At 38.7% G+C, this 70231-nt stretch overlaps 6 protein-coding genes and 1 non-coding gene across 12 annotated transcripts; 4 read left to right on the plus strand and 3 right to left on the minus strand.

Moving 5' to 3' along the window:
* Window positions 1-10461: 10461 nt before the first annotated feature.
* Window positions 10462-12848, plus strand: LOC119501010 (lipid droplet assembly factor 1-like). Of its 2 annotated transcripts, none has more exons than XM_037791084.1 (5): window positions 10462-10621; window positions 10816-10923; window positions 11026-11194; window positions 11306-11451; window positions 12217-12848. In XM_037791084.1, the coding sequence occupies exons 2-5, from the start codon at window positions 10816-10818 to the stop codon at window positions 12277-12279; spliced, it is 486 nt and encodes a 161-aa protein (XP_037647012.1). In that variant the 5' UTR covers window positions 10462-10621; the 3' UTR covers window positions 12280-12848. The 2 variants fall into 2 exon arrangements, with proteins under 2 accessions (XP_037647012.1, XP_037647013.1); XM_037791085.1 differs by having other exon boundaries at window positions 10468-10621; window positions 10807-10923.
* A 1082-nt stretch (window positions 12849-13930) lies between these two features.
* LOC119502076 (ER lumen protein-retaining receptor 2) lies at window positions 13931-21572 on the minus strand. The gene is made up of 5 exons (XM_037792914.1): window positions 21307-21572; window positions 18103-18203; window positions 17845-18003; window positions 17449-17701; window positions 13931-15308 (listed from the first exon to the last, which is right to left on the minus strand). The coding sequence occupies exons 1-5, from the start codon at window positions 21395-21397 to the stop codon at window positions 15274-15276; spliced, it is 639 nt and encodes a 212-aa protein (XP_037648842.1). The 5' UTR covers window positions 21398-21572; the 3' UTR covers window positions 13931-15273.
* A 1407-nt stretch (window positions 21573-22979) lies between these two features.
* On the plus strand, window positions 22980-24910 carry si:ch211-139g16.8 (immunoglobulin superfamily member 6). 2 transcript variants are annotated; one of them, XM_037791180.1, is made up of 6 exons: window positions 22994-23151; window positions 23316-23642; window positions 23726-23826; window positions 23936-23980; window positions 24224-24328; window positions 24450-24910. In XM_037791180.1, exons 1-6 carry the CDS (start codon window positions 23100-23102, stop codon window positions 24501-24503), a joined length of 684 nt encoding a protein of 227 aa, XP_037647108.1. In that variant the 5' UTR covers window positions 22994-23099; the 3' UTR covers window positions 24504-24910. The 2 variants fall into 2 exon arrangements, with proteins under 2 accessions (XP_037647107.1, XP_037647108.1); XM_037791179.1 differs by lacking the exon at window positions 24450-24910 and having other exon boundaries at window positions 22980-23151; window positions 23936-24241.
* Window positions 24911-27051: 2141 nt separating this feature from the next.
* mfsd13al (major facilitator superfamily domain containing 13a-like) lies at window positions 27052-32326 on the minus strand. The gene is made up of 7 exons (XM_037793538.1): window positions 31286-32326; window positions 30261-30575; window positions 29755-30177; window positions 29424-29578; window positions 29239-29322; window positions 28862-29005; window positions 27052-27703 (listed from the first exon to the last, which is right to left on the minus strand). Exons 1-7 carry the CDS (start codon window positions 31493-31495, stop codon window positions 27562-27564), a joined length of 1473 nt encoding a protein of 490 aa, XP_037649466.1. The 5' UTR covers window positions 31496-32326; the 3' UTR covers window positions 27052-27561.
* Window positions 32327-33178: 852 nt separating this feature from the next.
* On the plus strand, window positions 33179-42901 carry cdr2a (cerebellar degeneration-related protein 2a). 3 transcript variants are annotated; one of them, XM_037793483.1, is made up of 8 exons: window positions 33179-33674; window positions 36182-36294; window positions 38136-38284; window positions 38401-38577; window positions 38877-39059; window positions 39958-40272; window positions 40394-40676; window positions 40822-42901. In XM_037793483.1, the coding sequence occupies exons 1-8, from the start codon at window positions 33596-33598 to the stop codon at window positions 41098-41100; spliced, it is 1578 nt and encodes a 525-aa protein (XP_037649411.1). In that variant the 5' UTR covers window positions 33179-33595; the 3' UTR covers window positions 41101-42901. The 3 variants fall into 3 exon arrangements, with proteins under 3 accessions (XP_037649411.1, XP_037649412.1, XP_037649413.1); XM_037793484.1 differs by having other exon boundaries at window positions 33181-33674; window positions 38979-39059; XM_037793485.1 differs by lacking the exon at window positions 38877-39059 and having other exon boundaries at window positions 33185-33674.
* A 2078-nt stretch (window positions 42902-44979) lies between these two features.
* trnal-uag lies at window positions 44980-45061 on the plus strand. The gene has a single exon. It is a non-coding gene; the product is annotated as a tRNA-Leu (tRNA).
* Window positions 45062-45386: 325 nt separating this feature from the next.
* Window positions 45387-68102, minus strand: sdr42e2 (short chain dehydrogenase/reductase family 42E, member 2). 2 transcript variants are annotated; one of them, XM_037793616.1, is made up of 11 exons: window positions 66761-68102; window positions 65645-65740; window positions 64776-64833; window positions 64341-64459; window positions 57109-57184; window positions 55447-55529; window positions 52066-52203; window positions 51564-51629; window positions 50913-50976; window positions 50740-50808; window positions 45387-46088 (listed from the first exon to the last, which is right to left on the minus strand). In XM_037793616.1, the coding sequence occupies exons 1-11, from the start codon at window positions 67187-67189 to the stop codon at window positions 45796-45798; spliced, it is 1491 nt and encodes a 496-aa protein (XP_037649544.1). In that variant the 5' UTR covers window positions 67190-68102; the 3' UTR covers window positions 45387-45795. The 2 variants fall into 2 exon arrangements, with proteins under 2 accessions (XP_037649544.1, XP_037649545.1); XM_037793617.1 differs by having other exon boundaries at window positions 50735-50808; window positions 66761-68098.
* Between the last annotated feature and the right edge of the window lie 2129 nt (window positions 68103-70231).

Genomic DNA, 70231 nt, shown 5'->3' on the forward strand with positions numbered 1-70231 from the left:
GTAAATATTGGGGTAATTAGGCAGTAATTCCAAAGATACTTGCTAATTATCACCTAATTACCTTGAGATGTGGCTGCTTCACCTGCGGTGTGTGAAAGAGACATACAGCAAGTCCTTCTTCTGCTGTAACACTTTACATCAACATATAATAAAGGATTATCTGACCTAACGTGGACAACCGGGGAAAAATATTACTTTTCGACCGCAGCCCATGTTTGCTAGCTTGCAGTCTTCTTCTTTCTTGCTTTTGTTGGTGTAATGCTATGCTTCTTTGTGCACAACTGCCACCAACTGTCGATCAGCAGAATAGCACAAAACCAGCGGCAGTAATGTGCATCAAGTCCCCGCGTCTTTATGCACACACACACTACTCGAAAAACACTGCTCAATAGCGCTACCAGTGGTCAAAATACTCCCCAGGGTACCTTTAAGGAAGTTCTTATTTTAAGCTACTTACTAACCAATGGGTCAGGACCTAAAACATCAATTCCAGTCCAATCAGCTTCTTTATATGATTTCATTTTGCTGTATTGCATCATATTTCAACTTTTGTAAATCAGTGAAACACTCACAATAAGTCTATTGCTGATCATTTGAAATGTTGTAGGCACTGGTGATTTGTTGTCACTTTGTGCTACTTTAACAAACCTGCCGAGCTCCTCTCCTGACAATCGCAGAGTCGCTTCATGTGGCACTCTGTGACAGAGAGAGATGATGAATCCATGCTAATCCCCCCTTTCATCACACCTAGTCCTTCTCCCCAGCTGCCTTGCTTGTGCTTCTGAATACCGGCTGCCTGTTTAATCATGTATTACCCGCCGTGCAGCCCCCTCTGCTTTCATCTAGCTAACCACACCACCTTGATGTTGGAGTAGTGCTTAATTCAGGGTGGTTAGAGCATCAAACAATCTGCAAGTCCAAACAAATACAGACACAAAAAGGTCACCTGTGAAGTTGACGCCGGCAGTATTGTACGGGTGAGATATTATGCACATGCACCTGACGAATTTGTTAATGTTTGCATCATAAAAGACTTGTTTGGTGAAGGACCAGTTTGATCATTCTGCTGCAACCATTAAAACTAAATGAAATATGAAAGATCCAAAGCTCTTTTTCTGCATGAATTCCTCCCCTTGGTTTAAAATAAATCAAGCAAGGTTTAACGAGTCCAGCAGCTGACATTAAAGAGACCGGGCAGAAGAGGCTTTCCCTTCCTTCCTCAGGGACACATTGTGAAGCGATGGAAAACACCAAAGGATGGTCACAGGTTTAATGAGACAGAGGAACTCCTCTTGTTGCCACCCCTATTCATCCTCTCTCTGTACTCTCCTCCTCTTCCTCCAGTCAAAAGGTCTCCTCGGGGTCAGACTCCCACAAAGGTGAAACAAATGAGGGGGTATTAATGATGACTTCTCCATCCTCCTCCTCCTCTTCCTCTTCTTTATTCTATCCTCTCTCAAGAGCTGTCACTAATCCTGCTTCGGCTTTTCGCCGTCTCCCTCTCTAATCATAACTCAAACAGTGCATCAAAATGCAAGAACGAATGGCAGCAACGGCAATCCATCAAAACACTGGAGCCGCATGCATATCTGATGAGGAGTACAGTAGAAACAACACAACTCAACAGCATTTTGCTGATCAGGTCCATTTTTCTTTTTTTCAAGCTGTAAACCCACTGACCCAACTTTTGAAAATTTCTACACTACTTTGTTATCAAAAGTTTGACTGCATCGGCGGTGTTGCTTCATTAAAATTGAATGTGGGAAACAGGCTGATTGAATATTGAAAATTCAATCAGTGTCCATAATGAAGTGGATGATCAACAATACAGCCTGGCTGTTGGGCCTCATCAACAGAGATGTACAATGTGCTGATAGAAGCAACATTGCTCCTAAATCATGACTGTTTGTAAGTATATGGTTGCATTTATTGCTTAAAGGTTAATAAATTATAAAAAGTGAGATTTTCATGTCTTTTTTTTATTATAAAGCAGGTTTAAGTGCTGTATAAATACTGTGAAAGTATCAAACCGCTCAATCCACAGAGAAATACACACAGAATGTATTCAGAAAATGTGCTTTTGAAACAAGCTGTCAGGATTTCTGTCCATTTGTGATGTCACAAATATACAATATATTTAGTACATTACACAGTTTTAAATGTAAATATTCTAAATGTGTCCCAGTTTTTTTCCTGTTGTGTTGTATGTGAATGACATCAGCTGACAGGAAGTAAACATGGACCCAAGCTGTTGCCTAGCAACGCAATTCCGTTTAAATGCACTAAAACTGAGCGTTTCAGACAGAGGGTAAATACAGGTATATTCAAGCAGTATGAGGAAAATAAAGGGTTTTTTTTAACATTACAGGATGTAAACATGTTCTATTAAAAACATAAAATACAAGTATGAACATGAAAATGAGCACAATATGGGACATTTAAAGGAATAGATTGACATTTTGGAAAATATATTTATTCAGTTGTAGATGAGGAGGTTGATACTACTCAGGTCTGTAAGGTAAATATGAAGCTAAAGCCAGCAGCCGCTAACTGAGCTTAGCATGAAGACTGGAAACAATGGGAAACCATTGTCCTAAAGCAACAAAATCTGCTCACTAATTAACATGGTGTATCTTGTTTCTTTAATCAGTTAAAAAAAAAAAAAAAAAAAAAAAATTTGCTGTTCTACAGGGAGTTAGCTATGTGATGGACTATATCTTGGCTAGGACCAGTTGCCAGGCAACCAGCGGAAGAAACTAGTTCCAGCCAAGAAATAGTCCGCTAGCTGTTACAGCAGAGATTTGTCGTTTTTATTCAAAGGTTTTGTATTCAATTAAATAAACTACATACAACTTGTGAATTAGTGTGCTTTAGAGGTGCTGGTAGGTGGATTTTGTTACTTAGGCCTCCGGGTTAAAGGCCTTTACACACCGGGGGCATAACGAATAAATGAAACAAAAATTCGAAATACTCGAATACCAATATTTTATTTCTAGAGTTTTTATTGTGAAAGGTAAGAACAGAAGGAGTAGATCTGGTCTGTGCTGCCTTTGGCAAGGCTGAAAGGAGTAATTAAGTTTGCCATCTTGGTTCGGACTTTTACAATCTTTATAAATATAGGCCAACTCAACCCGCTCCGCACAACGTGATTGGTTGATGCCTTTATTCGCGGTGCGAAAGCTCAGAAAAATCTACCTTATTCCAAAAGAAATATGTCTGTTTTACGCTGCATAATATCTGTGTTCTGCGTGAAAGTATGCATGACAAAAACAACAATTCAAAAAAACTTATTGTCGTGCAAATTAATCGCAATTAACTCGTCTCTCTGCTAAGCTAAGTTAGCTAGCTTCTAGCTTCGTACTTATTACACACAGAGATCAGTAATCTTCTCATCTCATGCAAACTTTGTCTTTAAACATACAACATCTTTCAGTATTCTGTATTTTGAACTATGTATATCCTACTAAGTGTACTCTGTACTTTGTCTGCAGTGATGCTGCTGCTGTTGTTAGTGAGCTTAGAGAGGTTTACAAGGGCTCTGACTCCGTCCTCCGCAACGCCCTTTACCACCCTCCAGGGAGCTCCCTTTGAGCCTCTCGCTCTCCCCAGTCAGGAAGACAGGAACCGAAAACGCCCCCCCCCCCCTTCATCTGGCATAATGACAACCACTGACAATAAGGACTATCCTATTTGACACAGGGCAGACTCCAAAGACATTTTGTTCTCCTGTGGCCAGCTGTTGGCCCAGCATCTTCAAAGAGAGGTGAACAGAGTCGGGTCTGGGAGAGAGAGAGAGAGAGAGAGGGGAGGTGGATAGAGATGGATAGCGTGATGGATAGGTGTGGATATCGAGTGTGACAAGGGAAACACCAGGTCCCTCTCAATTTCTCTCGTGAAACACAGCAGGTGTTGCAGCTTGCCAATGAGACAGGTATCTGCGGGTCCACAGTACTACAGGACGCACCCTCAAAACGGTCTCAGTTTAGTTAGGTTTAGGCACTTTTAGCCGTCAAAACTATTTTGTTACTTTGTTAGGTTTAGGAAAAGCATCATGGCTTGGGTTAAAATAAGTACGTTATTCCCGGAAGGTATCTCAGGGGGCGTATTGTGTAGCCTGCAAGACTGCAGATATACCATTAACTGTATATAAGAAGTGGACGTGGTCACCGTGACCTAACCCATTGGTTTGTGGACTGATGTTTTGAAGCCTCGAGAACGCTGAATAAGATATTTTTAGGCAACCAAAAAGGTTATAATTAACTTTCATGAACTGAAAACAGACTGTGTTAAAAACGAACACACTGTGATAAAGACGAAAACACGGACAACGCCGTGGTAGCGACTTGTCAATCACAAGGTAGCCCCGCCCTAAAGCATCCCCTGCTTTATGGTCTATTTGACTCTAAATGGGACCATAATTTACTAAATGAACATCATGCTGTATTGAAGAAGACTTGAAACTAGCGATTGAGACCATAAACTCATGTTTACAATGTTTACTGAGGTAATAGATCAAGTGAGAAGTAGGCTCATTTTCTCATAGACTTCTATAAAATCAGACTTCTTTTTGCAACCAGAGGAGTCGCCCCCTGCTGGCTGTTAGAGAGAATGCAGGTTTAAGGCACTTCAGCATTGGCCAGATTTGCCCACTGAGATAGACCTTTCTCCAATGAGGGACAGACGCCAATGATGCAACATATGATATCATTTTAGAGGCCAAACAATAGGTGGACATGCATCAGTCAACATGGAACCACAGGGGATTACCGGCTACTTTATGCTCCTCCTCTCTCAGTGATTCGTTTTTACAATCAGCGGATGCAAATTGGAATTTACTGACAGCCCATCAATCACATCCTGGCTGCAATATGTTGAGCGACTCTCGCCACATGCCAGCAGACGTATCGTACAGTCGATTTGCTCTCAGACACTCAGATATATCTCTGCACCACAGCTATATGGAACACATTAAGAACATTAAATTTTCATCTACTCTCAAGTAGAGGAGCTTTGTCACAGGAGTCATTTGTCTCGGGAGGAGCCATGAAACAACTCTTTTACGGTCATCTGTCTTACTTTGTTCAACAGGAAAAGTTTAAAATATTGTATGTGGCATATTTTAAACATGTTTGGTGAGCTGCAATCACATCGTTTATGAAGTTAAAATATTTTTCTAATGTGAGGTTTATGGCGAAAAATAACAGATTATATTATTTTACACTTTCTGGTTTAATAGTTGAGCTACAAATGAGTATGTGCTGTTTCAGATTAAAACAAGTAATATATTTTTACCAGTTGTTGCCTTTTTTAAAGTACAAACTTAATGCAACCTAATGATGATCGTATTTGATTTGCTTGACATTGATTACTTCAGGAAGTGATAGATAATATTGAGTTCAGCCAGGTTAACACACTGTGGCAGTGCATTGCATAACAACACTTTCACAGGTACATTAAATTGTTTTGAACTTTTTTTTTTCATACATTTTTGATGCCATGATGTCATCTGAATAAAATCCATAATAGTTTAAGTTGTGGAAGATCTAGTAACATTTTATTTTATCATGTACCTAGGAGAATAGAATTAAAAATCACACTCTCTTTAACAGCTGGTCTTTCATTTTCTGGACAAAAGCTGTGCCCCAAATCCATACTACATATAAATAATGATTTTTTTTTGTTGTTGTACGTTATTGTCCAACAAGACAATGCACGAAGGAAATGAAGGAGCTACTCACAGCTGCCCCAAAAAATAATGAAATGAAATGGTGATGAGGAGACAGCTCGGAAAGAGCTGGGAAAACATAGAATTAAATCTTTTGTTAAACAGTAAAGTATGTATACTATGTACATACTTTATACCCAACCGGTTGAGGCAGATGGCCGGGTTCTGCCCAAGGTTTCTACCTGTTAAAGGGGAGTTTTTTCTCGCCACTGTTGCACCGAGTGCATGCTAATGGGGGATCTCTTGTTGGGTCTCTAAATTATAGAGTACGGTCGAGACCGGCCCTGACACACTAGGCCACTTTCGGGCCGTCAGTGAGCGTCTGCTGCCCTAGTTTTTGCAGTGTGTCCCGCACCGTCAGCTCTAGTCTGGCCGTGTCTGAGGTTTTTCGGGCCGATTCAGCATGTTGAATCGGCGGCAGAGCCCGATGATGAGAGAAATCACTCTGATTGGCTGTTCAGATTAAAAGAACCAGTGCACGAGAGGAGAAACGGATGTGATGAAAGCAAGCAAACAAGTAAAGTCAAGAGGAAAAACACAACTCTTCTCATCTTTCATCTTCATCTCATCTGATCGTTCCAATACAGGGATAATTTCACAACGACATCTGGAATGAAGCTAAGTGGTGAGTGAGAGAGGTGTGAAAATGGTCGTCAAACGGCGCTTTATTTCATGTACGTATCATAACAACGGCTCGTATATCCGCCGTCCTCTGTCTTCTGGTTTCCCTTTTTGAATGACAAATACAGACTACCGCCGCCTGCTGGTGTGGAGAGTTATTTCATCTCACGCAGACGCAGAATGTACCTGGTAGTTGGCCGTCGGCTGTAGTCTTTGCGCTGTGTTCAAATGCAACTTTTTGGCCAAGACTCGGGCGACGTGAGGCGACGCAACAGGCGGCCTTTGTCTCTACTATTTCTCTGATGTCGGTTTGGTGTGTCTGGGCCTTAACAGAAGAGGAAATCACAAAAAAATACATATTATATTAAACACAGTTATGATTATTTATTTAGGCTTTGCTCTTTTTTTCTTGTAAATTACTGAATAATTTTAATTCTTCGAGACTAAAAAATAGGGAACTGCTTACAACTGCAAGTATATTACTGTATACAACCTATTATGATGAGTTGCAAGTAGATATTGTTTTAGTTTAAGGGGTCACAAACCAAAAAGTTTGAACCACTATAATAACTCCAAATGCAGTCAGTCATCATTTTTAAATAGTACATACAATTAGTAAGTAGTATGGAGCAGATCAGCACAACTATTGACTGTTTAGCCACAGGCAGTTTGCTCTCCCAGATGTTTTCCAGCTGTGACAGAAGATAAAGCCTAAAAAAACTGAGTTGAACATCCAGGTCGATGTGTGGTTAAGCATGGCAGCAAGCAGGCGGTAAGAGTACAGGACAGACAAATGGGGAAATGAGGTGTAATATGATGTGAGAGAGTCATAAAAGTAATAGTCTGGAGTAAAAAAAAAACAGGACAGCAGAAATTGGGAATTCCTTGTCTTGTGTGCATAAATACACAAACTGCACACTCACCAGCCTTGGTTCACTGAGTTCATTGTGTTTAGCAGTCTGGAGAGCAGTGGATGCAGTCTCTCTCTCTTACCAAATCATTCCTCTGTACTCAATACAAAAAGAGAGTGATTAATTAGTATGGCCCGCAGCTATAAAGGCTCCAAATACAGTAAGTTATCATCAGCGGTCCCGGGGGTGTCTCTTAGGGTCAACACAGACCACAGTTTCCATCGGAGTTATGTGCCCACATACATCTAATGCCATCCAAAACTCTAGGGGCTAAACTTAATTTGTGGGTGGCCGTGGCAACTCATATCTTTGATTGAAGAAGTAATCTGCGGCGGTGGTGAAGTTCAGTCATTTAACATTCTGATCAGCCTCACGGAGAAATCTGGCGGTCGCCATCTAATAGCAGCACAGATCAGATGGGATGAAAGTGTGGTCGTTATTTCTAAGGAGCAGTTTCGGTGTGACAGCTGTGAACCCCCTCTACTGGATTGCTGGAGAAATACTGCTGTGATTTCCCTCATGTTTGTAATCTGAATATAAGGGACATTCAGAAAAGTATTCTTAATCCGTAGCTAAAAGTCGCCCAAATTTTATTCACCTGAGAGAAGATAAGAGAGAAAGACGGCCTCCTTTAACCCACAAACTAATCATTTGATAATTCATCACCTGTCCGATAAAGACGATTGGTGGTTTATGGCGTAATTAGGCAGAAGCAGAGAAGGCTGGCCATGACATCCTTCATAATTAGTGGACAGAGGTCCTTAAATGACAATGAGTAATATGCCGGAGAAGATATGTGGATGCTATCTTGGCACTGTTATGATCTGTAGCAGGAAGTCTCCGCATCAGAAAACAGCTCTTTATAATTGCAACTATTACCAATACTGATGGTGCTGTTATTTCTTATAATCACACTAATAATGAGCTGTGCATATAAATTACGATTATACTGATGTCAAGGTTGTGTGTTCGCCATTAATTCAACTACTGTGCAGTGCCCATTGCTTGGCCTTTGGGGCAGACTTCACCTTCTTCTACCACTGACAATCCCAACAATCCCAACCAGCAAACATGTGACGTCAAGAAGACGTTCAGATCATGTCTGTATAACGTCCGTCAGTCCAGACCCACTTTTATACGTCTGGTGGACGTGCAAGTTGAGTTCAATATGTGAACGTGTGGTTAGGGGGCCTTGTTGGACATCTGCGGACGTGCAAAATGGGTTCAATATCTAGACGTCTGACTAGGACCCCTTTTGGACGTCTGTTGACGAGCAACCCAGGTTAACATAAATAGTTGAACGTTAAAAAGACGTTTAAAGAAGATGTTGCAAAAACATTCCTTCTGGCTTCTCACTGGATGTCTTTTGGACGTGTCTTTGCTCAGTGGGCAGTTAGAGAAAAGGTGAAAAATAAAGTAAGACAATGGTTTGCCTGTGGCCCCCAAATCACTAAATCCACCCTGACAGGTGGAGGTGACTCCTAGTCAGAAACATCTGTGATATAAATACATTTAACAGCCATAATTTCCCAATAGGTGTTGCTTTGATATAACCTCTGCTGTTATAAAGTAGAGCATGGATTTAATTTACGGAGGTAGCCTATTTTGCTGGCGGTAACATTATTAGTGTTATAAGTTCAAGTCATACAAACAGGAAGTAGTCTTACTCATGGGGGAAAACAAAACACAGCCATGTTGGTTTACTCACAGTCAGACACAGCAATGAAACACTCTGGCTTGATTCTGATTCCAGTTATCCGCTCGTGTTGACAAAGAAGAGTCCAATTGTAACATTAGTATATCCAGCCTCCAACAGCAAAAGTGAAAAGCCGGCTGTGGACCCGACATGCTGGATTCAGTCTGCAGAACCCGGAAGTCCCGCCCTTTGCTGCTGCACATGCTCAGTGTGCTTGAAGTAGATTGGATGATTGTAGATTGGATGATTTATATGTGAGGGACACAACCACAGACAGTGTTGCCAGATCAGATTGTAGCCCAATAGGGTGATAACCAGCCCAATCTGGCAAGGCCGCCCACAGAGCTAGTTAGAGGAAGTGTTGCAGTCCCTCACTGTGACCACTGTAAGGTGCTGAACACTAATAATAATAAATAAACTGATACCTTATCACAATAACAAGAATACCACTAATCAGTATAAATTCCTGTAGTATTTCCACTGAATTAATTCCATATTATTTCCACAAGTAAATAATAAATAAAAACACGAATATATTCTTTATTTATTTCTAATTAACTGGTTATTTTTGCTGCTTATTAGTGTTTATTTTTGGCTAAATGTATTGCTCACATTTATTTTCTAATTTATTTTGATATTTAGTTTAATATACATTACAATACAATAAATCTTTATTGTCCACCAGGGTGGTAATTTGTCTCCGGCTCACCAAACAAAGGAAACGACAACATAAAAAGCAGGCAAGCAGTTAGTAAAAACAAATACATGGACAGGTCATATTAAAACACTTCATGTCAGTGTACTCACTTTGTTGAGTTAAAAATAAAAAAAAAATTAGAGCTGTCAATCAAAATATTTAATCGCGTTGACTGTCAGTGATTAATCACATTTTTTTATCTGTTCAAAATGTACCTTAAAGGGAGATTTGTCAAGTATTTAATACTCTTATCAACATGGGAGTGGGCAAATATGCTGCTTTATGCAAATGTATGTATATATTTATTATTGTAAATCAATTAACAACACAAAACAATAACAAATGTTGTCCAGAAACCCTCACAGGTACTGCAATTAGCATAAAGAAAATATGCTCAAATCAAAACATGGCAAACTGCAGCCCAACAGGCAACAACAGCTGTCAGTGTGTCAGTGTGCTGACTTGACTATGACTTTCCCCAAACTGCATGTGATTATCATAAAGTGGGCATGTCTGTAAAGGGGAGACTCGTGGGTAACCATAGAACCCATTTTCATTCACATTACTTAAGGTCAGAGGTCAAAGGACCCCTTTGAAAATTGCCATGACAGTTTTTCCTCGCCAAATTGCAATTAAAGAAAGCGTTAATTTCTTTCCCAATAATTTAGAAAATACTTAACATGTATATTATATATAACAACACTGAAGCAATTCCTTTGCAGAGTGAAGCTCCCAGTGTTGTGCTGAATCATATTTGGTGAACAGTAGATGGCAGCAACAATACCCACAATCCTTTTAGAGTCTCTCTACCAGGAATCCAGAAGAGGAAGAAGAAGGAGGAGGAGGAGGAAGAAGAAGAAGGTGTGTTTCTGAAAAGGGTGTTGCTACTGTTGGAGTGTAGGAGGCAACACCCGGACACAGATTCATATGTTGTGAGCTGAGAGCCAAACCGGGTTTACTACATTGCTCAGGTTTGTTAACTTTGATTTCAGAAATGTTCATTTATGGTGTTTTACAGTACAGCTGTTTGGTTAAGGCTTGTCTTCTGTTACAGTCACTGTTGCTCACTTGAATCCTTGAGTCTAAACTTTGAATTTAAAAGAAGGAATGCACTAACTAGCTGTCAGTCTGACTCAGTTTTCCTCTTGACATGCAGTCTGGTCAGATGCCAATGGAGATGCAGCACAGCAGCAGCAACAACGGTGTGACTGACCTCCAGCAGCTGTGGGGACGTTGGAACACAATGTTGAACAGCTTTTATGATGACCCCAAGGTAACACAAAACTAAACACCTGCATCTGTCAAAAAATATGTTTGCTTTTCCATAAGCAAATCTGTAAATGATAGCTGCTTCATGTCTTCCTCTCTTTAACAGGTAGCACAGGTGATGAGCACCAGAATGGGGCAGTACCTGAGCAGCCACCCTTTCCTCGCTCTCACTTTGTTGGTGTTCGGCTTCATGTCTGCAATCCCTGTCGGACTTTTCCTCTCTTTTGCTCTTGTGACCTTTATTATGTCGGCAGTAGGTTTGGTTTTCTTTGAAGGTAAGTGTAATCATATCAAAAACATGTTTCCTATCTCCTAAAAGCTGAAATGAACTCATCTGACTGTACTTTTTATTAACCAAAAACATGTTTTTTCTGTGTGTGTGTCAGTGTTCCTGTTGTTTGTAGGAGGGTTGACCCTGCTGAGTGTGCTCTCTGGCATCGCCCTCTTCTCTGTCATGGTTTCAGTCATCTTAAATGTGCTTTATATCACCATGTCCAACATCCTCATCCGCTATTACCCGCATCTGATAAAGGTAATGTACTGTAGAATCAGCAAGAGGTGTTTGGTGAATGCACACCAGGGTTTCAGAGTGTATTTTTTAAAAGAAATAGATGAAAGCACACATGATTTTATTGTCTATTTGGTCATGGGTTTCATACACTTTCTGTAATGAAACATCAAAAAGCAAAAACCGTATCAGATGGGGCACCCTTGGGACAAAATCTTATCAAATGGGGGTCCGTGGTCTAAATTGTGTCAGCTTAGAGCTTTGGGAAGCTTTGGGAAGTTTGGGAACCACTGGGGTAATATATACTGAAACGTCAGTGATACAATAAAATCAATGAAGTTTAGTCATCCTCTATTGTAAAACGGTAATTACACACATTCATAGGCGAGGCAAGTTTATTTATGTGGCACATTTCACACACAGATGCAGCTCAAGGTGCTTTACATCGTGAAGGTTAAAAAAAGTTAAAGACAAAAGAAGAGAAATAAAAGTGCCTAAAACGTCTTTTAACATAAAGAAGTTTATAAAAGACACAGTTAGGAAGAATAAAAGCGTATATAATGAATAAATACAAATAAAAAGTTTAAAATAGGTTAAAATAAAATAATAATAATAATAATAATAATAATAAATAATAATAATAGTAACAATAAATATAATTTTAAAAAAGCAAAATAAAGGTGCAATTTCAGTGCAAATCAAACAGAGTGCAATTTCAATATTAAAATCTGTGACATTGTTTCCACACTGTATTTATTTTTCTTCTCTGTTGTCCTTCATTTCTACCAGCAAGGTAAAGTCCAGGAGGAGGAGAGTGAATATGAAACTTCAAAACTGAAGGAAACGCAGTAGCTCGATTCTTCTTCTTCTTCTCTCTCGATGGTCAACTTTCACACAGAACAGCTCAAAATCACCTTAAATCAGCACTACTGAAGCTCGGTTGGTGGGATTCAGAGGATTCCGACCCTTGAATGCAGCTTACTGTACTGTATGTAACTGATTCTCTAAGCACAAAGACTCCCTAACAGTTACTGAATGTCTAAATGAATGTCTATTGTTACTACATATTTTTCTAAAGAGTCATTATCGCTATATTTGTAGACATTTTATACAAGTATAAAGCGTCTACATGGATATACTAATCTTGCCTTAATAGTCATATACAAGACATTATTTTATTCTACATTTGCACTACACACAAATCTTGAAATGGCGAACAATGTTGACTCATCCAAATAAGCCATGCACTATTTATATTCTGTTTTTCAGCCTGTGTATGTCTGCAGATATCTGATGCACATGCCTACAAAAGAAATGCACTACCAAATAACTTGCATGTTTATGTTTGCTGTTACATTTTTCAAAGAGCACAATGTTGTACGTTTGTAATGCAGCTTTGAATAAATGCTCATCAGAATGAACATGTGTTGTTTGGTCTTCTGTCTAAACAGAGGTGGAAACATTTCTTGGCTTTAAAATATAATGGATCCAAAACAATGTATTATTAGTGATAGATTATCTGTTGTTTGGCACACACCAATTGATTTATTATTATTATGTAGTATAACTATTATACATTTTTCTTTATGAGACAATATCCTCATGTATTACAAAGAACATGAGATGAGTTTGGTAATAAACTGTCTATCCTTAGTATGTATTTTGGCTGCAATAATCTTTATCGGAGTAAACTGAGTTTACTAAGCATATGTTCTGTGTAACGTGTTATGAGTAATAATAATGTGATATAATATTTAATAGTATAACAGTCACAGGGGACATTTTTCTGCATTGAGTACTTTTACTATTAATACTTTAAAGGTGCTAAATGCAAGATTGGGGGCATTTCTATTGCTTCCGTACAGCTCTCAACATGCTATTGACTGAGCCGGCGGTTCGCAGCTAACGGTACCAACAGTGCTAACAACGGCAACACCGCTAACAGAGATTATAGTGTTAATCTGGTGGGGAACTGGAAGGTGGGTGCTACGCTACCGCAATGGCGCCATCAACTGTAACCGCCGTATGAGAGCAGTGCAGAGCGGCGTTGTGAGCTAGACAGTGGGGCACACCCACATGCACGAAAAACATGCGCGGTCGGCCCGGCTCTGTCAACAAAGTGAGGAAAATCTCAGATTACAACACACACAGAGGGAGAGTGACTTCACTCTCTGCTCAGGTAGACATTACTCCTCTACATCTTTACATAGCAAATAGTTATTTGATGCTATTAATGCTCTGGATATCATATAGAGCACCTTTAAGTACATTTTCCTGATTATAGTTACATACTTTTACTTAAGTAACATTTTCAAGCCAGGATATTTACATATTAATTGGGTATTAATACTTCAGCCTCAGTAAAGGATCTGAATATTTCCTCTACCACTGTCCACAGCGCTACTAGTGGTCAAAAACTCCACAATGCACCTTTAAAAAAAAAAAAGGTGTGGGTCTCATCTGTGCTTGTATGATTTAAATAATCAAACAGCGACAACAGAGGGTGATTCTCATAAAATCTTTAATGGAGGTGATATCATGCAAAAAAAAAGACATAAAAAGTTGAAATAATCCTTTAGGAACGAGTAATTTGAAAAAAAATAAAAAATTAACATGAGGCCTTAAAATGTAATAGAAATGCACCCATTGAACACTGATCACCCCTACTCAATTATAGACCAGCACCATGTAAGATCTGTTTAATTATCCAAACTTCAGACATACAGTTAACATTTGAAATGTCACAACCAGTCAAAGTGCTGGAGGATTTACATGCCAAATATCATCATTTAGCCACTCCTTATTGCTTAACTCTTGACTTCAACCTCGAGATGACCGACATGTCACTGTTTGAAGGTGTTTGTGAGTTTGTTACAGGGTGCGATGCTAGCAGAAACAAAGTTTGTGCTCTATATACATCCAAAATGTGATGTAGCGTTGTTTAAAGATTGTGTGAAATCTACATTAAAGCTATAAAACAACTGGTGCATTTTATTTTCTTCAATACAGTCAGCTGAGGAAAAAAAAAAATATCAATAAACACATGAAAGGTTTAATTCCAAGTGAGATAGCCACCATTTGAAAATACTGACGTCTATGTCCAAAAGACTGCTGGCAGTAAAGTAATTTATTTCATTGGTTACTTCTTAAACTTAAGATGAAACTACAAATTCTCTTATGAGGTCTGTTTACAAAAAGTTTCAGATTTATAGACGAGTTAAAATGTTGTTTTGAGCAATTTTAGAAAGCAATGTTTTTACAAAATGCACGTGTGTGTTGGCGTGAAAGTGTTGCTGTTGGCATCTTTAAATATTCCCATGAGAAGGTTCATGTATTACAGTTTATGCAGACAAAAAAAAAGTAAAAAATAAAATAAAATACGGTGAGAAAGCGGACACAATCCCCATCAGGCACTCAGATACATTACCTCTTTATCTCACTCTTTAATAAGACTGTACATTTGTGCATTTCATTACCAAGTCAAACAAGGTACTTCTCAGAGTCGACCCTATTTGTGACATTATAAAAAAATAAAAAACAAGCGTATACACCTCACATGTAGAAAAAAAAAAAGCCTTTCCTCCTATTTGAACAGCAATGAAAAGAAGTTTAAGGCAAGATGCTGAACACAGAAATCCAAAGGTTGACCTGGCATGGTTTTTGTTCAGCTCTGGTGTTTGTTGGCATTTACCAGATCAATCAGCGATCATCAAGAAGACTAGTGTTTTTCCCCACGATAGTTGGCTCTCTGTCTCAGGCATCTTTTGCTGTAGGTCACGAGATTACATGATGTCATCTCCACACCCCCCTGAGTCTGCTGGGAGTCTCCGTCTCCTTCTGTGTATTTTACGCCGGCAGGCTCAGCTTCTTGCCTTTCAACACTGAGGGGTGAGATAGAAAGATAGACTGTCAGAAACCATCACAGGACCGGTATATGTTCATGCTGCCATAGATGATTTAAAACACTTTGATTTGATCGTTTGAAAGAGTTTCCTTTTTCAAGGAGCTTTTAATCCATTGACTTGTGTTCAGAAGTATCCCCCCCTGTGGTTGCCCCTTTCAACGAAACACTTCCAAGAAGTAGAAAGCTCGAAGAATTAAACTAAAAGACCCATGTGCACATTCCTGTTCCAACCCCATCTAAAGAACCGTGAAGATTAGGCAGTTTAGACCGATGACAGATTATTAAAAATTAACGGAGTGTTTGAGACACATTTTCACACAGAAGATCCAACAAAGAGACCTATTGTTCTTATTCTTCTGTGTTTGAATGGAAGGAGAAACTCAGAGGTGGAAAAGGAAACTGAAAACTCCAAATGTCTGTCTCCAAAACAGACAATCTGCTGAGTGTTTTATGCATATTTATTTCTGCTGTACAACATAAAACAAATGGCAACTGCTTGTTTCTTTAATGTGAAATTTCTTATGTTTTTTGTTTTAACTTTTTTGCTGTTTTGTTAATTCTGTTATTCTTTTATGTGAAATTTGTAAAGGCCCTGACACACCAAGCCGACGATCGGCCGTCCGACAGTTTGGGGCCGTCGATGAGCGTCTGTCGCCCTAGTTTTTGCGGTGTGTCCCGCACCGTCGGCTCTAATCTGCCCGTGTTTCCCTTTTTGAATGATGAATACAGACTACCGCCGCCTGCTGGTGTGGAGAGTTTTTTCCTCTCACGCAGGCGCAGACTGTACGTGCTAACAGGCCGTCGGCTGTAGTCTTTGCGGTGTGTTCAAATGCAACGTCGACCAAGACAAAGGCGATGTGAGGCGACACAACAGTCGGCCTTCATCGCCGCTAGTTCTTTGATGACGGATTGGCGTGTCTGGGCCTTAAGAGAAATGCTAAATCTCAAGGGGAAATTAAAGGTTAAATAAAATGGAAAAAAACATGTTTTTTCTCTAGAGTTCCTAGCCCAAAAGACTTTTGGGGAGCCAGGAGGAACGGAACTTAGATTCTAGTTTCCTTTCTCCTATTCTAATTTTATATGTTCAGTGTTTTATTTATTGTTTTAATGGCCAATTTTAACATCAGGCCGAGGGACAACAGTTGAAAATCTGCCTTTTGGTTAACACTAGCACATGTACAGTGACGTTAATCAATGTGCAGTGCCCCTGAGAATAAATAAATAGTTTGTGCGGTGGAAATGCAAATAAGTGTCTTGCGTTCATTTATAAAGGTTCCTGGAAAAGGTCCTGTGGTGGGAACAGGCTGCAAGTAACAACCACCAAATCAATTAAGAAGTTGAAAAGTTCCTCAACTAGATATTGGCTCAAAGAAAACCACTGTATTGACGTTAATATACAGAAATAAGTGGCTCTAGTAGCAACAAATGTTGCACTAGAGTGAATAGCTGCCGTTTTGGAAGCACTGTGATGTGATTGAGGAGTGTGTTTATTGGTGAAGGAAAAGACCTTGAACTGTCTTGACTTTACTCACAAGCGGACTGTAAGAAATAGGGGACACAATCCACAGTCCTGGTTTTGTAAGTAATGGTTTGTGAAGTTCAACCGATGCTAATATGAGGCTTCAGCAGACTGGGTTGACCAAATCAAGTGCGTACTTCCAAACTGACAATCTTTTTCAGCACAAAATCCCCCTTTGTGTGTTTCCTGGGAGAGGGTTTCCTTGCAGTAATAAATGACGTAATTTTGTACTAAAAAGACCACTTGATTCATAAAATTCACACCGCTAAAGCCTCATTAGTTTCAGATAACCTTAGAATTAAGTTTTATAAGGAAGAAGGACTGTGGCTCTCCTTCATCGAAGTTACTTTATCGCTACTCGATCGCGTCACGGCCAGGAGGATAGAAAAAAAAAGTGAACCAGTCCTTTATGCTTTTTACTGTAGCTGAATAAGAAACATAATAATTGCTCATTTAGAAATATTTCATGTGTATAACAAATGTCCTTATACAGTAAAAAAAATAATAATTAATAATTTTGTTCCCCAAGTATTGCCGGATAATTACTCTCTTATTTCCTTAGTTTGATCTGTCTAATGACATAAAGCCGGAAACCCACCTTTGGTGACATAAAGGTAGAAGAAGTCACAGTAGAGGACAGTCTGGACCAAACCGGCCACGATGGCGATCAGGTCAAAGAAGCCTTCAAAGTAGAAACGCCAGATCCAGTTGAAGAGATAGAGAGCCCGATACAGGCCCAGGCAGAACAGGTAGTGGGTGGTGATCGTCTCCGCCTCGCCAGTCTTGCTGATCATGAAGAGCTGCGGCAGGATTGCCACCGACTCCAGGTAGATGGAGAACGTCCACAGGATCTGATGACGGATACATTTACACATAAATGTGCAGTAATACAATTAACTTTTAGACAATTAATATAATTCATCCTGCAGTAAGATTAGACAACATAGTGGTCAGCTTTTTTTGCTCTGACAACAATACAGGAGGTCGAACCCACCTCCAGGAGAGCGAAGTCGTGGTTGATGAGAACAGCAAGACCCCCGACGGGGACGACCAGGAACTCCACTCTGAAACTGTCATGGTTGCCATCGTAGGTGGCCCTGAACTTCGCGTAGATCAGGTAGACGGTGGCATACGCACAGCCGATGTAGATCACCTGGTAAACAACAGCTCGTCATTGAAGGCACCGGGGAGAAATACGTGACTTGTATAAAATGCTGCTGGTCAGAGAGCTGAGGTGTGACTGACGTCTTACCTTCATGCATGTGTTATAGAGGGAGATGAAGGAGGTGAGCAGATCCAAGTAGCGCGCGGTGAACACTATAGCAAACAGAATTTGGCTCTTTCCAGAGATACCTTTAAGAGAAATATAAAGCAGATTTAACATTTATGTTGAGCCATCACCAACTTCAGAACAAGTAGTTTGGATAAAACATGAATCATAACTGCTTTTCCTTGTTGAACGGTGACATCTACTGGAAACATGATGAATATTTATCTGGATAAATCAGCAATCTCAGACCTTTTGGACTTGTTTTTATAGGCAGAAATAATAACATTGCATGTATAGTAGTGTAAAAGAAATAAATCACCGGCACTCACAGATAAAGACTCTTTATCTGTGAGTGCCGGTAATTTGTTTCTTCTGTTCTTACCACTACCTGGCACCCGATACTGTTCAAGATTTGGAGATGTGCTCGCTGTTATTTTCTATTATGTATAATAGTGTCCCTTATTTACAGTCAATCTTACTTACTTTCCTAACTAATGCTATCTTAGTGGAAGTGCACAAAGCGATGACCTCTCAGGTTGGCATAGGAGCCACTCATGGATTTGTGTTCTTTAACTTAAACAGTACAGACATCACAGGGCATCAACAGAAAACAAGTGGCCTGTATGCATCTCTGACCTGATCACAGCAGCCTCTTACAACAGTATTTTGGTTCCAAGGACATAGATGGACATCCTTCACACATCTTTCCCTGACCTTTACCATGCTTAAACATTACGATGTTTATCTTGCAAATAAACTTAACATGCTTTAAGATGCACACAGAGCGGCAGGGTGGTTAACTAGCACTGACGCCTTAGCAAAAAGGTTCTTGGTTTGAACCTGCCAGCCTTTCTGTGAGGTGTTGTATATTCTTTGCGTCTGCTTGGGTTTCCTCCCACAGTCTCAAGAGATGCAGGTTAGGTGAACTGGAAACTCTAAATCAAATTGATTGATTGAACTGAACTGTTGTATATGTCAGCCCTGTGATAGCCTGGCGACCTTTCCAAAAATGTACCCCTAGTTCTCAGTCTAATTCATGCTGGGATAGGCTCCAGGGCCCCGCAAAGGGTAAGCAAGTCCTTTATGCATCTTTGCTTATACCTGTTCTCACATGATATGTTGTCTACTACAGTGTAACTGCTTCATCCTCTCTTAGCATCTCCGTCTCTTTTCTTCTTCCCTCTGTGTGAATGATATCTTGAGTTTTGTCTCTGCAGTGTATGTATAGTATGTACTCTTTACTCTGTACTCCAGGTCTTCATGGTACAGATGCAGTTTTGGGGTCCTACCAGTGCTTGGCAGAACTTTAACATTGATCAATGTCTTCTCTCTGCATTTTATTTACCTAATATTGTCATTCTGTTTCACCATTGTGTAATTATACTATTGTTATTTCTCTCTACTATACACGATTGCATTTATGTCAGTCCTAGAAGAGGAAGCTTTTTGTATTTTTTCCCCCTTTTATCTCATTAAAGGCAAATGTATGAGTTGTGACTTTAGGCTATAGAAATAAAATTAACTTGATTTACAGATTATGGACTTTCTAAAATAACTCTCTATGAGAAACATTTTAAACTTAATATATAACTTATATGTAGATACAACAAGGCAATATCTGTCCATGTTAGCCTAAACTATACATAACAATACCAACTCTTAGTTGTAACCTAACATAACCTTTGAACCTCCAATCAGCAATCCAGCTTTGCAGACAAATCATGACACTTCTCCTCATAACCAAAGGAGGATCCACCAATGTGTCCTCTTGACTTTACACCAGAATTCACTGTTATCAGTGTAAATAATACATATACATAATTGTTATAAGAGCTATGGAAATTAAGCATGGTAAGTAACACAAACTACTTTAGCAGGTTACCCTAAATTATACATAACAATACCAACACTTAGTTGTAACCTAACATAACCTTTGAACCTTCAGTCAGACCTCCAGCTTTGCAAACCAATCATGACACTTCTCCTCATAACCTCTTGACTTTACACATGAATTCACTGTTATCTGTGTTCTTCAATGTGCAGTTTAATACATAAATAATGCATATACATAAATGTTATAAGAGCTACAGAAATTAAGCATGGTAGAAGAGAAAGTAACACAAACTACTACTAGCAGGTTAGCTACCAACTCTTAGTTGTAACCTAACATAACCTTTGAACCTCCAATCAGCAATCCAGCTTTGCAGACCAATCATGACACTTCTCCTTATAAGCTAAGGAGGATCTACCAATGTGTTCTCTTGACTTTACACCTGAATGTACAGTTAAATACATAAATAATGCATATACATAAAATGTTATAAGACCTATGGAAACTAAGCATGGTAAGTAAAACAAACTACTACTAGCAGGTTAGCTACCAACTCTTAGTTGTAACCTAACATAACCTTTGAACCTCCAATCAGCAATCCAGCTTTGCAGACCAATCATGACACTTCTCCTCATAAGCTAAGGAGGATCTACCAATGTGTTCTCTTGACTTTACACCTGAATGTACAGTTAAATACATAAACAATGCATATACATAAAATGTTATAAGAGCTATGGAAACTAAGCATGGTAAGTAACACAAACTACTAAAAGCAGGTTAGCTACTTCCCTAGCGCCCTCTAGAACGCCACGTCAGAAGCCAGACCAAAAAAATCGAGCACCAAACTTCAAACTAACAGAGCAGGAGTGAATCGATGAAGTGGAGTTTAGTGTAGAGAAAACAAAAACAAAACAGTGAAACTAAAGCAAGAAAAACCCAAATTAATAAATGATAAACGTTGTATTAATAAAGTATAATTTGCTCAGTGATCTACTAAGCAGCAGGCACCTGAGTGGCTACCTAAATCCTTTCAAAATCAGCTGATGTTAAGCTATATTTGGACATTATTGACACTAAATTCAATATTTTAATATAAATATGTAGTAAATATAGCAGATACAGGTGCAGATAGTTGTTATCAGCAGTTAGCTCATTGCCTGCTAAAGCTATTAGCCTTAGAGTCTAATGAATGGGTGGGAAACGTTAGCATGAAGCTAACTAGCTTGCTAAATAAGAAGATATAGAAGGTAAAAACGAGCAGTTTGCTCTATATAAAGAAAGGCAAAGTGAATCAGTAATGTTAGGAGCACACTATTATAGCATGTGTAGTTAAATATATACAGTTATGGGTTTACCTGCACATGATCTGCTCTTCCATATCTTCAGCAGCAGGATGATGATAGCAGCCAGATGAGAGAGGTCTCCTGTCAGTCTGAACACGTTCATGGTTGCAGGATGAGTTAAACAGACTCTAGCAGATGTTTTCTCCTTTAGTTAAAGTTTCACACTTAAAGCTGTTGTGTGAAATAGTCTGAAATAGCAGTAAACCGGGCTGTGGAGCTTCACACAGAGGATGGAAATATGGCGAGAGTGCAGGTCGACGTGGAAGGGGGCGGGACGAAAACACGCAGAAGCGTTCTGATTGGTCTAAAGATGTGACTGACAGCTGCAAGAAGGATCCGCCCACAATGAGCTGAACGGAAGGAGAGTAGAACTATTATTATGTTATTATAGAGTCCTGTGAATGCATGAGGTGGGACATTATTACACAGGGTGGGACCATGGATGTATTAAAGGGTGGGACCAGACAGTAGGCTAGTTAAACAGCATAGTTTTGATATTAGCACAGCATAAAATGGCCCAGTGTAATGGGACAGATAGATGATGTAGGCTAATTATACATCACTGGGTTGGGTTGTCAATACTGATCGACGTGGAACTAATTCTAACAACTTTATATACTGTAATCTGAAACTATATATATATTTTTTTTATTTTTTTTTATTTTTTATTTAACCTTTATTTAACCAGGTTAGTCCCATCGAGATTAAGAACCTATATATACATTATATGGGTGATGATTTAATGGTGAAGCTGGTCGACGTGGAGGTAATTCTAGCAACTTTATATACTGTAATCTGAAAAAAATATATATATATAAAAATAATATTAATATATATATATATATATTCATATATATACACATATATATATATGTGTGTATATATATTTTATTTTTATTTATTTTTTTATTTAACCTTTATTTAACCAGACAAGTCCCATTGAGATTAAGAACCTCTTTTCAAAGGGAGACCTGGAGATAAAATACAATTCACAAACACTGAAAGCACTTAAATTTGCATTAAAAGAGAACTATATATATATATATATATATATATATATATTTTAACCTTTATTTAACCAGGTTAGTCCCATTGAGATTAAGAACCTCTTTTCCAAGGGAGACTTTGAGATAAAAATACAATTCACAAACAGTAAAAGCACATTAATACATACATATTAATACATTAACCTGGGACCGTGTAATAGAAGAGGAATACTGTAAATAAATTAATATTTTGTCTCAGTATATTCAATATGATTTCACTGTTTATATATATAGTTTGTATCAAACCAGAGCTAGATATTAAGCTTTTAGATTAAGTTTGCAGACAGCCTTTTAATGAACAACATTATACAGTCTGAAGGGTATCATTGTTTCTCTACATTACTTCTAACCCCACATAAGACATTTTCCTCTTTCTTTAGATTGCTCCATCGACTAGACACAGAGATGATGGTTCACTTCTTATCACTTCTTACAGAACATGTTAGGCAATAACAGGCTGACGAGGCTAATTTGTGGTTTCCTGTTTATAATGGCACAAAATCTTTCAGTGTTCTGACTATGACCTTCCTCTGTAAATCTAGTTGCACTTGGTATGATAAATACCATTGTTATAATGTCATGTTACTATAAATACCTCTGAAATGCTTATTTGTATGAAAATCCACAGCATTACCACTCAGCTGCAAGTGGGAACTAAGTGTTGAGGAAGTGAATATACCCACTTCCCATGTTGTCACCCAGTTAGACAGCATCATGCGAGGAATGATAAGATCACTCACAAGCTGTTAAGCCTCAGACATGGACCGGTTGTTTTGGTTTTCTCTCCTCCTTACCTATCTGCCAGTAACAGGTAAGATGTCTGTGTTATGTCTTTCTTAGCATTATGTACATTAGTGCTTTAGGGAATATTGTTTTCAGGGAATCAGCTTCTATTCAACAGTGACTGTTTCTCTGGATCATTTTGGGCTAGAAGATACTGATATCTGTTAAATGTCTCTTGTCTATTCATTCCAGAGAGCACGAAAAAAGAGGAGAGCTGCTTAATACAGCAACACGAGGTGGTGGGCTATATAGGACAAAGTGCTGTTCTCAGCTGTACCGTCAGATCAGACAAAGGCTGTTCAGCCGAAGGCCTGAATTATGAGTGGTTTACTTACAAGAAACACGACCATATTCGACTCAACCTGAGTAGCAATTCTCACAAGTACATCCTGAACAGAGCATTTTTACACATCAAGTCGCTTCACACCAATGACAGCGGGGTCTACTACTGTGCTGCAGCATCAAGTGGTGACCCAGCACCCGGCGCCCAGCATGTAGGGTTGGGTACACCTCTTCAGGGTAAGAGTCTGATTTTAAAGGCGAGGAGCAGATTTTTGGATGTGTTGATTGAGATGACAGACAACTTTTCTTTTGTTTTTCAGTACACATTAAAAGAAGACCCATTCTTATGTGGGCATTGTGTGCATTGTTTGTCCTCTTGGCCATCTACAACTTGGCAGTAGTGATACTTATTATAAAGAAGGTAAATTACTTATATATATATATTTATTTTATGTATTGTTTAGATCGATCAGAGTTCATACAAACAAGACTGAAAATATGCTGATGTGAAATGTTCCTCTCTGTTCTAGTATGGCTGCAATCTGAACGTCCGCAGGAGGATGTGCAAAACTGAGGTTGTAGACAAGTGTCTGATTTTCTGTTTTAAATTTGTGTTTCATGTGTTTACTAAACGGGGAAAAGCCAACAGAAGTGAAAAGGGGAACAAGAAGGTCTCTGTACATTACTGGCCAGAAAAGGCTCTTACAACATCACAAATGATGAAGCAGTTGGCTTTTCTTAACCCCACCAAAAAAAAAAGGGAAATTTCAAAATATCTTTATGTTTTCTAACAAATTTCTTCTTAACTTTCCAAACAGAATAACTCGACTAAAAAAGCACAATTCAGTAACGTGTTGCAAGAAATGTACAGCAGAGGGAACTTGGGCGGAGGCAAAAATACTGTGAGCAGAGTTCAATCCGAGGTAAATTCTGTTGCAGCATGTTACGGTTAGATAGTCAGATTGAGTAAGCATGGAACTTCTGTGTTGCAGCATGCATGTAGTTTTTACTATCATTTTCATATAGACTTTAATCTCGTTGCAGGCTGCAAGCACCGACTTCAACTGCTCAAATGATGACATCTATCAAAATGTCTAAGTGTCATTCAAGAACTTTAAATGACACTCAGACCTCCGTCATCCAGACTGAGGAAATTCCAAAAGCATGAAACATCTGACGGAGGACGCGGTTATGTGACAGAGGAAATGAGCAAGTCAGTGTTCTCATGAAGTGAGACAGTTTAACAGTTTTCAGTAGGGATAAACAGACTGCTGCTCTTAGACACTTGTAGTTTTATTTATGTTCTTTTGATTGTAATTAATATGGGAGCACCTTCAACAAGTTCAAAACCAACGCAGTGTTTACATGGGGAAAGAAATAAAGAGTTAAAGTTGCAGTAGGTAGAATTGGAGCAAATATGATTAAAAAAAGCTATATTTTTATTTAAAACGGTCACTATATCCTGACAGTAGTCCATGAGACAGGTAATCTGAAAAAAAATCATGTGTCCTCCGGAGCTCCTAATGGCATCTGATTTCACAGATCGGAGGAAAACAACCAATCAGAGCCGAGTTGGAGCCTGCTGTCTCTGAGCAGCTGTCAATCACTCGCAAACTCCGATCAAACGGTCAAACTAGGCAGCGCTGATCAAATATGAATCAATATTCTGTTACTGTAATGCCTATTTCTCGCCTCAAATGTTTTCAGAAACATCTTGTAGTGTACTGTGAAAATGAGAACGTTTGTGACCCGGCAGCCATGTTGAGATACGTTGAGGAAATACCAAGCACCGCCCACCAGCCGGAGCACAGCCAATAGGAATGCTCTCTATCTCTGAAATGACCTGTGATTGGCCAAAGTCTCCCATCACGGGATAGATTTTCTAAAGCCTGAAAACAGAGCCATGAGGAGGTGCAGAAGTCTAGTTTTCTCTCACATCACTTGAATTACAATATGCTGAAAGGTTATTATGGAATTTTTGCCCAATGATGTCAAAAATATTGTGCCTACTGCAGGTTTAAATTCAGAAATGTAGCCGAGTCACATGATTTTAATTCATCAATTTAATTTATTCCACATATTTAGGACAATAAATCGTTTGGTAGAAAAATAACTTTTTTGAAGATTTTACTTTCAGGAATAGAGTAGAAAGCAGCACATGTAATTTCCATTTTCAGGAAACACAGATCACATAGTTCACTTGTGAAAGTCGGAAATCAGAAGAGTGCAACAGTGCAAACAAGGCTGTTAGAAGACAACCCTTAGGAGCATTCAAAGTAATATTTTGATAATATGATTCTCTAATTATTGACCCAAAACATTCTCGACAAATCACAAACTTGCATCAACATTCTGGGAATAGTTGCGCACAAACACATTTTTAATCAAAAACTTCGGAAATAAAACAGAAAATGTTCCATTCAGATGCAATCAGATTATAAATTGATCATTATTATAAACAAAGTAATGACATAAGAGGCACGTTACAGATGACTTTACATACAATGCAGTAAGGCTTACGGTAGACATTGTTACCTTAAAAAAGCTAAAAGGTTGTAATGTTTTGGTGCTGGAGTGGCGTTTGCTCTGAAAAATTACTATCGACTTACAATGAACTTACAGTAAGGCAACATTTAAACAACCTGATATGTTTGTGAGGCATCATGTTGTGTAATATTCTGTACAATAACTGTATTTGTTCACTGCAAATGCCCACAGAAAGAATCCAGCCATGTTAATTTTGGAATTAACTTTATAAAGTGGATGTTTACATGTTTATGTGCATTTGTTTTACACATTAAAAGCTGTGATATGAACTTTTGGACTTATGCCATTCACTCAAACATCCTTTGTTCTGTGCTTAAACAGTATGAGCCATATTAACATTTCAGTTCTAATGTTACTCAAGTACTGGTTGTAATTTACAGTGAAACACAGGCCTGTATAAGACCCCACAGATGTAAAAGTATGTCAGAGCATCAAGTTGAATTACTGTATGGAGTGCTGCAGGAGTGAGTCCTAAAACCCAGAAATGAGTTAGCATTTTAACACTTCTGGTTCCCTCGTCTGAAAGTCAATGGGTTTTTAGTTAGATGCCTGAAATAAGGTCTGTAGTTAACATGAGCTTAAGAGCTTTTAACGTTTTGTTCTACGATATAAAATACATCAGTAAATATCCCACTCATGAATTTTGAAACATTTATGTGTCTTAAAAAAGGCGGTTGCTAACAAGCGGCTAAATGAGACAACTAAACGCCATCACGCCGTCATCACGCCTTTACAGCCTCGTTGTTTATACTCAGACTCATGCGACCGTGGTGTAGTTTTTTTATAGCCTAACGTTAGCTTTTTACTTCTGGCGATTGCATTCACACTTCAAAAATCATAAAAGTGGTGTTCAAGTGGGGAAGATTATCTTGCTGAACAAAACGTGTAAATATCACAAACGTGTGTTTACCACAGAGCTTATTTTCTGCAATGATCCAAAAGCCAATGGAAAAATCCCATTGGCTTTCTGTCGAGGGAACCAGTGTGATGCTAACTTCCTGGTTGGCCTACGAAAATACGTCATCCCTGCACCGCTCTATTCTGGAGCATAGCTGGAATTAAAGCTGCAATCAGTAATTGCACTTATTCGTAATGTCTGATGTAATAATATTTGTGGTATTTGTTTTGTTGTTTGGTTAAATGTTGTGTTTCGTTATGAATGTGAAACAGTGTACGTCTTCAGATGCAAGACAAACTTCAGAAAAACATTTTGACAAAGAGAAATAAATTTAGAATATTTTCAGTCATAAGTTTCATTTTCAGTTCAGTTCCCCGTCGGAAAGGGCTGTCTGATGGCAAGATAAAAAAAATAAAGTACCTCATACAACCCCACTTCAAAACACCCGAACTATCCCTTTAAGTTGCGACATTTACAATCTCTTCCAATATTTGGATTTTTATCTACTTGGTGTCCTGACGTTGTCAGACGACAAAGTGCTTTACAGTTGTTGCATTTGCAGTTTATATATTCATAAGCTGCATCAGAACAGTATAACCCTGGATTCCTTCAAATATACAATGACAGAACATAATCTCATACTTATCAATAAAGAAAATCCGCAAATCCCATTTGAAGAAATATCAACAAAAAATGCTGAAAATATTGAACTTAGCTGTCAACGTACTTTGAGTCAACTGTGTGGCTGTTGCGTATGGAAAACTGCCTCCATGCAAGGGCTTGCAGAGCAGCGATACACAAGGGCACCAGACACACCAAGTAGAACATGACACTGTCGAGGCTCGCCGAGGCGCTGCAAGCAAGGAGGACCTTTGTTACAAATAAAGTGTTCGGTATGTTTACATTCATCTACAAATGCAGTGATTTAGGCGTCACCATCTCATGTACATTCTCACTCACACCCTCACACTTAACAACCTGTATGGAGGACACACGTTGAGTGACAGCCCCTCATTTGCATAATGAGGCAGAAATGCATAAAGAAATGTGAAAAGAAACAAATACAGAAATAAATAAGTTTGGGGAAATAAATAAGTGGTGAAATGCAAAGGGAAAATCTTGAATAAATAGATAAAATAATAATTAATAAAATAATAAATAGATGCATTAGTACATAAATAAATACACACATTTAAAAATAGATATAAAATAAACTTAAATAAATTTAAAAATAAATAATTACTAAGTAAATACATGAAAAAAAAATTAATTAAACATTTAATAAAATAAATACATAAATAAAAGGGAAAGTTAAACAGAAGAATAAATAAATTTAATTAATACAAAGATAAATAAATAAGCCAATTAAAACAGAAATATCAATTTATGTCACAATTTATCAATTAATTAATGGCTACATTAATTTTAATGCATTTAGTGATATATTTATTTATTTATTTATCTAGTCATTTATTTTTGATTTTGGCAGGTTCTGTCCTCCATAAACTTGAGAATGTTAGGCAGATTGATAATATGTTTCTAGATGTTTTTAAGTAAAGTGAATGTCAGACCTTCTGCAAACATTTTTTTAGGGATGCACCGATCCGACTTTTTCAGTCCCGATACCGATAGTGATACCTGGGCTTTGAGTACCGAAGGATACCTGGTACTGATCCGATACCAGTGTTTAATTAATAAGCTGACTGGGATCATTCTTTTATGTGTAAGACAACAACAGGGTTGACTTAAACATGGCATTCCTAACTTTATAAAACAAAATGTAACAAATAAATACATAGATATAAATTAACTGAATTGTTATTTATTATTAAAATAATAAATTATGCACCAGCAACTTGTTTATTTTTCAAGTATAGGGGAGCAAACAAATATTACTTGATAGTGAATTAAAATTACTGTACATCAAATCCCCACACAAGTTTTAGTTAGACTTATTTGGGCTATTTCGGCCTCAATTTTTGACCTCGAAGTTGAGAAGAAGCATCTGTACCTTGGATCTGAATCCTTTCCTGCGTCCTTCAGGTTTTGATATCCAAACTGGTTGAGGATGGTAAGCACCATCATTGGGGCCAGAGACTGAGCCGGCTTAGTGAACAGAGCATTTGTCCCAAAGACCATGGAGGAGAGAGGGGTACTGTAGAAAGGGGAAAATATGATACAATATTATATCACCAGTCAAATAACAGGAATACGTTGATTATAAATGAATAAAAACATGACAAATGGCTTCATTAGATACATCTATACATTAGGCACTCGTTACAAAAGTGTACCAAATTCCCTTTTTTTTATGCAGTATTGTCAGATGACATGATGTATATTTGTATGTGAGGAATGACAGAGTTAGCGTAAGTGTGTTTGTTTTACCTCCGCTTGTACTTCTGCATATCTGTGTCAATGATGTCAGCCACTGGCAAGTTAAAAAGACTGCAGGATGCTTGGGTTATGATCCTGCATAGAAGATAACGGAGAGGGCGAAGGTACAATTCAATCAAAGTGCATTGATTATATAGTGCAATTGTAAAAAAAAAAGTGAAAGAATACATTTATACATATTAGCGGTGAGGAAAAATGCCAGGATATAGTAGTGCTGAGGACCCAGTGCGAGCATGGTGGCTGCCATTCCAGCCTCTAAGTAGAAGGTGAGGAGGAAGATCCTGTAGTAGCCAAAACCATGGAGCAGACTCTGACAGCTCAACACTAACAGCTGGGATGGAGACATGAACACAAAGCAGCATATTAGAAAGTAGTACATCAAGTATTTTCTTGTACAGAGCTCTGACATCTGAGTGAGTTTGAGAGAGAAAAAAAGCATTGCTTTCATGAGCTATGTTGTTAGTAACAGTCAGTATGGTCCTTTGAGGTAATGGGAGGACACAATACCTGTGGACAGATGAATCCCGCTCCGTACATGATGCTCTTGGCCAGTGATGGAAGCACATCTGGAGGAATCAGGTGCTCAGCAAATATCATGGTAAAATTATTTAAGAAAGCTAACAAGAAAACTTGGAAGAAGTTCATGAACACAAAAAGCTGGAAGTCCCTGATGCTTATAATTTGCCACGTCAACGTTTTCAACGTGGAGAAGGAAAACGCTGACTGATGCGGAGTCTGGTCAGCCATCTTCTGTGAATCTGATCCTTTGTTATCGAAGCGGCTCTCAGCGTGGAACCCCGTGTAGAGCATGCAGACACAGCCCAGGATAGCGATCAGTACTGTGAAGCCTTGGAAGGCCGCGAAGTCGTTCATGTTATTGGACAGCACACCGCAGAAGAGGACGCTGGAGGAGCCAATGAGAGAAGCCACCTGGGGAAATAAAGGGAGGAGGATATGAGAAGGATAAACCCCGTTGGCTTAGGGGCGTACAGAAGAAAGATGGCAGTCCTTACCTGGCTGTACTTTATAAGTCTTAGTCGGTTCTGATGGTTGCTGGAAATCTCTGCAGACAACGCGCAATGTATCAGCAACACAAAAGTCAGCATGCCATCAAAAGCACACAGCGCCACCATCAATTGTACGCCGCTCAACCAGTCGCCGGGGGCGTAGGTCCGCCACGGGAACCAGACCAGAAGAAAAGCCAGCGAGTAGAAGGGAGCACCATACAGGATAAAGAGACGTCGCTGAGAGCACCAGGCCATCCTGGAGTTATCTTGCAGGTAGCCAAAGAGAGGGTCATTGATTGCATTCCACAACATGTACACCACCTGTGGAGATATTGATTAAAATGTATCAAGTAGTGCTCAGACTATTAATTGATTAGTCAATCGATTATTGTTGTTATTGAAGCTCGTTCCAGCTTCTCAAACGCGAGGATTTGGCGCTTTTCTCCAATTTACACGATTGTAAATTGAGTATAGTAGTTGGTTGAAAACCTATTTTTCAGCTCTTCAGAGTAGCCCCTCTTTTCTACTGTGATCTCCTTCGTTAGCGTGTTTCTGGTCTGGTTGTACAGGATCCTGTCCCCCCGGGGCCGCCTTAAAACCATTGTGATGTCTGATGTGTGTTGCGGTTCACGGTGCTATGGGTTAGAGTTCTGGGGGGTTGAACCCTATCCCTAGCCCTAGAGCGGGGAGGGGGCTCCAGATCCAAATTTGGCCTAGGGCACCAAAAGGACAAGAACCGGCCCTGCTGTCCCCCTCCTCTGCAGGCCTCCTCCTTGGCCTGGCAAACCTGCTTGAGCTGAACTGTAAACCGGTTTTAATTGACACACACGCCCTCACACAACATAACATTAATGATCAACAGTAAAATGAGTAAACAGATAATGAAAATACGAATAAGTTGCAGCCCCTTTTTGGAAGGAAAAGTCACTTTAACTCTCGACTACAGCAGTGTTTTTCTATTATTATGATCTACTATAATTGGTATACATTTGCATACAAAGAACAGCAGTATGTCAAGATGAAATACTCACTTGTGATTGGTGGAACGCTCCCTCTGATATCTTGAACTTATTGAGATAGAGTTTGACATAGTAGAAGCTGAATATGTTGTTTATCATGCCAGATCCCAGTGTAGTCATGGCAAAAGCCAAAGCTACAGGATTGAGCCCAAAGTTCATCAGGAGTCGGGGGAATCCGATGACATTCATTTTTCCGGAGGCAGGTTTCTCCGCAACGATCATAATAGTTCAGGTAACTTAGGTAACAACCAATTTACCAGGTAACTAAGGTAACAACCAAGTTAACTTAGGTAACTACCAAGTTACCAGGTAACTTATGTAACAACCAAGTTACCAGGTAACAACCAAGTTACCAGGTAACTAAGGTAACAACCAAGTTACCAGGTAACAACCAAGTTACCAGGTAACTAAGGTAACAACCAAGTTGCCAGTTAACAACCAAGTTACCAGGTAACTTATGTAACAACCAAGTTACCAGGTAACAACCAAGTTACCAGGTAACTAAGGTAACAACCTGGTTACTAGGTAACTAAGGTAACAACCAAGTTGCCAGGTAACTTAGGTAACAACCAAATTACCAGGTAACAACTAAGTTACCAGGTAACTAAGGTAACAACCAAGTTACCAGGTAACTTAGGTAACAACCAAGTTACCAGGTAACTAAGGTAACAACCAAGTTACCAGGTAACTTAGGTAACAACCAAGTTACCAGGTAACTAAGGTAACAACCAAGTTAACAACCAAGTTACCAGGTAACGTAGGTAACAACCAAGTTACTATGTTATGCTGTTATTGTGTAGCATTGCTAAAAATTACAGCTAACAGCAAAACAACTAGTGAAGTTGGTCAACACTCCAGAGCAAAAGCATTCAGCTGTCAGTACTGAGCTGAGTTCTTGTTCCAGCTGTCTCGTTCTCATCATGTCCACATGTTACGAGTTTTATTCCATGGGTTTATAAAGTTTCCTCCGTGTAAAGACGCGAACTAAATGTGTAAAATGAAGCGGTGTCACATGAAAACAAAGTTCACTGAGTTCCTGTCAGACTCGATTTCTGTGGCAGCGGAGCGGGGCGGGGCTTCTAGATGACGAACAATCATCTGATTGGTCAGAAGAGTTCTCTGGTTCAACTTGCTGCTTCGTGATTGGTCAACCAAAATGTCTTCGAGCGGAAGCAGGAAGTGACGACAACGAAAACATTTAAAACAATTATTTATTTATTTATTTTGTAAACCTTAGGTTGTGATTAGTATTAAGAGTTCATTTTAGTATTTGGTTAAAAACAAGAGATTTAAAAAAAAAAAAACACTCATCTGATTGGTCAGAAGAGTTTTTAATTATTATTATTATTATTTCAAAATGACAGTATCCATAGTAACAGCAGAAAACATTAAAACATGTACATACAATAGAAGCATAGCGAAAACATAAACAAAGAACTGTGCCAAACAGAAATGGACAACAGAAATGAAACAAAACCAACATAAAATTAAAAATTAAGAAAACACAATAAAAATAAATAAATAAATAAATAGATAATAAAAAAAGACCACGCGAGAGTATTACATTAATTTCACTTAAAAACTTTAAAGATATTGCATACATTCATTGTTTTCACTGCTTTTTTATTTTTTGTGAGGAAGAAATTGTTGACAGATATAGATCCTAGGTTTAATGTGTTTCATTGAGTTTCTTTCTTACATAAAAGCCCTTAAAGTCATGAAAAACAAAAATGCATTGAAACTTCTTAGCATAACAGAAGAATATGAATTACAGGTACACCGCTCTTATAGCCCTTAATTTAATTTATTATTATTTTCATATTTTATTTGTTCTTGTTCTGTATGCACCTTGTCCTTTTATTGAATGCAATGATCTATGAGCCATGTTGTTTGTAAATTTGAATATGTTTAATAAAATAAAAAAATTAAAAAAAAGATCCATTTCTTTCAAGCAGGAAGTGACGACAACAAACCTTTTTTTAAAACATATTTAATTGTAATTTATTTAAATCGTAGGTTGTGAATAGTAGAGTTAATTTTAATATTTGGTTAAAATAAAGTGATTTAAAAAAAAAAAAAAATTCGAAATATTGTAGTTTAATCTGCCACCTGCTGGATGTTGGGGTGAACTTGCCACGTTGCTGTAGACAACAGACTTAAACGCCTCTCACACACCGGGAGGATGCAGTTTACTCTTCTCCACACACGGTGGAGGACGGAGGACCAGCTGCTGAACACACACACACTCACACAGACTCACCTGTGTGTCAGGTTTCTGTCAGGTGGAGCAGCTATCAGACTCTCTCATCCTGCGGCTTGAAGATGTTAACTGATGTGATTTTGGAGGAAGAGTTTGACAAGAATGGAGAAGCTTGGTACGACCCACAGGACCTGGAACACGGTAAGAGCTGCTGGGGTCGCACCCTAAACTGTCTGTTATTACTCCATAGACAGTTACACACACAGAATAATGCAACTGAGTTATTATCACATCATCAGCTATTAGTTGGTGATCATATATTATATTATTATTACTACATATATTATATATTATTATTACTACATATATTATATATTATTATTACTACATATATTATATATTATTATTACTACATATATTATATATTATTATTACCACATATATTATATATTATTATCACATCATCAGCTATTAGTTGGTGATCATATATTATATTATTATTACTACATATATTATATATTATTATTACTACATATATTATATATTATTATTACTACATATATTATATATTATTATTACTACATATATTATATATTATTATTACCACATATATTATATATTATTATCACATCATCAGCTATTAGTTGGTGATCATATATTATATTATTATTACTACATATATTATATATTATTATTACCACATATATTATATATTATTATTACTACATATATTATATATTATTATTACTACATATATTATATATTATTATCACATCATCAGCTATTAGTCGGTGATCATATATTATATTATTATTATTACCACATATATTATATATTATTATTACCACATATATTATATATTATTATTACCACATATATGATATATTATTATTACCACACATTATATATTATTATTACTACATATATTATATATTATTATTACCACATATATTATTATTACTACATATATTATATATTATTATTAACACATATATTATATATTATTATAACCACATATATTATTATCACATATATTATATATTATTAACACATATATTATATATTATTACCACATATATTATATATTATTATTACCACATATATTATATATTATTACCACATCATCAGCTATTAGTTGGTGATCATACATATATATGTGATCATACATATATTATATGTTTTCTCTGCACTGAAGACTGATGATATAAGCCCAAACAAATTGTCTCAGAGATGAATTGAGATTTAATACTTGTGATACAGAATCACACCAGTCATGGGGTGAAAAGCTGATGTCAGGGTTGCCTTGAGGCTGTCACAGGTCCTGCATTGATTTGTTTGCTTCTCATGCATGTTTACGCTGCTGACAAGACCACAAAGAGATAAAGAGACAGATATCTGTAGATGGAGTACTTTATTAATGCACATGATACAGGCAAGTAAGTCACACAAATGGAAAAAAACTAGGAGAACATAACTCTCTAATATGTGCTGTATATCAAGGTCCTGTGTTGTGTTTGCATACATAATATAATTATTTGTAAGTTTAATATGCATTGTGTATATATTCAGAGGTAGAGGTATGTTATAATACAGGGATATGAGGTAATAAAGAGATAGTCAGATGGTTGGAAGGTGTGAAAAGTACGAGAGAACAGCGGAGAGTATTCAAAATATTAACAACAGATCAATTATAGAACTTAAATCATTAATCAAATAATAAGAAGAAGAAACTATCTTTCAAGGGAAAAAAAATATGAAAAATATTATTATTAAGAATTATTTTGACTAATATTGCATTTGTAATAGGATTTGCAATAATAGAGGAAATGATAACTTTTATATCATTATTCTGATTTTCATTGAAAAACATTAAAATGATTATATTGTACCAAATAAAGATGTTTTCTTAAGTCTGTAAAATATGATGTGTAGTCCAGGACATCTCTGCAGCGCCACAACATCTAATTTAAAATTTTATTTTACATTTTTAAAAAATATTTATTTTTGAAATAAGAATAAAATGTATTATTATTATTATTATTATTATTATTATTATTATACATCACCTCGGCATCTTGCAAATAATGCTGGCCATTTTTTTAACTATATTTCAGCAGTTAGAAAATTATAAATCAATCAAGAAAAATAATTGGCAGATTAATTAATAATGAAAATAATTGTTAGTTGCAGCCCTAATTAATTACTATCCTGAGCAAATTGATGAATGTACAAGTAAATGACCACGTGAGCAGTCCGTAGGACAAAAATCTTGGTGGGCAGAAGAGTCCCGATACAGAGGCGGCTCGCTGTGCAGAGTGATGGCAGCAGGAAGGAAAGACTTCCTGTAGCATTCCACAGCGGAGCTGAATAAAACTGATTTACTGTTTGCAGGTTTAGACTAACAGTTTTGTTCATTGCATCGTTATTAAAGCAGTCCCACATAAGGCATGCTTCACTTAAGCTCAGAGGACTAGTCAACAATGTTGCTGGACGAGATCCAGACTTTAAGAGTTGGAGAACGGTTCACACGGAGATCCCAAGGCATGCCTTAGATTCCTCCCTGATTCACCAGTGCCAGCTACTTAATAGTGTGAGACAATGAGGTGTGTGTGTGCCCTTTACACACATCCAGCTCTATCCGTTGCCTGTGTTTGGGCATTGAACCTGTCTTGTATCTTGTGTTTACATGTTTTCCTGTGTTTTGACAGACCTCCACTTGGCAGCGGCGCTGGGGAAAACCCTCCTGGACAGGAACCATGAGCTGGAGCAGGCCCTGCAGCAGATGTACTCCACCAACCAGGAGCAGCTGCAGGAGATAGAGGTGATAAATGTTAGGAAGGAACTAATCGGGAGATCTTGAGGCTCCTGCAGCATTAAACTCTCTCTCTGTGAGGACGGTATGTGAGCAAGGTGTATCCATTTCACCATGCAAAACCTGGGTTTATATCCTCCAAGGGACATCGAGAAAAGTCCACGTTGAGCGATCTGAAAAGCTCTTGTCATTGTGAATTTCTCTCACCTTTAAAAATAGGATGGAGTAAAAAGCTAATCCTGACCAGTCTGACCTAGTGAGCCTTCAGTGCAGCGTCTTGGCAGGATGTCCACCTACCTAAATATAGAAAAACTTTCACAAGCTTATTTGCCACCTTTCACCTTTTACTTGAACACTGTTCAAGTAACTTAATTAAGGTTTTGCTTTTTTGCTATTTCTTATTCATATATTCTCTAAATCAATACTAGATCAAACTCTCTGGCTGTTATGTGAGTAGAGCTGCAACGATTAATTGATTAGTTGTCAACTATTAAATTAATCTCGAGTAATTTTTTTAAGAAGAAAAAGTCAAAATTATCTGATTCCAGCTTCTTAAATGTGAATATTTTCTGGTTTCTTTACTCTTCTATGACAGCAAACTGAATATCTTTGAGTTGTGGACAAAACAAGACATTTGAGGACGTCATCTTGGGCTTTGGGAAACACTGATCTGACATTTTCACCATTTTCTGACATTTTACAGACCAAACAACTAATCAATTAATCAAGAAAATAATCAACAGATTAATCAACAATGAAATTAAAGTTGCAGCCCTATATGTCAGTCTACCTTAATAGAGCAGAGCATATATTTTGCTTTACTTGTGAGTTTTCAAGTAAAGCTTACATATTATATAGTTACAGACCATACCACAAAATATAATAAAACACAAATAAGATCAAATAAAATAATCAACGAAACTGAGGAGAACAAAAAATGATAATAAAATAAATAAATATAATAACTGATTACATAGATATCAATTCATAGGATATAGTTGACAGATAAATTCATGTCAGAGGATACATTATGCCAATAAAGAAAGAAACAACAACCACGTGGCATTATACACACATTTCTCCCATCTTTCTTCAAAGATATGAACTTGATTTCTAATTCTCATTGTTATTTATATAAGATCTTTCCATTAATAAACACAATTATGCTTCATGTTTCGGAGCTAAAACATTTAATTTTGGCATAAGCAGACAGTGCTGAATGATCTATATGAGTTGGAGGACGCAGCATTTCAGCAGGCCAACAAAGTTAAGAGCCTTAATTTGTTTACGGCAGTTAGAGGGCCTGTGGCTGGAGGAGTTATTGAGGTTGATATGGTAATCCCCGTACGTCTCTCTGACCCTCATCCTCATGCAGGTCCTACCCACTACGCTAATGACGGTCTCAAAGCTGTGTGTGTGTGTGTGTGTGTGTGTGTGTGTGTGTTACAGGTCTGTGCTGCTGCACTAGATGAAATGGTTGCATCGATTTCTACCAGAGAAAAGTAATTTAGCTGGAAGAAGATATGGGGCTATTGCAGAAACATCTTTGTTGATAATGAGTACATTCCGTGGCCACCATGCAGTACAGCTCACGATAGCTTTTTAAAGGCCATTAACCGGCAGCTCTTTGTTTCTAAGGAAGTCTTTGTCTGTTTGGTAATAAAATGTAATGGCTTAGGATATAAAAACAACTGTAAAAGTGTGTCAAACTTACACCCTCCTCTCTTTCTTTTCTACGGTTCGGTTTAAAGGAGATTTTAAAGGTCTTATTGATATAAGTACTGGTATAATGAGCCTCAAAAACACGAAATGAAGCTAAATCTTTATGATGTCCCTCTCTTGTTCACCAGTACATGACCAAGCAGGTGGAGCTGCTGCGTCAGATGAACGACCAGCACGCCAGAGTGTATGAGCAGCTGGACGTGGCCTCCAGGGATCTGGAGCAAGGCAACCAGAGACTGGTGCAGGACGGCCGCCTGGCCCAGCAGAGGATCCACAGGTCCGTCTACCACTTCAGCAAATTTGGCTTTTAAATTACATTTTGCATAATTACATATTTGATTAAGTGCAGAACCTCAGGGGGCCACAATCTTGTTTCTCCTTTTTCCCCTACAGTCTAACAGAGACCATTGATGGGCTTCAGACCTACGTGGAGGACATGCAGACTCAGGTGGACGAGCTGAAGACCGCCCAGGCAGAGCGAAACAAAAGAGAGCTGGCAGAGCAGCGACGCCACCTGGGAGCGCAGAGTGTGTCCTGCCTCAAAGAGCTGTATGACTTGCACCATGACAGGTACTACCAACACATTCTCATCCCAACTCGTCACATACCGCCCCCTTGGCGTCACATTAGGATTAGTCAACAAAACCACTATAGTTAGGTTTAGGAAACAACAACATGGTTGGGCTTAAAACTACTACGTTTGTTCAGGGAAAATGACACTGAACGTTGTGAACAGGCGACACGAACCATCAGCTGATTGTAACGGGACGCAAGGGACACTAACAGCGGCCTCCTAGTTGAAAGCCATTTGTTTGTTGAACAAGTGCAAGGGAACCGTAAGTGCTAAAATGCTCATTTCTGGGTTTTAGGACTCATTCCTGCAGCACTCTGTACATGAGACCCAAAGAAGTGAAGGGTAGCTCCCGTCTGTCATCTGATAATTTCTTACCCACAGTGCACTGCTCTCTCAGTCCCATATACGCTGACTGGACACCTACAGGTCACCCAGAGCCAGACCAGACGTCCCCCGTTAGACATAATCCAAATGAGCAGTAGGTTAATCCTCCACCATTGTCAGCAGTGCACTAATACATACACACAACCGTTGTTGTAGCTCGCTACGTCATGACACTTGTCTGAGCAGAGGTGTGACTTATTGTTTGAGAGTCAACAAAACAAGTGTTAACCTAAAGTTTGGTACACTATGTTTATGTCTACTGAAAGTTTGTCATGGCAGCACACCCAAGGGCGTATGTTTCATTTCAGTAGTGGAAACTATGAAGTCAGAGGTCTAGTAAATAGCATATTATGAGTAGAAGGAACATTTGAAATGCTGTCTAAATTGTTGCATTATAAATGCATTAACCCTGTAATCTGACACTCTATGATAAATATAACCTTGTATTTCCATCTTTATTACAAAGAGAACTCTCCTTTGCTGCATTAAAAGCATAGATTAAATGTTTTTTGTTTACCAATAAAGAAAAACATGTCAAGGAGGTGAAATTAATAGGAATTTGAAAAGTGATGGGGTACATGCCCCCATCCCCAAATTATACCCTTGGCTACACCTCTTTGTACATTTAAATGCAACTATTCATGTATTATGCATTTATTGACATTTATACATACTGCATTCTTGTTTACATTCAGTTTATCCACTTAAAATACCATCTACCACAAATTTACATTACCTATTTCATATTTTAGCCCTATATTAAAATGTGTACTATTTCATGTCTTCGCATTTTCCTTTTACTTGTGTGATTTTCCTTTTTTTATATATATATTAATGAGCTTTGTTTTTGGTTTTTTTACATTTTATTTTGCTTTTTCAAAACCAAACACGACTGTTTTTTGTAACCAGCGACTACTTTGTTGTAATTGTTGTGGATATGATGTTAATGAAGAAACTTGAACTTGAAACTTGATTTTTCTGTCCTGGCTCAGGCATCTGGTCCATGATGGTCTGCGCTCGGATGGACTCTGGTCGCCGCAGGGCTCTTTCTACGGCCGAGACAGACGCCAAGACCCGGAGGAGGAGAACTCGGCTCTCCAGCGCTCCGTCCAGACCCTTCAGAGCCAGATAGCTGTAGAGCGGAACCGCAGGGAGGCTGCGGAGCGCGAGACTGAGTCGACATCCAGGGAGAACAGAGGCCTGGAGCAGCAACTGGACATGCTGGACGGCTGCCGAGTCAGGCAGAAGGAACTGGAGGCCGAGGTGGAGCAGTTGCGACTTCTGTGGCGCGCCGACTTTGCCAAAAGGTAGGCCTGACTTATATACAAACTAGATTCAAATTGGTGATTCAACATTTGATATACAGACCTCTAACAGGTATAATTTCTCTAAATACTTATCCCTCCTTGTCCCTTTCACTCTCACCAGCTTCAGAAGACCGGAGCAGCTGCTGGTGCCTGATACAATATTCTTTGCCTCAGAGGAAAGACCCAGCCCGGGGCAGGACGAGATGGAGGAGAAGGTAGAGAAGGAGGAGGAGCAGAGAAGACGCATCCGGCAGAGGTGTAACAGTGACGGCGTTTTGAGATTGATGAACCCAGACGAGATTCGCCGCGATCACGAGCAGCTGTGTATAAGGCGAGCGGAGGCAGTGAAGCAGAGGGGCATCTCTCTGCTCAACGAGGTGGACGCACAGTACAGCGCACTGCAGGTGGCGTATTCGTAGCACGTCTGGTACAATTTATGCTTGATAAAAAGTCAATTAGAGGGTTTGTTGCAGAATTTCAATCAGATTTTTTTTCTTTTCCTCGACTGGTAATGTAGAATATACACTAAAATATGCATTTGTTATCTAGGTGAAATATGACGAGCTGCTGCAGCAGTGCCAGCAGGCAGACGGGCCCAGCCATAAAGTCATTCAGACGCCCAACAGTTCCATTGCGATCAACCGGACCCGCCGCCGGCGGTCCTCAGTTCTTCTCTCTGATTTGAAGGTGGTTCTTGAGGACGGCCAGCAGCCGGAGTACAAGGCTCTCTTCAAGGAGATCTTCACCCGCATCCAACAGACCAAAGAGAACCTCAGCGACAACAGAAGTCCAGTCAAGGACAGTGACGCCCAGGACTCTCCTAGATGATTTATATCACTCATAATCATGGGACTTGCACTTGTTTTTATCTGTCAAAGTTTTTGACAAAGGAGAAACTTGGAGGTTGCTTTGTTATAAAAAAAATATCCAGAGGGTGCAGATGCAGATAGAGGTAGACCGATGAATCGGCGCCGATAGGACGTTTTTACAATTCGTTATCGGCAGAACTGGGCTCTGATAGTGACCGATGGCTGCACAGACGTACATCACTGTTTTACATGGAGGCTCCATACACAAAGTCAAGGTAGAGGGGCAGATTAAAAGTTATCTCTCGAATACATAACGCAACACTATCAGGTCTTTGTCCACAATAAGAGATAGGCAGACAGGGAGGAAAAGAAATCATTCACTGTTACTTTAATTTACCAATTTGGCGTTCTCTCTTCCAAATAATCCAGCCAGGTAACCATCCATTCATGAGATGAAATCGCACACTTTAAGATCCTCCTTACCCCGGTAATATGCACGGAAATTAATGGTTTGCATAAGTGGCTACAGAAGTAATCCTGTCCAGTCATACTGCAAATACATAGTACATTTTCCTGTGATTATATTCGCTATCGGTCTACCTCTGGCTACAGTCCTCTTATCTCCTGTCATTGACACAGCTTTGCTTTTGTTAGTCAGCACTGTTCCTTTTTTTTCCGTCCAAAATTAAGTGTTATAAAACGTGTTGCATAAAGCAGCTGTGTGATTTGAAGTTGTTCAACAACAAATTTGAAAGAAACAGAAACTATAGATGGTAAAGAGTTATTGTATGGGGAGATATTTATAGTTAGAATAATATATATACTCTCTGATCCTTGACTGATAAAAAGTACATTTCAGTGTGCAGTATTATGTCCAACTCCAGCAGTATTCAGTGATTATGTAATGTTAACCCCGTGACCATTTGATCATCTGGTGCTTGGGAGAGAAACACATGGATTATTGTTTGTGTGTTGATATAAGTTGGAGATGTGGCCGTTATGTATGATTTATGTAAACAGAAATGTTGGAATGTTGTAATAGGATGAAAAACTGTAGCTATGCATAACTAAAGCCTCAGGAGTTATGATAATTAGCTTAACGGCTAATGTGAGTTGGTTTTGGTAAGTTGGCAATAGTAGTTGGGAGGGTCATTGGAGTGTCACCAGAGAAATATCAGTGGACACTGGAAAACATACTAGTCTGTGTTTTCTGTTTTCATGTCTGCACAGCTTCTGACGAGTGTCTCTACGGCAGTAGGACACATAACAGCTCTACACTTTTTATGACTGAATCACATTTTCCTTTTTATTTATTTTTTTTGAAGATTAAATTATATTTATTTGCTTTGTTGTTAAATATGCAGATCAGGTTGGTCAGCTGACTGGAAGTGAATGTAATTGTACACGGCGGTGCTTATTTTGTGGATGTAAATATTCTGTCTCGCACAGGTGATTGAAAAAAAAAATACAGAGGTAAATGGAAAAAAACAAAAGAAATGTTGCCTCGTTTATAAGCAATTTCCTTTGCGTCAAATTGTCGGAATATTTCTTCTGAATTGGACATTTCCTGCTCTTAATATAGAACAGAAATTGTGTTGATCAGGTTACCGTGAACAACGGAAAGACTTCAATAACTGGTGTTACGAGGTTGTCATTTTACTTTCACTTTCCATGTGATGCTCATGTGAAAGAAGATGCTTATTATTATTAATGGACAATTCTGATGTACTAAAATACACTTGAGTATACCATGGCATTTAGCAATATGCTGTTTTGAAGCTGTGAAGTTCTAACTAGTTATTAAAAACATTGATGCAAGAGCCTGTTGAGTTTTCACTGTGTCTAAAACACCAATTCTGGCATCATCAGTGCATGCATCTAAAAGCTGAATTGTTGGCGCCGTAGCGAGAGAGATAACATTCACTACATAGTTTGTGTGTGCAGAGATGTTTCAACGTGTCCTCCCTGCAAAACAGTCAAAACACACAACAGCAGTGAAGCCTTTTCTCTCCTGCAGGACCCAGAGGACTCACCATTCTTTGAGACCTCCGTCCCCCAGCGGACTCTGTGGTCCAGCAAACAATTAATGGGTCTCTTTGTCTCTTTTCATAATTAGGTTTTGCATAACTGAGATTTTCCCTACCGTGCTTTCAAATCCAATAAACCTCCAAACAAGGGGATTGCATACCAGCTTGGGACAGGGTCTTGGCAGGACTAAAAGCATACAAGCAGAAGTCTTACAAAAGCATTAGCATAGCAATCAGCAAAGGTTTGTGTCAAGAGTTAGACCAGACATGTTGTAAAAATGTACAATAACAAGGAAACTAAAGCTGTTAGCTGTCAAATTAATGACATTGTCCCTCATGGCAGGCATAAACAAAGATTCAGCAGTGAAAGATTAAGTAACCATCGACTGTATATAAGAAGTGGACTGCCGTTTTGAAGCCTCGAGTTCGGCATTTTGGCCGTGGCCATCTTGTTTTTTTGCAACCAGAAGTGACACAAGAGGGTGGAGCTAAGTACAACCGAATGCTGAATAAGACAGTTTTAGTAGGAACGTGCATTCCAAGCAAAAATACTATTCGAAAATAACTGGGAATTAGTCGATTATTATTCAAAAATCACTGCATAACCCACAACCCGCGCGAGCGCGCGCACCACACAAACACACACACACACCTGTACACGCGTTTTACCGGTTGTAATGTTACTAACAGGCAGCGTCTGTAACGGTTAATACAAGGGATAAATAAATATAAATTAACGGCTATTCGAAAAAATCAAAAATCATGACCCATCCCTAATTTTTAGGTGACCAAAAAGGTTATAATTAACATTCATGAACTGAAAACACACTGTGAAAGAGTTAAACAGACCTGCTTTATGGTCTATTTGACTCTAAATTGGACCATCATTTACTAAATGAACATCATGCTGTATTGAAGAAGACTTGAAACTAGCGATTGAGACCATAAACTAATGTTTACAATGTTTACTGAGGTAATAAATCAAATTGAGAAGTAGGCTCTTTTTCTCATAGACTTCTATACAATCTGACTTCTTTTAGCAACCAGAGGAGTCGCCCCCTGCTGGCTGTTAGAGAGAATGCAAGTTTAAGGCACTTCAGCATTGGCTTCACTTTTCAGACCAGGGGGTAGCCGGCTGCAAGGGCAAATGCAGCGTCAGTGTAACTTTACCTCCAATAAAAGTGCTTGTTTTTGCGGTTTCAGTTTTTCTTACCTTTTGCTAGTTGCTTGTTATACTATACCACCAGTCTCCAGAGCTTCACGGCCTTGCCACAACGTCTCTCTTCACGTCCACTCTTTAATTTGTAGGAGCTCTACATCCTCATACACTGACTCAAATGAACACGGGCAGCCATTGAATTCAAATACTTTCGTCCACATTGTCAAAATCATCTAAATATTCAACCATGGCATTGAATCTTTGGATAACACAAAACTAGGCTAGGCTTTCTGAGCTGCCAACACAAAACAACGCGAGATTTCAGAACGATACTTCTCCTTGAGCGAGATCTGGACCTGAAGGTAAATCTAAATCCTCCACGTGTTCCTCTTTCTCTCTGACAGTGTGCACAACCTCATAGTTTTCTCTAATAATTTACAAAGTTATATTTTATATCCAAAATGATGTATGAATACTGCTAAGCATTAGACAGTGGTGGAATGTAACCAACAATAATAGTGCTAGCCCACTTTACAGTATTAAAATACAGGTTTGGGGTACTTGGGAAGGAGCAAATTGGCCTATAAATCTATATAATAAAAAATATATATATATGTTAAAATGTAATGCTGCATTTCTGATGTGAAAAGAGTAATAATGATACTTGCTGTAGGTAATTATTTATAGGTATACTGTTGCCAGGTCTTGCAGTGGTAGCGTGGCCGAGTGGTCTAAGGCGCTGGATTTAGGCTCCAGTCATTTCGATGGCGTGGGTTCGAATCCCACCGCTGCCAGTCTTATGTTTCATTTTATCACTAAACTCCTAATAAATGCACACATTGAGTCAGCAGACACTTGAGTACTTTAGTTACGTGAACACACGACGCCCATACGCCTTTATGTCTCATTTTGCTGCTACAGATTACCACATACAGCTGGGAAATCTTTGGTAGTGCAAGTGCGCACTCTTGTGGCCGCATGCAAGTGCACAAAAACACCAGCTTAATCCTCAAGTGTGGCTGTAAATTTGTTTAATAGATCTGGAATTTCAACTAAAAAAATATGCTTTTCATTTAAGTAGAAGAAAAAGGGAAGTTATAAATTAATGCACTCTTTGTAGGCATTCATTGTTAATGCTTTTATTTTTAAAAGTGTACAAAATTACTAATTAAATCACAACAAATCTTTATAATAGAACCTGGAAACATGCTTTGAATACAATCAGAATTTGAATATTTGTAATACAAAGTTATATATTTTTTTTTTCCTTTAAATGAAATCATAGTAACTTCAAAGTGTAAAGAAATAAATCACATTCACACAACTCAGGTTTGATACTTTTCAGCAGCCTGGTAGTTTCATCATTAGGAAATCAGACACACATCAAGAAGATTGAAGAAATTATTACATAACCTGACTTATTTTTAGGGCATATTTTATTGCATTTGCTCCTGGATTTCATTAACAAGTCACATGTGGCGAGGATAGAATACATAATCAAACATTTAATTACCTAACAAACATGAGCTTATTGTGCTGCTATCCGTTTTCTAGTGAAATTGATTAGCTCTGACAGATTATGCTGGATAGCATCAGCAGCAGCAGGCTGAAGCCCAGCAGCAAGAGGAGGAAGAGGAGGAAGAGGTGTCGGGGCAGCTGGGAGGTCCAGGAGAGGCTGAAGAGAGCCGAGCTGGAGCGAGGCCGTCTGGACTTCAGGTACTGCTCCACAGAGTCCACCAGGCTGTAGGACTTCGGACAGTAACCCAGCTCTCGACGGGCCTTGTCGATCTTGAAGGTATGGCTCACAGCTATGCTTCTCACCTGTATTGGAAGACATTTGTGTTAAAGGGAGACACCCCAGGTCAGGGGTCAGCAACCTTTACTATCAAAAGAGCCAAAACATTTGAGCATTGTGATGAAGGTAACGCAGTTTATTGTCTAAGTGTATAGTATATAAGTCTAATGCAGTGAGGGCCCAAGTGCAAATGTACTACGGAGTATTAGGGCCACATTGAGGGAAAAATAATCTGAGATTTACAAAATAAAGTCATAATATTACGAGAATAAAGTTGGAATATTACGAGAATAAAGTCAATATTACGAAAAAAAGTTTTGATATTACGAAAATAAAGCCATAACTTTACGAGAAAAAAGTCGTAATATTACAAGAATAAAGTCATAACTTAACAAGAAAAAAGGTCGTAATATTACGAGAATAAAGTCATAACTTTACGAGAAAAAAAGAAAATAACACGTAAAATTACTACTTTATAATATTACGACTTTATTCTCATAATATTAGTTTTATTCTCGAAATCTCAGATTTTTTTTTTTTTCCTCAATGTGGCCCTAATACTCCGTCGTACCGTCGTACCATAGACCTACAACAATGATAAATAAAAATGAAAATGTAAACAAAACAGTCATTCATTTCCATTTTTAAAAATCCACAGGGAGTCACTGGAGAGTAGCTATAGAGCCACACGCTGCTGAAGAGCCGCAGGTTGCAGACTCCGAATAGGGTTAACTAATAGATATCATCATGAAACTTCCCCAGTTGATTACTTACATTAAGACATATTAAATATGTGCTAATTTACTTACATTTCCAGAACAGAAACACTGGATAAAGCCAGGTTCAACATTTGTGTTTCATTTTGTTGACATATTAAAGTCAAAGGTTTTTACAGACGATTTTTTTATATCTCCTTTATCACTCCATAAATAAGAAAATACTGTCAACAACCATTAAAAAAATCAATTTTCGCCATATTTTTAGGAATAAAAGATGATATGAATCAGGCTATGAATGATATATGAACACACCCCTCAGTAAAAACATGCAGAATATAGATAGGGATTAAACTGGAAAGTTTGGTGTTGCTGCTGAAGTGGAGATTTCTGGCTCAGAGAAAACAACCTTTAAATATATGTATTGTAAATACATACAAATACATTTTGAAGACAATGCAGGTGAATAGGGTATAAAAAAAGCTAGTACATATCACCATAAAACTTCCCCTGTTGATTACCTACATTAAGACAATTATTTTTTGTATTACAAGTTTTCTGAAGTCTAATGTTTAAATATGCAAATGAGGCATTATCTAATGCTAACTTTAGGTGAATTTAGGAGAAATCTACAGACGCAAATAGACAAATTGTAGTAAAATAAACACCTAAGTGTGTATGCTGGATGTTTTCTTTCCACGATTCTGAAAGAAGACATGTAACGGAAGCAAAATAGCCCAAAATCTCACAATGTTTTTGCCTTTTGTGTCTCGTCTTAAATGTACTAATGTTTCATCAGGACAGAAATCCTCTGTAGAAGCTCCTAAAGCTGCTGCAGAGAAGTTCAGGCCAAGTTAAAGGTCATGTTGCCGGGCTAATGGTTCCCATTAACCTCTATTTGGCAGACTTGGTTTTACATACTGGTAGCCTGAGAGTGATGGATGCCTCCGGTTACTGCATCTTCTTACCGCTCGGGGATAAGGTGTCTGCATGTGCAGTGATAGTGAGTACAAACAGACACCAGTGAGACGAGAAGAGTCCCTAAAACCCATCTTTTCATCCTCCCACACGAGCCTTCGCTCATGACGTCAAACTGCTTCAATCAGCTTTTACAAAAGCTCTCCTCCGTATGACTCACGCCCGGTTGTTTGTGTTATCGATCTACCTGTATATCAGCATTGTTGGACACACATCAACCACAAACTGCTGAGTGCTGCTCATCCTGTCTGAGCTGACAGTAACCCTGACTATATTTATCTCCCCCTGGTAGTTGGGACTTTTTTACCACCTTCAGTTTTCCCCCACTTGAGATGAATCAGTATTAAAAAGTAATTCACTGCCAAAGGCATTATCGTACTGAACTCAGGACAAAGTATATAGTTTGTGATGTTGCTGATGTGGTAGTGATATATAGGGTGGTACTCACGTTCAAGGTCTTTCATTCTTACTGAAGACATACATCTTTAAAAACAGTAATTTTAGCAAACACTACTTAAACCGGTGTAAACAGGGAACTATTTTCAGCAACGGAGACAACAACGGAGCTCTATGGCACAGAGCAATAAGGGATATCAATAGACTGTATATGAGAAGTGGACGTAGTCACTGTGACGTCACCCGTTGGTTGTGTACTGCCGTTTTGAAGCTTTGAGTTCGGCATGTTGGCCGTCACCATCTTGTTTTTTTGCAAGAAGTGACACCAGAGGGTGGAGCTAAGTACGACCAAATAAGATGTTTTCAGGTGACCAAAAAGGTTCTAATTAACTTTCATGAACTGAAAACAAACTGTGAAAGGGTTAAAGATCTAAGAAGAAAACACAGACAACTCCCAGACCGGACAACGCCGTGGTAACGACCTGTCAATCACAAGGTAACCACGCCCTAAGTCATCCTCTGCTTTATGGTCTATTGACTCAAATGGGACCATAATTTACTAAATGAACATCATGCTGTATTGAAGAAGACTTGAAACTAGCTACTGAGACCATAAACTCATGTTTACAATGTTTACTGAGGTAATAAATCAAGTGAGAAGTAGGCTCATTTTCTCATAGACTTCTTTACAATCAGACTTCTTTTAGCAACCAGAGGAGTCGCCCCCTGCTGGCTATTAGAGAGAATGCAAGTTTGAGGCACTTCAGCATTGGCTTCACTTTTCAGACCCTGGGGTTGCCCACTGGGTAAATCAGGCTTTGGCTACACAGACAGGTTACTGAACCTTGATGCAGCTCTCTGCTGTGTTTCAGTGGTAGTTGATTTGACGTTAGAAACTGCATCTTCCTCCATGTGTTTCCAGACTTGAAATCGATGTGCGAGAGGAAAAAAACACCTCTGCGTGTTACGCGATGGCTTAACCTGAGAGTTGGAAGGATCATTTGATCTCAGCCAAGATGCTGTCCAACTCCACTCACCATAGCAACAGCCACTGTACTGAGGTCACTTCCTACAGACTTCATTTTGAACTTCCTGTTCTGGCCCACAGCAGTTTATGTTTTATTCACGGGGCAATCATCGATCCCCGGGTCGGCAGCTGTGTGACAGAGTGAGCTCCAGGTGCAGGCCCACAGGCTCAGCTTTGGTTTCTGTCTCATCACACATTCATGAGGACCTTCCAGGCCGCCACGGAGGCTCCTTAAGATGCATCGTAGAGGTCCCCCAAGGCAGGATTACTGCTCATTATGATACATTATAATTCTTGCAATTTTTTAATAGTGCTACAGACCAACAGATAGTGTTAACATGCCTCCAGTGACTATGAGAACTTTGGGATTTGTTATTTGTAAATATTTTGAATTCATTAAAGGCTCACTTTGGTTTTCCATAATTTATGCACAAGAGATAGCATCAGACGAGGGAGGGGGGTAAGAAAATACCCGCCCTAATGACGTCCGTCTTCACGGTTGTGGGTGAGACTTAAACAAGAACCTACTAATGAGAGGGCAGGTAACCTATCTCCAACACGAAACGAGACGCATCTCTTCTAACTATAGAGCAAGGAATCCCTGTCTGTGGGTATTTAAGTAAGGGAGTGCTTTGTCGAATTTGGTGCAATTTGGACACGCGACTTGGGTGTGTGATGCAACTACGTCATGGCAGGTGTATTGCTCAGGACCCAAGGAAGTTGTTTGTATGAGCGGTTCTTGAGAAACACCACAGGTCAAGCATTCGGCCCGTTCTGATCAACCCAGTCTCCCTCCCAGCTCGGGGACCCAAGGACCTGCATTGTCGAAGTTGGTGTTTGGACACGCGATACGTTCCGTATTAATAAACTTTGAATACACAAGCGATATCGCTCTGTGTAGCAGCAGTGGCGGGGCTTCAGGGCTCTGCAGACTCGAGACGTCCCTTCACAGAGGGGCCTTTACAGGCCGCGGCTCATTGACTATAGTCCACTTTTGCTGCTGGATGCTGGATATACTAACAAAGAACATACTGTATATTGCCAAGAAGTGAAAGTAAATTGATCTTCCCATTGAAAGTGACTACCAAACACCAGTAAAACGCCCGCCTTACAAATGCCGTTCGAAAATAAAACAAAATAAGTTCTCTTCTATTGTGATATTCTACCGTAATGGCCTGTGTTGAACAATAAAATATTATAAATATAATCAGCGTTTACAGTCCAAAATGGCGGCAGCGGCTGTTGTCAAAAAACTGGAGTTTCGTCTCTTTGCTTCTATACTCTTTGATACTAACGTTACAACCAGACTCTTCTTCACTTCTCTGGAGTCAACTCCACTAGTACTTTCAGTTAGGGAGGTACGAATGCATGTGTTCACACACAGCTCCACAGAGTTGTGTCTTTCAACACTATAAACATTATCCAGAATGCACCTCCCACCTAGTTCATTCAAATCAGACGGCTAAAAGAGCTTATTGAGGAAGATGAGTGAAGTCTGAGAGAAAAAAATTAAAGTTTTAAAAGAGCCAGAAGAGGCAGAAAGAAGTATAATTACCTCACTTCTGGTAAAGAGGAGAGGCACTCCCATCACAGGTCTCAGAACGACATGCAAATATTCCACCAAGATGGCTGAAAATAGAAGAAAATATACAACAGACAGTTAGTGTAACAACTTGCCAATATAAGGGATATCTAAAAGGTGTACAAACTTTAGAGAAAGAGAGATGAGCTACCTGCTGAATAGACGAGTGAAACAGGCAAGTTTATCAACGGTTTGCTGTAGCCCAGCTTTTCAAACTGCAATGGTAACATGAAAAAAAGAAAGGTACATTCCACTTCAATTTTGACAAAATGCATTTAAATTAAACTGTAAATATCCTTGAAAGTTTAAAGGATAAGGCAGCATTTATTCTTATTTTTCTTGGTGTCAACAAATCCCATGAAAACTAACAACTTTTTAATTTCCCTACCCAGTCTGTAGCACTCAGCCTCAAGCCAATTCATTCTCATTCATGGATGTAAATCTTTAAAAACGGGTCATAAATATATAATTTTTTTTTTTTTTAAAAAGGCTCAGTAATTTCCTAAAACAGCTGGGTAATGTAGTTTTTAGCAAGCGTTACACAAACAGAGGTAAATAGTGCATTTGCTGGGGACTATTTTCAGCTGTGGATTAATACACATTTGGAGCCTGTGAGTGTTTACAGCAGCAGGACGGTGTGGGATGTGATGCGGGATTTAATGAAAATAAACTACATATTCGTTACATACAGACAATACTCGTTAGTAGGATCAATTAATTGTTGGTTGTGGTGTTGTCATGAGATTTGTTGACAATTACAAAAATATAGAATATCACCCACCTTCCTTATCATTTAACTCACCAAAGGTGTCAACCACTCAAACAGATTGACTGAAACTCCATCATTGATGAAATAGGCCTGACCACTCTGCAAAAGAACAGAAAACAATGGAGACACTGTACATTATCTTTATTTAACCTATTCATTCAACAACAAAAGGAACAGGCTCCTTCATGTGGCTCAAAGGTGTACTGCAGATATAAATGTTGAATACAGGACTATGGAAGAAATTCTGCAAATTGATTTGGCAACGCTCATAAAATCTCCTGTCACCCTGCTGTGGATCCCGACCCAGTGTTTGGGAATGACTGATTTAAACTATACAAGTAATAATACTAGCTAGCACTAACATAGTGTACACACACTTGACTGTGTCCTATATTTTGAAACTGAAAATTTGACTATAGCACGACTAGATGGACTAATCATATAATAATATAATATTCAAGTCATAAATCAGTTACAGACACCAAAAAAGTAAAGTTTGGAGGTTTGTTGCATGTTTTCAGTTTGTCTGACTCACAGCGACACAGCTCTTCTGCAGTTCGAGAGCCTCGGCTGCCAGCGTGTGGGCCAGCACCAGGTTATCTACATGCACCCAGTTCATCCTGGCCCGGGGGTCACCGAACCTGAAACTGAACAACCTGCGCTCCACATTCATCTGAGAGAGAGAGAGAGAGAGAGAGAGAGAGATATGAGGGACATTGTTTTGTGGTTAAGGTTATACCACTTCCTTTTACTCATTTGTGTTTAATTTTGCCAAAGTTGAATTAAAGAAGTGTTTTGAAAACCTCTGACACGCAGGAGTTAGAACTGAAAAGCAAAACGAATGCCTGGTTCAGACTACACAATATTTTTGTCAGTTACGATGGTCATTGTGTCAGATTAGGCATTATGAAAGTTATAAATTCATGTCGTGATTTTTCCGAGAGACTTGACAGACTACACGTCGGCCCCTGACCAATCATCGCTGGTTGTCTTTCACGACGTGCGTGATGTCATCAGGAAGGAAGCTCAACGCTAGCTGAAGCTAAGCTCATCATATGAAACTAGAAAAAACCTAAGGAACATTTTTCAAACTTTTTTTTTCAGACTTTTTTTTCAGACTTTTTTTTCGACTTTTTTTCAGACTTTTTTTTCGGACATTTTTTCAGACTTTTTTTTTTCCAACATTCATTAGATTTTTTTTCCAACATTTTTCGACTTTGTTTTTTTTTTTTTTTTTACCTTTTTCAGACATTGCTTAGACTTTATTTTCAATCATTTTTCAGACTTTATTTTCCAACATTTTTTTTAGACATTTTTTTCAGTATGTTTCCGACTTTTTTTCCAACTTTTTCAGACTTTTTTTTCCAACATTTTTCAGACTTTTTTTTCTCCAACATTTTTCAGACTTTTTAAAAATATTTTTTAGACATTGTTTAGACTTTATTTTCCAACATTTTTCAGACTTTTTTTTCCAACTTTTTTTCCAGACTTTTTTCCCAACATTTTTCAGACTTTTTTTTTTTTTTTCAAACATTGTTTAGACTTTATTTTCCAACTTTTTTTAGACTTTTTTTTCAACATTTTTCAAACTTTTTTCAGACTTTTTTTTCCAACATTTTTCAGACTTTTTTTCCCAACACTTTTCAGACTTTTTTAAATTTTTTTTAGACATTGTTTAGATTTTATTTTCCAACTTTTTTCCAACTTTTTTTTCAGACTTTTTTTTTCAAACATTTTTCAGACTTTTTTTCAGACATTTTTCAGAATTTTTTTTCGGACATTTTTTCAGACTTTTTTTTCCAACATTTTTCAGACTTCTTTTTCCAACATTTTTCAAACTTTTTTTCAGACATTTTTGATACTTTTTTTTCAAACTTTTTTCAGACTTTTTTTTCCAACATTTTTCAAACTTTTTTTCAGACATTTTTGATACTTTTTTTTCAAACTTTTTTCAGACTTTATTTTCCAACATTTTTTTCAGTATGTTTCCGACTTTTTTTCCAACTTTTTCAGACTTTTTTTTCCAACATTTTTCAGACTTTTTTTTCTCCAACATTTTTCAGACTTTTTAAAAATATTTTTTAGACATTGTTTAGACTTTATTTTCAAACATTTTTCCAACTTTTTTTCCAGACTTTTTTCCCAACATTTTTCAAATTTTTTTTTTTTTTTTTTCAAACATTGTTTAGACTTTATTTTCCAACATTTTTCCATCTTTATTTTTCAGACTTTTTTTAGACTTTTTTTCAGACTTTTTTAAGACATTTTTTCCAACATTTTTCAAACTTTATTTTTCAGACTTTTTTTTTTTTTTTTTTTTTTTTACCTTTTTCAGACATTGCTTAGACTCTATTTTCCAACATTTTTCAAACATTCTTTTTCAGACTTTTTTTTCCAGACTTTTTTCAGACTTTTTTTAGACTTTTTTCAGACATTTTTAGGACATTTTTCAGACTTTTTTTTTTCGGACATTTTTTCAGACTTTTTTTTCCAACATTTTTTTCCAACATTTTCCAAACTTTATTTTTGAGACTTTTTTTTTTTTTTTTTTTTACCTTTTTCAGACATTGCTTAGACTTTATTTTCCAGCATTTTTCAGACTTTATTTTCCAAAATCTTTCAAACTTTTTTTTTAGACATTTTTTTCAGTATTCCTCCGACTTTTTTTTAGACATTTTTCAAACTTGTTTTCAGACATTTTTGATACTTTTTTTCCCAACTTTTTTCAGACTTTTTAAATTTTTTTTAGACATTGTTTAGACTTTATTTTCCAACATTTTTCCAACTGTATTTTCATTTTTGTATGGAAGTTTGTAGTAACCGAAAGTGTTGCAACCAGGGCTGTCAATCGATTCAAATATTTAATCGCAATTAATCGCAAATTAATAAAATTTTTTATCTGTTCAAAATGTACCTTAAAGGGAGATTTTGTCAAGTATTTAATACTCTTATCAACATGGGAGTGGACAAATGTGCTGCTTTATGCAAATGTGTATATTAGGGCTGTCAAAGTTAACGAGATAATAACTCGTTAACGCAAATTCGTCAACATGGCATCATATGAAACTAAAAAACCTGATGAATCCATCGGTACCAACCATGTCATACTAGCTGGTCATGAAGGAGGTTAAATAACGCTCCAAACTTACACTAAATTTTGGCGAGGAAAAACTGGCATGGCCATTTTCAAAGGGGTCCCTTGACCTCTGACCTCAAGATATGTAAATGTAAATGGGTTCTATGGGTACCCACGAGTCTCCCCTTTACAGACATGCCCACTTTATGATAATCACATGCAGTTTGGGGCAAGTCATAGTCAAGTCAGCACACTGACACACTGACAGCTGTTGTTGCCCGTTGGGCTGCAGTTTGCCATGCTATGATTCGAGCATATTTTTATGCTAAATGCAGTACCTGTGAGGGTTTCTGGACAATATTTGTAATTGTTTTGTGTTGTTAATTGATTTCCAATAATAAATATATACATACATTTGCATAAAGCAACATATTTGCCATTAAAAACTTGACAAATCTCCCTTTAAGGTATATTTTGAACAGATAAAAAATGTGCGATTAATTTGCGATTAAATATTTTAATCGATTGATGTTGAAAACAATTGTGGTTTTTTTATCAATCGAATCAGCCCTAATAAAAAGTCCACCGCCTTGGCCACTTGGCCGACAGTAATCCCAGAACATAACCAACCACATGGAGCCCTTCAGCAGACTGTACTGCTGCCTCTGTAACTGGATGCCTGGAGAGCTCGATCAATAATGTAAACTCTTCGGGCAGAAACGCTTTCTGCCAGGGAGATTTCACATACTGCAAGATGTATATTTTTTTCCTGTGCCAACACAAAAAGAAATTAATTTTTATCATATGGCGATATGTTTTATGTATGCGTGAGTCTCTCACCATCACTCTGTGGAGGTGTCTCCTCTCCTCCGGTCCGTAGATGCCACAGGGACGCAGGACGCAGGTCCGAAGCAGACCTCCACCTTCACAAGAGAGGATTCAAACCTTCACTGAATATATGCATGGATGTGTTTTATTTTAAACATGATGGTACGTAATTAGGAGTGCACTCATATTTTTAGCAAAAAAAAGCATCCTCACTGATGCTGTTATTTCTCCTTTTCCATTGTGTATCATATACATATACAGTACATGTATATATACTGTATATATATATATTTATATGTGTGTGTGTGTATATATATCTTTTATTTAACCAGGTAAAAGTCCCATTGAGATTAAAATCTCTTTAACAAGAGTGACCTTTGTTGTATGTCATTTGGAGCAGAGCCAGTGTGTAGAGTGTGTGTACGTGGGAAGTGAGTGGTGAAGCAAGAGAGAGAGAGTGGTGGTGACTGGAGCGAGTAATGTTATCGACTCCGGCCCAAGCTGTTCTCGGTAGAAACATGGCGGTGCAACATGGTGGACTTCCTGAAAAGGACCCGCTACCTATGTAGATATAAACGGCTCATTTTAAGGTAACGAAAACACAATGATTCTTATTTTCAGGTGATTACACACTTAACAAAACATATTTATTAAAATTATATTCCATTTCTGTAAATAGATCCCCCGAAATGCTACACACTGGTCCTTTAACAGACATTTATTTAAATGAAAATCTAACGTAAGCCACATCCTCCTGTAGCAGATACTGTTGGATTTATTATGTACAAAAGTGCTTACAATGACCTGCAATAACCTGACTGTTGGATTTGTTGTGCATGAAGTGTTTGTGAGGACAGGGAGGATGGCATGCTCTGTTCTTTTTGCAAGGTCAAAGAGAGAAAGGAGTCAGAAGGAGAAACAAAGAAGAAGATATGCAGCAAAAACATCACGTGCCATAAGCTCATGACTATTGATATTGTGTAAACCATAAAAACGCTGGATCAGGGATAGCTCGGGGTTCAGACTTCGCGAACTGACCCATGCACTGTATGTTGTCAGGGACACGTAGGTTGGATCCAGATATCTGTAAACTCTTTTATTTTTACTTATGCAACATTGATTGTTCGGAATAAATTGTATTATTATGCTTCAACCCGTCTGTTTGGAAAATCTCTTTGTCACACAAGATTAACCAGCACGTAACTGGGCCTTGACCTCTCGGAGGTAGAAGGCCAGTTCCTTCAATACATGACCTTTAACCTGCAGTATGCAATGAGGCAGCTCGTAGCTCTAAGCTTAATTGAATTTATAAGGTGATGGCCATTGATGGGGTGTCGGGTTACTCTGAAGGAGGAAATGGGACGCTTCACATCTGTTAATGTAAAGAACGTAGAGGAACTCGAAACCCATTAAAATGTATTAGAAAATAATAAAATAGTCATGTGACTGCTGCACTACAGACCGGCACTGTCCTGTCCAGCTCTAAATTAAAACAGGTGTCACTGATGTTGTATTGGATGACTGAGTTTCCATGGCAACCATTCAGTGCTTCAGTGTATCTCTTTCACACAAACATTTTTACACACAAACCAGAATCTACGGTTGCAATCTCCTCTGATTGCACTCTTTTCATGAAATTCTGTGATTAAGCTGCCCACACTGATCGTTTCACACCTTTCAGGGAGCATCCGTTGGCAGAGAGGACCATCCGCTCTGCAATCGCTTTAGTTCTGCTGTAGTGGTCGATGTGCTGCAACAGAAAGAAACATGTTAAAAATGTATTATTGTTGTTGGCAAATGTATGGGACCTTTACACTTTTTGGTCTTTTGTTGGGTTCTAAGTTTTGGTGATACATCGATGGATGGGACAAAATGTATGGGTAACATATCAGTTGATATGGAAGAAGTAGGCTACTCAGATCTTTTACTTACAAAAGTAAAAGTCCTTAAAGTGTCTTAAAGGTATAGTTTGGGTGTTTTGAAGTGGGGTTGTATGAGGTACTTATCCATAGTCGATGTGTTATTTACAGTAGATGACGATCAGCACGCCCCCAGTTTAGAGAAACAGACAGGAGTTACCGCACGGAAGCAAAGCAATGTACTGCTGTGGACGGGGCCGGCAGCAAAACGTATTTTAGCCACCTAAAAGAAAGGCCCACCTAAAAAAATCTATATCAGTTTAAGTGTACGCTATATTTAAAATATTTTCACTAGTTCACCTTGCCGTGAGACAGCTATACAGTCTATGTTTGTTTGTGCTATTGTGTGACTTTGGTTAGTTTGGATTCACCAAAGTCATTGTGATTAACGTTCATGGCACAATAGCTCAAACAAACTAACCGATCGAGGCAGCGGTAGACCATCAACTCCCATGTTCTGCAAGGTAAAATTACAGTTTTTTTCCAATGGAGTCTGGTGGCTTTGGCGAGAGCATAGATGTATATAACGGCTTCAGTTCCCCGTCGGAAAGGGCTTTCTGACGGGGGTAAAACAAGAGAAAATATTCAAAATATTTGCTTCTCCAAGCTGGGGGGCGTTGTTGGAAATATATCATGATAAAACTGTTGTTGTGTAACAAACTTAATTATGTTGTGAGTTTAGCGAGTTTAGTGTTAAATACTAGGCTTAGACTGTCTACAGATAATTGACTAATGTAAGACGGGGCAAGAATGATCACCTGGATTATCTCGTGATGGAATGTTGAGTGGGCCTGTACAAAGAGCAGTTGCAAGGTCAAAAGGGCATTGGGGGTAAAACCGGAAGGGGGAAGGGACAGGATGTTCGTGCAGACCCAAGGTTGTAAAAGATGGAGTCAGACATAGGATGGAAAAGTATTGGTTCTGCTAAAAGCCTGACCCCTCCCCCAGGGTGAGCCTGCTGTGTATAAAGTTAAATGTATAGCAGAGATCGGGGTTCATTCTCTGCGAACTGACAACCGTGTTGCATGGTATCAGGGACACATTGATGAATCCAGAACTTCTGTAATAACTCTGTGCAACTTTGATGAGTATATCTTCGGAATAAATTGATACTGATTATGCTTTAAACTTACTTGTATTTGTTTATGATTTACTCTGAGCTTGCAGCTGCTTAGAAGATAAACCAACACGCATGAAGGTGACGACTCCCTGAGGGGAATTCCTTCAGCGTGTCGACCGTCGTCTACTGTAGGTAATACACTGACTATGGATAAGTAGCTCCTACAACCCCACTTCAAAACATCCAAACTATCCCTTTAAGGAAAAGTATTAGCATAAAGATGTACTCAAAGTATCAAAAGCAAAAATGCTCATTATGCAGAAAAAAACATTTCAGAATAATGTACATTATATTATTGGATTATAGGCTACATGATGCATTATATGTATATCACCTTAATGTTGCAGCTGGCAAAGGTGTGACTGATTTCAACTGATTATTTGGTAGATTACAGTCTACTATAATAAAACATCATCATGTATTAGTTTATATTTATTTATATACATTATATACAGTATATTATATACATATTATATATATATATATATATATATTATATGCATTTATTTATTAAATGTAGTGGAGTAACAAGTACAATATTTCCAACTGACAAAAGTAAAAAGTTAAGTAAAAAAAATATATATAATAAAGTCAATAGTATAATATAAATGCATAAAGTAGCATGAAAGTAGCATGAAATGGAAACACTCAAGTGAAGTACAAGTAAGTCAAAATTGCACTTGTGTAAAGGACTTGAGTAAATGTAAGGCAAGGCAAGGCAAGGCAGCTTTATTTGTATAGCACATTTCAACAACAGGGCAATTCAAAGTGCTTTACAGAAACATTCAAGAACATTGCGACAAAATGCAAAAGAACATTAAGAAATAATTAAAACAGTTATAAAAACATAAAAACATTAAAACATTAAAGATTAGAAAATAAAAACAAGCTAAAAATAAAAGCTAGGATAGAAGCTAAAATTGCATAAAACTCAAAAGAGTAAAAGTTATAGTGCAGTGTCAGAATAAAAGGCACCCGCAAACAGGAAAGTTTTAAGCTTTGTTTTAAAAGAAGTGAGAGTTGGAGCGGTCCTGCAGGTTTCTGGGAGCTTGTTCCAGATATTTGGTGCATAAAAACTGAATGCTGCTTCTGCATGTTTAGTTCTGACTCTGGGGACACTAAGCAGACCTGATCCAGATGACCTGAGAGGTCTGGATGGTTCATAACACAGCAGAAGATCAGAAATGTATTTTGGCCCTAAACCATTTAGTGCTTTGTAAACCAGCAGCAGTATTTTGAAATCAATTCTCTGAGAGACAGGCAGCCAGTGTAGAGACTTCAGAACTGGACTGATGTGATCCACTTTCTTGGTCTTAGTGAGGACTCTAGCAGCAGCGTTCTGAATCAGCTGCAGCTGTCTGATCGATTTTTTAGGAAGACCGGTAAAGACGCCGTTACAGTAGTCAAGTCGGCTGAAGATAAATGCATGTACTAGTTTTTCCAAATCCTGCTGAGACATCAGTCCTCTAATTCTTCTTATATTCTTCAGGTGATAGAAGGCTGTCTTTGTAATTGTCTTAATATGGCTGTTAAAGCTCAGGTCTGAGTCCATGACTACACCAAGGTTTCTGGCTTGGTCTGAGCTTTTTAACATCACAGATTGTAGGTGAGCACTAACCTTTAATCTTTCTTTTTTGGCTCCAAAAACTACAACCTCAGTTTTGTCTTTGTTCAGCTGAAGAAAATTCTGGCACATCCAATTATTGACTTGTTCAATGCACTCACTCAGTGCTTGTATTAGACTGTAGTCTCCTGGTGATAGAGTTATGTAAATTTGTGTGTCGTCTGCATAGTTATGGTAATTTATTTTGTTGTTCTCAAAAATCTGACCCAGTGGGAGCATGTAGATGTTAAACAAAAGAGGCCCCAAGATGGAGCCTTGGGGAACTCCGCATGTGATTTTGTTCAGCTCAGATTTGCAATTACCTATAGACACAAAGAAGTCCCTGTCTTTTAGGTAGGATTTAAACCAGCTGAGTGCTATGCCAGAAATACCCACCCAGTTTTCCAGTCGGTCTAGTAATATATTATGGTCAACCGTGTCGAATGCAGCACTGAGATCCAGTAAAACTAAAACCGTAGTTCTACCACTGTCTGTGTTCAATCGGATGTCATTGAAGACCTTAACAAGAGCAGTCTCAGTGCTGTGGTTTCGTCGAAAACCTGACTGGAAGACATCAAAAGAGTTGTTTAGTGCCAGAAAGCTATTTAATTTTTGAAAAACTGTTTTTTTCAATTATTTTAGACAAGAATGGAAGATTTGATATCGGTCTGTAATTATTTACTATTGATGAGTCCAGATTGTTCTTTTTGAGGAGTGGTTTGATGACAGCAGTTTTCAGGGCCTGTGGGAACACTCCTGAAACAAGAGATGCATTAACAATCTGTAAAAGCTCTGAGACCATACAATCTGATACTTTTTTGAAAAGGCCTGTTGGCAGAATGTCAAGGCAGCATGAGGAGGATTTTAGATGTTGTATGATTTCCTCCAGGTATGTCTGATTTATTGGATAAAACTGTGTCATGGTATTTGCACCAGGTTTAAGTGGACGCAGGGGAAACAAACATCCTGTACCTGCTATGGAGGAAGTGACTGCTTGTCTGATTTTGTGAATTTTTTCTGTAAAAAAGGAAGCAAATTCATTGCAGGCCCTGGAGGATAAAAGTTCAGAGGCTACTGACACAGGAGGGTTTGTTAGCCTGTCGACAGTAGCAAACAGGGCACGTGCATTGTTATTGTTTTTGGTGATGATGTCAGAGAAGAAGGACCGCCTTGCATTTTTCAGTTCTGAATTATAAATGCAAAGTCTCTCTTTATAGATGTCATAATGAACTTGTAGATTTGTTTTCCGCCACTGGCGTTCAGCTTTTCGACACTCTCTTTTTTCATTTCTTACCAACATGGTATTTCTCCATGGAGATTTTTTCTTACCAGAGACAATCTTCACCGTGGTGGGTGCAATGGTATCAATAACATTTGTCATTTTACAATTGAAATTATCTACAAGCTCATTGACAGAGGTCCAGGGGAGGGTGGGTGTGGAAGAGAAAGCCTGAACAAATTGATCACTGGTATTTTCAGTGATATACCTTTTTGTGATTACCTCTGTCTTATCATTCCTGTGCACAGGAAGAGTACTCTCAAAGAATACACATGAATGATCAGACAGAGCAACATCCATCACTACAACCTTGGAAATGTTCAGGCCCTTTGATATGATTAAGTCCAAAGTGTGTCCCCTATTGTGTGTGGGCTCTGTCACATGCTGACTCATTCCATAGTTATCAAGAACCTGACACAGTTCTTTGGCCCCTCTGTCCTGTTGGTTGTCAACATGGATGTTAAAATCACCAACAATGACTACACAGTCAAAGTCAACACAAATTACAGACAGCAGTTCAGTAAAATCATCAAAAAAGTTTGCACAGTATTTAGGTGGCCTGTAGATATTGAGAAACAAAGCTCGAGAAGAGGAGTTCAGCTGAAGAGCGACATATTCAAAAGAAGCAAAATGTCCATAAGATATCTGTTTGCATTGGAGAGAATCATTAAACAATATGGCAACTCCACCTCCTTTCTTATGCATTCTAGCTTCGCTCATAAAACTAAAGTTGGGAGGAGTTGACTCGATAAGAACAGCTGCACTGTTATTTTGGTCTAACCAAGTTTCAGTTAAAAACATAAAATCAAGCTTGTGCTCAATAATAAAATCATTGATTAAAAAACTTTTTCCTGCCAAAGACCTGACGTTTAACAGGGCTAGCTTTAATGTGCTAGAAGCATTATTATTATTTTTTGGGACATGGTTTGGCTGGCAAGGAATCAATGCTAAATTTGATAAATTAGCACAATCAGTAAAAATCTTCCTGTTTCTTTGCAGATTCACCATTCTTTTTCTACTACTTATTAGAACTGAGATAGAAGAAGCTCTCATCACACAGGGCCCCAGCTTTTCCTGGAAACAGTCACGTGTATCATTAGCCTTGAAGCCTGGACCCAGCACATATCAATCTGTGCTTGCAACATTTTGTAAAGGAACATCCTTATCAGACTGCGGAGACAGAGGCTGATTCCATTGTGGAGGGGATGGAGGTGGTAGGTGTCGTGCTTGTGGAGATAGTGCCAAAGTTGTTCGAGGTCGACCTCGTGGGGGGATCATGGGAGAGAAAATGGGTGTAGGGCGGGGAGTAAGTTTAGTTCCAGCATTGACCAGCTCCTTCATGTGGTCAGTGAACTCCAAGAGGGGGGAGGAGGGAGAAAGGGTGATAAGCGAGGATGAGGACGCCTCCTCTTGTCTCTGCTGTATCCCAGGGCTGGCTTGTGGTGGGGGGTGAAATGATTCTCCTTGAGGTCCCCTGGCACATTGTGTTGTGTCTTCCTCCAGTGGTGATTCCTCTTGTCTCGCGTCCTTGGCAGAGGGAACAGATGAATGACGCAGTAAGTAGAATAGGTTGGAGTTGAACAATTTTACTCCTGACTTGTTTAGGCAGAGTCCATCTGCCTTGAAGAGATGTCTGCGGTCCCAAAAAAAGTTAAAATTGTCAATAAAATGCACTGAGTGGGATTTGCATGCTGTTGAAAGCCATGTGTTCAGTCCCAGCAACCTGCTGAATCTCTCGACTCCTCTTCTGATTGGCGGCAGGGGTCCACTGATAAACACCTGAGCATTCACAGAGCTGACCGTGTTTAGCAGACCAGTAAAGTCCCGTTTCAGCACTTCAGACTGTTGCTTCACAACATCATTCGACCCAATGTGCAATACCACATTTTTCACATTTGGGTGTGCAGTCACAATATCCAGGATTCTTTCTGCCAGATCAGAGACCATATCTTTGGGAAAACAGAGTACTTTGATGTCTTTACTCCACATGCTTTTCACATCTTTAACAGCAGCATCACCCACAATCAGAGTTTGAGTTTGAGGCCCAGTTGTTAGCTTTCCCTGTAGCCTTTTACCTTCAGAGTTGCTTTTGGTTCTTACCCTGCTGTGTGAAGAGTTGAGATTATCCAGGGCATCAGATCGAGATCCAGGGTCCTGCAACAGTGGAGCAAATCTGTTCTCCAGTTGCAAACTTCTTTGTTGGGGAGGTTTGTTACTCATCCTTCCTTTCACAGTTGTCCACGGTTGGACCTTACTTTGTACAGGGGTTGATGAGGCACTATGCTCGGATGCTAATGCAGGCCAGCCGGTCGCATCATATATCTGAGGGTGCTGGGTTCTGCCTGTAAGTTTTCCTCCCATTTCCCAGGGACATGATTTACGCTTTGGCTTTGCACCAAGAGCGTTCCAGGGAGGACTACTAGTCGATTTATTGCCCCCTTCTTGATTCTTGGTGGTCTTGTTGGTGCTAATTAGCTTTCTATTAGCCTGTTCCAGTTCACTGTTTTGAGTCAGTGGTAGAGTGGTTTCATTCCCACAAAGTCCATTCACCTCCGCATTCACTTCGAGCCGGATAATCTTTGTTTCCAGCACTGCTATCTTCTGTAGAAGTTTGTAGTAGTCATCCGTGGAGAAGGGAGGCATCTTGCTGCTGATTAGCTTTAGCCAAGCACCTCGCTCCCGTTCACTATAGTACAGGCTTGTGCTGCTGATAGGCCACGCTCACAAAGTAAAACAGTTTTTAAAATAGTGGTAGCCTTCAGTTTCTTTCATAAATTAAACTCCCAGTGATTTGTAAGTATCCAGGACCCGTTTTCCAAAAATTTAGTAGCGAAAGATAAGCATAGCAATGATAAAAAGAAAGCAAAGCGAAGAGCAACTCAGCGAAGCGTCTGCACAGGAGGAAGAGCAGTACTCAGTTACATTCCACCATTACAATAAATATACAGTATATTTTTATTTTTATTTATTCTTTTTTTTACTCACTACGTCGTGGGGCACATACGGCACTGAGGCCTCATCTCCCTCCTCGATTGGTTTCCCAGCAAACACCACATTGATGGTACTGGTGTACACCAGCCTGGGGATGCTCCTCTCCTTACACACTGAACAAGAGATCACACACATCAGTACATCAGAGATTACCAGGATGTTTTATGAGGGGGTGAAAATAAGCTTTTTTTTCTGGCTTCAAAATATCAAATTAAGCTTTGCTACAGTAATTGTATTTATTATTTATCATTTAATTAAAAAAACACAATAGACCAATTAATGTTCACATCACAATTAAGAATGTAAAGTGCCCTTTTACCATTATTTATATGCATCTACAGATTTCAAATCATAGTCAGAAATCAAGAAATGTATTCCTCACAGTGTATGTGGAACTATGACAAATAAAATATTTGCATGGATCCTTACCATTTATAACATTATTGGTTCCTCCAACATTGACTGACTCCACCTGCTCTTTCCTCAGCTGGCAGACAGAAAGAATAACAATGAAGATAATACAACCCTTTTTTCACCTGCTGTGTCTTTATTTTCTCTGCTGTAAGCAGCTTACATCTAAAAAGTAAAAAAAGAAAATGCCAGAATTTGAAAATACAGTTCACATCCTGATGCTTTACCCTCTCTGTGCTAAGCCCCTCCCACCAGACGAGCACAGACACATGCACACACTTCATAAAGGTAACCTGTACGAGTATTAGAAATTCATTTCAAACAATATCTCGAACATCATTGTGATCTTGTGAGTCGTTATACAGTATAGCGGCAATTCTATGATAATTACCGTCCTGTTTTCTTTGAAAACGTGTGGGTCTGTAAAGCTCTTTGAGATGACACACTGTGATTCGAGGCCCTAGCGAGCTACAATATCGGCGGATATTGTCCGTCTTCCTTTTTTAAGTTGCTTTGTAGTAAAGGCAATTGTTGCCAATGCTAGAATAGCAACTTTTCCTGCAGGATATTCTACCGTTGATTCAGGCTTTCACCGAAGAGACGTGCACGCACATCTGCATTTGTAGAGCAGCCAATAGGAACGCCCTCTCTCTGAAATGACCTGTGATTGGTCCAAGTCTCACATCACAAGCTAGATTTTTTAAAGCCTGAAAACAGAGCCATGAGGAGGTGCACAAGTCTGGTTTTCTCTCAGAGCACTTGAAATTACAATATGCTGAAAGGTTATTATTATTATGGATTTTATGATGAATGATGCCAAAAATATATTGCCTACCCCAGCTTTAAGTGGTCAAAAGATGCTAAAGAGAAGAGATGAGGTAAGTCACCTGTTCTGGTCCAGACATGCCGTAAGACGCTGTGTGGAATATACAGTCGACCCCTTCACACACCTTATAGAGGGAAGAATAGTCCCGGATGTCACTCTGTAAGAAAGCAATTCATCAATATGTTATCTTTATATGTTATCATCACTTGCACATACTGTGTAAATGATGCCTCTCATTCACCCATTCACACACTCACACCAATGGCAGCATGCTACCATGCAACATGTTGGCAATTTGGTGTCTTGCCCAAGGACACTTCAACATGTGGACTGCCAACCCTGCAATCAGTGGACAACCCACTGGGAGCTTTGCAGGTTCAGCGACAGAGTATTAGGTGTGAGTCAATATCTCTCCCATGAAAGGACAGTTGTAATTAAGGTAAGTGTGCTACGAGGCCTGCAGGTGAAACCTGAATCATGTCTCCATCCTCTCTGAACCAGTCAGCAGCTGGTGCTCTGAGGCAGATCACTCACCTGTGTCTATTTCCAGCCAGACTAACTACAGAGGCACTCTGACGCTGGCTGAAGCAAGGAAATACTAGAGCTGATTTTCAACACGGAGCAGTGTGAAGTTATTAGAAAAACTGATTCTGTGTTTCATGTAATGTAACCCAAACCAAAGCTAGAAGTAAAACATCTGCAAGCAGGAATGTTATTTACTACAAGATGCCAGACACACATTTAATGAGTTTATAGTTGGTTTAGTTTATTTGCACAAGTCAAAACTTTGACTGCAGGAACTTTCCTCCAGAACTAGGAACCTTTTGAGGAACTCTTTGAGTTTCGACTGCAGGGACCAGGGTCTAAATTAAGTTCAGGGGACATTTTACGGAGACTTTTTAACCCCCCCAACAAATTAATTTGTATCAAATATACTGTATATGTTGTGACAAAACTTGATTATAAACCATATTTTGGTAAAGGAGGTTGCGCTTCATAAAAAATGTGATAGGGTAGCACATCCCAGATTTCAAAAGCAAGGAGGACAAAATAAGAGCGTTTCACTTGTTTAACTGGCTCCCATCGCAACAGACATACTTATGTCATTTAAATGGGTAAAATGCAGGGAAAATTGGATTTCAAGCTAATACACAGGTCTCTCTAAACTGTGCCATACCTGATGGAAGATCGCTCCGTCAGGGATATCACAGGGCGGCTTGTTCATGTCCAAAAGGACCACCGACATCCCCTGACTGGCCAGTTCTCTCCCCAGCCTGAACCCAAAGTATCCCCCTCCTCCTGTCACCAACACCTTCCCTGTGGAGACGCCTCGGGCCAGTGCTGCCTCCTCTCCCAGTCTGGAGACCGCACACTCCGGGTTGCTGCAGCTGGCCGCCATGGCTCCATTTACCCTATGGCGAAGGGCCGCGGCCGGGCTGGAGGCGATGGCCGGGGATGGGTGGTTGACCCACGGCTGGTGGGGGAGGTTGAGCATGAGGTGTGCACCAGCCTGCAGGCGACACAGGGGGACGTTGTGGCAGGGGAGCTGCTTCATCTGGCAGAGAGATCCTCCACTCTCACTCATGTTGGGACCGCACAGCTCCATAAATGTCCTGATGGGCGGAGGAGGGGAATTATTGATTAATCATTGTTTAAGTATAATTAAAGATTGACATGTAAAGACCTGTATATGTCACCCATTTTAAGGGACTTTGCCCATTTGTGATTGTGTAAACCAAAAATAAACTTTATGATAATATGCATGATGGACACATTGCATACAACTTTAATTTATATATTCCACGACACCCTGACAACAAAATCGAGAATGAATGCATGTACAATATTTAACAGTAAGTTCTTTTTCTATTCTATTTCTATCTATTTGCACAGCAGAGATATATCTTTAACTCTACCTCACATAGCAGAAATATACAGTATCTTTATTTCTACTTCCCATAGAAAAGATATATCTTATCTGTACTTTGTACAGCAGAGATACTGTATATCTTTAAGTCTACTTCACATAGCAGAGATACTGTATATCTTATCTCTACTTTTCCACTGCAGAGATACTTTATATCTTTAACTCTATATTGTATTTTTTTATTTCTTTTATCTAGTGTAATGTAGTTGGTATGTATATTTATATAGAGATTTGTAAATACAGTGTTTCTTTGTACCTACTTCATGTCTTTTGTGTGAGTGATGCACGTTTTTTGTGATCTATGTAAATTGCTGCTGTAACACCTCAATTTCCCTTTGGTGATTAATAAAGTCAATCTATCTATCTTTATCTATCTATTCAACAGTAATCTAAAAGTTTACAACTTCATTGTAATTGCACTGTGGTGGCATCAGCCATTTCTGATGGAGTGGAGTGGTCTGCTGGGGCAGCAGCATCTCGTCTGCGGACAGGAAGAGACTCGACAGAGTGATCAGGAAGGCCAGCTCTGTCCTGGGATGCCCCCTCGACACAGTGGAGGTGGTGGGGGAGAGGAGGATGATGACTAAGCTGTCATCCATGATGAGGAACGACTCACACCCCATGCAGGACACCATCTCAGCACTGGAGAGCTCCTTCAGCGACAGGCTGCTCCACCCAAAGTGTGTGAAGGAGCGCTATCACAGGTCCTTCCTTCTTGCAGCTGTCAGACTCCACAACCAGCACTGCTCCCAGTAGACCACAACCAGCACTGCTCCCAGTAGACCACAACCAGCACTGCTCCCAGTAGACCACAACCAGCACTGCTCCCAGTAGACCACATACACACCAAATACTGACAATAACTGCACTATACTGTATACTGACTGTGCAATATCATTACTACTCAGGTGTAATTCATACTGTGCAATATTTTCAGGTGGAATTTCATTTCATCCTCACTGTGCAGTATCATTTTTCCACTTGTGCAATTTTTTAATTGTCTGTTTATTGTCAATACTGTATATACTTCTCCTATTATTATACTTCCTTCTATTTAAATGGTTCATATTTTGTTACACTTTGTTTAGCTCTTTTTTTACTGTGTTAGCTGATGCTTCTTGTTTTTTGCATTATCTCCCTTTGCTGCTGTACACTGCAAATTTCCCCACTGCGGGACTAATAAAGGAATATCTTATCTTATCTTTAGGTCACTGTATAACTTCTGAATTACTTGTCATATTAATCTAAACCTCTTCTGTATTTTTCTCCAAAACGAATCAACTAATGTGACATTAAGCATTCAAAGTGATGAATAAACGGTACGAGGATCATATTGCCATCATGTGGACACTTTAAACTTTAAAATTAATACTCACATTGATTAACTTACCTTAATATTACTTTCGACCTCTCACATCCATACCTGTGCCGGTTGGCTCCTGAAACTATCCAGTCTACAGCTTCCTTTTCCTCTCGTGGTGCCTCCTGATGTGTCACATCCCTCACCGGTCGGTCACCTGCAACTTTACCTGATGCCTCTCCTCCTACCGTAATGTCAGGATGCAGCGCACAGCCCCGTGGCAGTGAGGATCACGTTTCCAGGAGCATCAGGTGGACAAGCAGCAAACTCTCCTAACCCCTTTTTGAGTGCCTGGAATATAAAACCCCTGGTTATTGGCAGTAATAAACTTTTAGTTGTTACATAGTTCATTCAGTGTAATAAATTAATGCTGAATACAGCAGTCTATTCCGATATGAAACCAGCAGGCTACTCTATCAAAAAGCAAGCACAACTACAAGCCAAGTACACCTTTCTGTAGGCCTATAAGGCAAGAATACTTAATTGTACTTTTCTTAAGTATATCTCGATCAAAAGATTAAGTACAAGTAGGCCGATAAGCCAAGTATACTTAGACTTTTCTGTATATCTGTCAGTATAAGCCAAGTATACTTAGACTTTTCTGCATACTTGTCAGTATACTGGAAGCCAAGTATACTTAGACTTGTCTGTATATTTGTCAGTATAAACAAAGTATACTTAGACTTTTCTGTATACAACTTGGTATTTAAGCACAATTTCCTTTTGTGAATGAACACATGCAATCTGTTATGGAAGAAAACACAAGATCATTAATCAAAGCTTAGGCATCAACTTGTATAAGTGATGTATCTCTGACATGACGATAGGCCAGGTAAACAGCAGCAGTCACTTCCTCAGCACAGTGTTTTTGGAAAGCACAGAAATAGACGCTTCATATTTTATTAAGCAGACAACAGACAGACTGCCAAACCTGAGCTGACAGTTAAATGCACTACACGTAATTAAAGAGGGGGAGAAAAAAAAAAAATCGTAAACAGCTACCAAATGACTGGATCTCCTTGGAGATAAACTTCAATAAAAAAAAAGGGCTGACTTGTAGTGCACATTTTTGATGTATTAAGAAGTGTGTGCTCAATTGTAAATAATAATAATAATCCAAGATTTTGAGCTGGTGCTCTTAATTTATGGAGCCGTGCAAGTCACTGCATTTTCCACAACACTGTCCTGCAAATAGTTCAGAATAAAAGACTTGTGTTAACAAATGAGGGAATTCTGTCCAAAGAAAAACACTAAAGGGCTTTTATTTTGAAACGGAAACAGAAAGTGTTGAGTTAAAAATATTTTTTTTTACTTTTTATCATGTCTATAAAATACAGATATAAACATTAAACTGTACTAAT

The sequence above is a fragment of the Sebastes umbrosus genome, chromosome 14, assembly GCF_015220745.1.
Source record: "Sebastes umbrosus isolate fSebUmb1 chromosome 14, fSebUmb1.pri, whole genome shotgun sequence".
NCBI lineage: Eukaryota > Metazoa > Chordata > Actinopteri > Perciformes > Sebastidae > Sebastes > Sebastes umbrosus.

Excerpts from the sequence above, each read along its gene's own strand:
- LOC119502076 (XM_037792914.1), bottom strand. The coding sequence starts at position 21,397 with ATGAACGTGTTCAGACTGACAGGAGACCTCTCTCATCTGGCTGCTATC. Across the intron at positions 18,204-21,306 it reads GAAGAGCAGATCATGTGCAG|GTATCTCTGGAAAGAGCCAA; the intron begins GTAAACCCATAA and ends TTTCTCTTAAAG. Across the intron at positions 15,309-17,448 it reads CTACCTTTATGTCACCAAAG|TGTTGAAAGGCAAGAAGCTG; the intron begins GTGGGTTTCCGG and ends CTCACCCCTCAG.
- cdr2a (XM_037793483.1), top strand. The coding sequence starts at position 33,596 with ATGTTAACTGATGTGATTTTGGAGGAAGAGTTTGACAAGAATGGAGAA. Across the intron at positions 38,285-38,400 it reads GCCCAGCAGAGGATCCACAG|TCTAACAGAGACCATTGATG; the intron begins GTCCGTCTACCA and ends TTTCCCCTACAG. Across the intron at positions 40,677-40,821 it reads CACAGTACAGCGCACTGCAG|GTGAAATATGACGAGCTGCT; the intron begins GTGGCGTATTCG and ends TTTGTTATCTAG.
- LOC119501010 (XM_037791084.1), top strand. The coding sequence starts at position 10,816 with ATGCCAATGGAGATGCAGCACAGCAGCAGCAACAACGGTGTGACTGAC. Across the intron at positions 10,924-11,025 it reads GCTTTTATGATGACCCCAAG|GTAGCACAGGTGATGAGCAC; the intron begins GTAACACAAAAC and ends TCTCTTTAACAG. Across the intron at positions 11,452-12,216 it reads ATTACCCGCATCTGATAAAG|CAAGGTAAAGTCCAGGAGGA; the intron begins GTAATGTACTGT and ends CATTTCTACCAG.
- si:ch211-139g16.8 (XM_037791179.1), top strand. The coding sequence starts at position 23,100 with ATGGACCGGTTGTTTTGGTTTTCTCTCCTCCTTACCTATCTGCCAGTA. Across the intron at positions 23,152-23,315 it reads TACCTATCTGCCAGTAACAG|AGAGCACGAAAAAAGAGGAG; the intron begins GTAAGATGTCTG and ends TATTCATTCCAG. Across the intron at positions 23,827-23,935 it reads TGATACTTATTATAAAGAAG|TATGGCTGCAATCTGAACGT; the intron begins GTAAATTACTTA and ends TCTCTGTTCTAG.
- sdr42e2 (XM_037793616.1), bottom strand. The coding sequence starts at position 67,189 with ATGGAGCTGTGCGGTCCCAACATGAGTGAGAGTGGAGGATCTCTCTGC. Across the intron at positions 64,834-65,644 it reads GCATGTCTGGACCAGAACAG|CTGAGGAAAGAGCAGGTGGA; the intron begins GTGACTTACCTC and ends TCTGTCTGCCAG. Across the intron at positions 55,530-57,108 it reads CAACGGATGCTCCCTGAAAG|GTGGAGGTCTGCTTCGGACC; the intron begins GTGTGAAACGAT and ends TCTCTTGTGAAG.
- mfsd13al (XM_037793538.1), bottom strand. The coding sequence starts at position 31,495 with ATGATCGTTGCGGAGAAACCTGCCTCCGGAAAAATGAATGTCATCGGA. Across the intron at positions 30,576-31,285 it reads GAGCGTTCCACCAATCACAA|GTGGTGTACATGTTGTGGAA; the intron begins GTGAGTATTTCA and ends ATATCTCCACAG. Across the intron at positions 30,178-30,260 it reads GACTTATAAAGTACAGCCAG|GTGGCTTCTCTCATTGGCTC; the intron begins GTAAGGACTGCC and ends TTATTTCCCCAG.